General features: G+C 40.5%; 1 protein-coding gene across 1 annotated transcript; it reads right to left on the bottom strand.

Moving 5' to 3' along the window:
* Nucleotides 1-24,100: 24,100 nt before the first annotated feature.
* Nucleotides 24,101-40,999, bottom strand: LOC128738146 (toll-like receptor Tollo). Its single transcript, XM_053833036.1, has one exon. It carries the CDS (start codon nucleotides 40,037-40,039, stop codon nucleotides 35,990-35,992), a length of 4,050 nt encoding a protein of 1,349 aa, XP_053689011.1. The 5' UTR covers nucleotides 40,040-40,999; the 3' UTR covers nucleotides 24,101-35,989.
* Nucleotides 41,000-72,089: the final 31,090 nt, after the last annotated feature.

Genomic DNA, 72,089 nt, shown 5'->3' on the forward strand with positions numbered 1-72,089 from the left:
GTCGACCACCTCGCGCTCATTTGTGATTACTGAAAACTTGCGCGTGTCGTTAACCCGAAATAGTCAAACTCGGCATCGGCATCGTCCTGATGATAGGCATAGAATGTTTGAAACCGGTCGACGTGAGGTAAAAATGGTTTTCGTTGATATTATTTTTATCTTTAAATTTTGTTACAGTGATACGTGTTGTGTCTTGTTCACTAGTATGCGTATTCTGGTGGTCTTACGTTGGCACAGAAGCAAGAAAAAAGAGAAATATATATCCTAGGAATTTTGTTCAACAAGAAGAGAATAATTAATTTCCTTGTCATGCCAAATTGTTGTTCATGGCAAAACAACTAGATTGCTGATAACGGCCAACCAAAAACTTACTTAGATTTTACAGCAAGAACGTATGAAATCTCTGATAAGAACTGTTAAGCTCATGAATTATTCAATGATTTCATAATCCATAGCTTGTCCGGGTTTGAGAACATCCTTTCTGGACAACGTAACAAATTGGGCACACCAACTACTTCATCGTGTCACACTTGTACAGTCCACACAGCAATTGACTGAGTCTGCACCCATCTATCGCAGACATCTTCTACCTTTTAAGCCAACTCATTTCTCATCCCGATATTTCCCGCTCCTAAAAGCGAACAAAAGAACGTGTAAACCACCAAAACACCACTCCATCAAACAACACTATCTCTCGCAGCGAATCCGCAGCGTGACTTTCACATGACACCGATCAGCTTGTTTAAAGAATTTGCATCCTTCGAATTTACAACGGTGAGGTGACTCACCGAAAGACGACAGCAACCGCAATAATGTACACTGTCACTATCACAATGCATCACGCGCTCCCGTTACGATGCAACTCTTTTGTTTGCAGTTTGCACCCGAACCGCTGCTGCTGGCCGATGCTCCCGGGCAGCAGTAGTTCAATTATTTTATGTACCTGTCAACCGTGAAAGGTTCGAATCTGCGGATGCTCGAAAGTGATTCCATTTTCATCTCTGTCTTTTGTCGTTTGCGATACGCGCTGCGGCAATCATCATCAACGGACGATCCACCGGCTTTTGTTCGCAGCTCGGACAGAAGACTTTGCGTCGGGTGGAATCTGACCCACATTGGTTGTTTCTGATGCTTTTATTACTCTTTTTTTATTTTTGAACAAATAAAAGACGAAACGAGAAGAAATATTTCGATTCCAATCACGCCCATTCACCCGATTCCATCAAAGGTCGACAAAACGAATGGCTGGCTGGATCTTTTGATGTGGGATACGATTCAAAACCGCGTCCCGGAGAAATTCTCGGCAAGTGTGGTTATTAATTTATGATGATATTAGCTTTCGTTTCATTATGACTAATATTGATGCCCAGTGAATAAATTTGATCGTGACTAGGCATTGTTTCTAACATTTGGCCTCTCGGCTCAGCAGGTACCGATTACATTGGACAGCAGCAACCCGAAATGCGTGCGGTGGTGTTATCAGCTTTCCGAGGACACTTTCTAATAAACGGTCTAGTCGTTAATTTTCTCTGACTTCCAAATGTTGCCAGCCCCCTAGAGAACAGCGATTATGTAAATTTGCTTGAAATCCAGCCAACGCGTAGAAACTCAACGGTTTTTACAGCTTTTCTGTATGAAAAATGTTTGCCGGAACATTTTATACACTCGTATAGTGTCAGTTGCTTTTTTCGGTGCTAAATTAGCTGGCAATCGAACAATCATTTCGAAATGCGCATGCTATATACATTCAATATAACAATGTCGAATTTTGTAGCGCCATGAATTCTGAACAAAACTTCTTCACATTCCATCAATTATCCTCAGAATCGCTCAATACTTCACGCTCCGTTCAGTAGCACTTTGACTGCTCGCAAGTCATTAATCATCATTCTTCTTCCCTCGATTGTGATTATTCTGTTTTATGCTCAAAAATGCATTTTTACCAACGGCACTCACTTCCTTACGACAAATTGCCCGTCCGTCCTCAAATTGCCCCGGCCGGCCGGGCTCCGTGCCACATAAAGTGAAAAGCCCAAATCTGACCGCACATTTTGAGGATACTCTCGGTCACATTGTGTCCAAACTGACGCTGTCGGTTCGATTCAAAAGGGCCACACAATGGGATCCAGCGTAATCGGACCATCGGTTCTTCGTTCGATTGCTGCAAGTGCACTTTCCTTTCTTTGCATTTCCTCTCTCTCTCTCTCGAAAGGTGGCTGCCAATCGAACCGAGCGATGGTGCGAACCGGGCACCTGTCGATCAATATAATGCGAAACCACATCAAACATTCGGACCGGTGCAGAAGGAAGAAACAGAGAACGAAGCTCGAAGCAGTGACTGCGGTGTCCCAAAAACCGTTGTTGTGGAAATTAATTAAAATCACATTGTAAGACATCGATTACCGCGGTAATTCTTTCGCTGAGGCTCGCAAGATTCAGATTCGACGGTTCACACCTCTCTCGAGTTTCACCGAAGTTCCATTCCAGATAATGAAACGAACGTATGTTCGTGTGCGTTTCAAGTGGACCATTCTTTGTTTGATCTGTAACCTGGTTCGCTTTAATGATCGAGCCGAACTCAACGCAACACGGAGTTGCTCCGAGGCGGTTGCAATCGGTCTTTTTTTCGTTTTATGTTTTTTTCTTACATTTAAGATGCTTTCGGTCGTCTATTTACTCTTTAGTGTTGCTACCTGGCTTAGGTTCCCGTCCGGTACCGTCCCATTTAGGATTTTCCAAAGAACAACTGTTCGAGGGTTTGCGCAGTATTTAACTAGACGTTGAAGTGTTTGCCTCCGTGTGAACATGATATAAAAATTACTGGTTTTTTATGTTCCAATCTGGCGTTCCATTCCAGGTCCTCGAGCTCGAGGGGGTGTCTTGTTTTAGGTTAGGTTGATTGTACTCGCAAGAATATATCACAGTATTTGTGGTTGCAACGAACAAGGAGCTCAAATGTTTAAGGCTTTGCTTTTTATACGTGCAGGGCACGACAAGGTCGTCAGCGTGCAATTATGGCAGTCAGTATGGCACCCAATATGTTCCTTTCGTTTGTTTCGCTTACCAACATACTCCCGTAGCTTCAGAAAACCATTACAAAAAAATTGGGCCATCCAATCTGCAACCGGTAAGAAAATTTTGTAATTTGAAGCACTAAACATTGCATTCTGTACTTTATATAACTGTTTGGGTCATAAATTTCAGTAAATACTTTCTTTGTTTTTCTCCCGTGTTACGGACTTAGTACCGTAACCATTATTTTGATCTATTTTGGTAAGTGTTCTTTTATTTTATGCTATGCTGTATCAATAAAAAGTATTCCATATATCACAGCGCGTAATCAGCCCGTTTATCAAGCTATCTACTTTGTTTCTGAAATAGTGCAACACAGTCATACGTTAAATGTTCAGAACTTTTCTAAATGACAAAAGCTACGTGAAAAACTTTTTTACGATTAAATCCAACTATTAATTCTCGAAGCTAATATTTTTGTCGTTGAAGCATTTTGAATAAAACAATTACTTTTATGATATAATACGTGTTCTTGGGAGTATTGGTATTTAGGGTACGCCACTAAAAATTAATGCTTTATTTGTTTAAATAACGATTTTCTGGAATCTAACACCACTTTAGGTTACTTGTTTCTATTGTTACGCTACCCTGCTTTTTCAGCAAATATGTTGGATTCTGCTTTCAAAGCTGACAATTGTAAAAGAAACCAAAATTGCTGGTTTACCCAACGAAATGGAACAATCTGTATAGATCTGTATAGAACAATTATAGAAACATCAAAATTATTGGTAAAATCCAATAAAATCGGAGAACCTAGTTTTGTTTACAACGCAATTATTTAAACTTAGCCATGTGTTTCGTAGTCGTGACATGTTCCTTGTGTTTGATAAATTAATATGCCACAAACATTAACCGTATAACAAGCAACATCGTAAAAGCGATGCAATCAAGTCAATGATTATTTTTCATGAAAGTACATTCAAAAGAAGCTCAAGTTTTGACTGCCATGCAAAAATAAGTGAGATTACGTCGGAGAATAGTATTTAAAGACAATTTGAAAGTGCAATTCATCAGTTTCCAATTGAACTAACGGGTGGCAACTAAAATTTTGGAATTTTTTCGCGGCCCTAATGCTCTACAACAAACGAGCTCAGAGGGAAATGAGAGTATATATGTGTTAGCTCTCTCTCTCTCCTCTTTTTGTTAATATTTTTTGATTTGTTTATGCTTGCTCAGTTTTGCTAAAAATGGCGTCGAAACAAGAAGCATTTCGGGAGCGCGTTGTACACTTCTATGAACTGCAACATAAATCTCGGCAAAAAGTATACGGTACAACATTTAAAAAGCAAATATGTTGCGGTTTCGACTGTTCACCATATCCTAAGATGCCCAACAACTATTCGCAAGCAAGGTAGTGGAAGACCAGCCAAAATTATGGACGCAGAAGGACATCGTTCTCTTTCTCGTTTCTTCAACAACAAGCCCTCTGGTTTGGCAATCAATTAAAATGCACCAGACAAAGGTTTGGAGAAAATTTTGATCCCGTTTCTACAAACACATCATGCAGATGGACAATACGTGTTTTGGCCGGATAGAGCATCATCGCATTATGCCGAAAAAACACAATCGCTCTTGAATACCCACTCGATACTATTTTTACCCAAGAACCACGACCCGAACAACCTGTCTCAGTGTGCCCAATCGAAGATTTCTTCGGGATTTTGAGTTCCTTGGTGTACAAAAATAACTGGAGAGCCACGAATTGCAAACAGTTGATTGGTAGAATCAAGAAATGCATTCGCAAAGTTGACATGACGGCCGTACAACGCTCCTGTTTCAATGTCAAACGAAAATTTCGCCGAACAGCCGATTACGGACCGTTTTCAAATGTATACTAATTTTTTCAACAATTGATCATGTATCTTTAATTTTGGAAAATTCGATCTTCTTCATGTATCTTTGTCGTTTTTTGACAGGTTGAGAAAAAAATTCCAAAATTTCAGTTGCCACCCGTTATATGATAATATGACTTTTTACACATTCCAATTATACCATGCTGTTGATTAATATATTTAAAATATTACTTTTCGTGACATTAGTGGAAAATGTTCCTACAATAGAAGAATTTCATTTACCGCCTTTTAAAACACTTGCAGTGAGCATAGCAGCAAGTAATAACTGCGTAGGTTTGTTAAGAATTTTTTAAGCAATTGCACCTTATTGGTCTTCTCAAAAGGAATTTGTAATTTATGCACCAACATCCTAAATTTTTCTTAGGTACCTTAAATAAAACTGTTAACAAATATATGTATTTAACTACAATCTTTTACCGACTGGTGATTCACTTAATGGAAACTTTTTCGGCTTCGCAGTCGCATGCGACTGCGAAGCCGAAAAAGTTTCCATTATATGTATTTAACAATAGGAAATTGAAATTCTCTCGAAATTACTTTTAAATCCGCCAAAATTATCTACCCTAAAGCATGTAAATTACTGGCAGGAAAAAACTCTTCAAAAGTCTTCTTCAAAAGTAAAAAAGGGAATGTTCGCTGAATAATTTTTAACGCAATTTTCCTGAATTCTTGTTTTTGAAAGATGATAAGTTTTGAGCGCATGGTCGAAATCTTTACAAGATTCATTAATATCAAAATGTCAAGAAATCTGTTCTGAATATATTTTGATATTATCAATTCAAAGCAATTTTGGTATGAGATTCTGATGCTTCAGAAGACTTGCTTAAGGGTTTATTAGGTACATATGTTTGGCTGCGCCATGAATGTAGCATCTACATTTTTCAAATATTTTTTAGACACACATAAAGGTTTACTAGGAGCACATAAAAAACTGACTTACCGCCCAAGTGAATTTTTAGAAGAAAAAAAAATTATAGCGATTTTGCCAATAGTGTTCACTTGAATTAATTCCAATTGCAATCGCGAATCCACGGAGGTCATTTGTTGACACGAAACCTAGATAACGAGCATGGATATACAGTAACGCCAACCTAAATAGTCGCGTATAAAATTTTTGCTATTAAATTAAAATTCTCTGTTAAGTAAAATTAGGCGTAGGGAATGCTGTTAAACATACAAGTTGTAAATTCTTTGTGTAGGTTATTTACGCTAATTTTATTTATTTAGGCAAACAATTTTTTTTCTTTAAGCTAGAAACGCTAAAAGGCGTATAAAAATGTGGAGAGTGTCTTTTATAGTTTGTAATTTTCTCAGCATTCTCAGATTTAGCTGTTAATCCGCAATCAACTATAATAACTCTAGAAGTGCTTTCAACGAATAGATTACAGGTGTTTGCATATACCAACACCACTGTTATGTATGTTGTAAATGTGTTTGTGCTTTCTTAGATGGACTCGGAAGACCATCCACCTTAACATTTGAACAAAACTTCATCCATATGCACCATTTCAACCTACAGCAACCGACCACGATAAAAATAAAGTGTAAACAATAAACTCTAAACTACTTCTATCCAAAGGCTTTGTTTCTCTTTCGTTGTACGGATTTTAAGAAAATAAACAGAGGTAGGGGAGTGTCGTCGTGGTTGGGCCACGTTTTGGAAGTCGCCCATAACTTTCGTTTCAAAAGGAGTTTTGGAAATCTAAATACATCGTTGCAAAGGTCTAAGAATAAGGTATATTTCCGGAAAGTTTTGAGCTGATTACTTCGAAAACAAAAAAGTTATAGGCATTTTCGTGAAGACAAAAAATGTTGTCATAGTCGGGCCATGTTGTACAGGTTGGGCCACCGCAGAAAATCTAAGACATACGTATTGAAATTGTATATAGAGACATAAAAAGAATGAATTCCGTGAACAACGGTTCATATAGGTACAAATACCCTATTTTTGATTGCATTTTTGCGAAATTTTGGCGATCTTGTAAAATCAATACAATACAATACAATCGCCTTTTTCGAAGTGTACAACTACAATAAAAAAACAACAAAAATCTAGGTTTTTATCGTATTAATTGTGCTTTATTTCATCACATTTTACGTGACTGACATTCTCTAGCGATTATTGCGCTTCTGCGCTTGAAATTATGGTGGCCCAGCCATGACTACTCAAGTGGCCCGACCTTTACAAATAGCGCTTTTCTAGTATTTCACCTTAGCCTTCCCAAACATCTTGGGCTTCAAATGGTGAGTTGACAACCTGGAAGGAGCGTCAAACACAGCTCTGGTCCTCACAAGCTCCCGCCTCACGCCTCCACGAGTCATATGATACCAAATGCGGCGTAGCCTGGGCAATGTTGTCAATCTGACAATAGCGAAGTGAGGAGGTGCGACGCGAATACTGGCGCGGTAACCATAGCATGGCGGTAGAGGAAATGCTTCGTCAAACACGAGCGTCTGTTCACCAAGGAGGTGCGGCTCAAACAGCGTCTGTTCTCCATGTTAGGGGCGGCTGATTATTATACTCGTCCTTATGCCAGCAGGGACTCTAAACAGTGCTGTGCACGATGGTCCTCCGGCGAGACAGGGGGTTAGGGGCAGGCCCAACAAGCCGCCCTGGAAAACTAAAAGTTACCAACAACGAAGAAGAAAATAGGGATCGGAACAATCGGCGTCGACCCACGCGACGAAATAAGGACTACGATTGGAAACTCGGGACATGGAATTGCAAATCGCTCGGCTTCCCGGGTTGCGATAGGATAATATATGATGAATTACATCCCCGAAACTTCGAAGTCGTAGCACTGCAGGAACTTTGCTGGACAGGACAGAAGGTATGGAAAAGCGGGCATCGAGCGGCTACTTTCTACCAGAGCTGTGGCACCACCAACGAGCTGGGAACCGGCTTTATAGTACTGGGAAAGATGCGCCAGCGTGTGATTGGTTGGCAACCGATCAACGCAAGGATGTGCAAGTTGAGGATTAAGGGCCGTTTCTTCAATTACAGTATCATCAATGTGCATTGCCCACACGAAGGGAGACCCGATGACGAGAAGGAGGCGTTCTACGCGCAGCTGGAGCAGGTGTATGATGGCTGTCCGCGACGGGACGTGAAAATCGTCATCGGTGACATGAACGCGCAGGTAGGACGGGAAGCTATATATAGACCGGTAATCGGGCCAAACAGCCTGCATGCCGCAACGAACGACAACGGCCAACGATGCGTAAATTTTGCAGCTTCCCGCGGAATGGTAGTCCGAAGTACCTTCTTCCCCCGCAAAGATATCCACAAGGCCACCTGGAGATCACCAGACCAACGAATAGAAAACCAAATTGACCATATTCTAATCGACGGTAAATTCTTCTCTGATGTTATAAATGTTCGCACCTACCGCAGTGCGAATATAGATTCGGATCATTTCCTAGTTGCAGTTTGCATGCGCTCAAAACTCTCGACGGTGCATAACACGCGTCGAAGTCGTACGCCGCGACCCAACATCGAGCAGCTACGAGTCACCGGAGTTGCCCAGGAATACGCGCGGCAGCTGGAAGCAGCGCTACCCACGGAAGAGCAACTTGGCGCAGCAACTCTTGAAGATGGTTGGAAAGGCATTAAGACCGCCATCGGTAGCACTGCACTAGCGGCACTAGGTACAATGAATCCGAACCGAAGAAACGATTGGTTCGACGGCGAATGCGAGCAATTAGTGCAGGAGAAGAATGCAGCACGTGCGAGGATGCTGCAATACCGTACGAGGGCGAATGTGGATCGATATAAACAAGCACGGAACAGGCAAAACTCAGTCTTCCGGAGGAAAAAGCGCCAACAGGAAGATCGGGATTGCGAGGCGATGGAAGAACTGTACCGTGCTAACGATAAACGGAGGTTCTACGAGAAGTTAAACCGCTCGCGCAAAGGCCATGTGCCGCAGGCCGATATGTGTCGAGACTCAGACGGTAATCTTCTCACGAACGAACGTGAGGTGATCGAGAGGTGGAAGCAGTATTATGACGAGCACCTTAACAGCGATGTAGCTGAACATGGAGGTGACGATATGGCAATAGATCTTGGAGCACGTGCAGAAGACGACAGAATACCAGCCCCTGACCTCCAGGAGGTAGCAGAAGAGATCGGTCGGCTGAAGAACAATAAAGCGGCTGGGGCTGATCAGCTACCCGGCGAGCTGCTGAAATACGGTGGTGACGCACTGGCTAGAGCGCTGCACTGGGTCATTGTCAAGATTTGGGAGGATGAGCTACTACCGGAGGAGTGGACGGAAGGCATCGTGTGTCCGATCTACAAAAAGGGCGACAAGTTGGATTGTTGCAATTACCGCGCAATCACACTGTTGAACGCCGCCTACAAGGTACTCTCCCAACTTTTATGTCGTCGACTATCACCATTTGCAAAGGAGTTCGTGGGGCAATATCAAGCGGGATTCATGGGTGCCCGTGCCACCACGGACCAGATTTTCGCGCTTCGGCAAGTGTTGCAGAAATGTCGCGAATACAACGTGCCCACGCATCATTTATTCATCGACTTCAAATCGGCGTACGACACGATCGATCGAGATCAGCTATGGCAGATTATGCACTACTACGGATTTCCGGATAAACTAACGCGATTGGTCAAGGCGACGATGGATCGAGTAATGTGTGTTGTTCGAGTATCAGGGGCAGTCTCGAGTCCCTTTGGATCTCGAAGAGGGTTACGGCAAGGTGATGGGCTTTTATGTTTGCTGTTTAACATCGCTTTGGAGGGTGTGATAAGAAGAGCGGGTATAGACACGAGTGGCACGATATTCACGAAGTCCGTCCAGCTTCTTGGTTTCGCTGACGACGTTGACATCATTACACGTACCTTTGAGAGGATGGCGGAAACGTACATCGGACTGAAAGCTGAAGCCAAACGGATAGGACTTGTCATTAATGTATCGAAAACAAAATACATGAAAGGAAGAGGTTCTAAAGAAGTGAATGCTGACCTCCCTCCCCGAATTCATTTAGACGGTGATGAAATCGAGGTGGTAGAAGAGTTCGTGTATCTGGGCTCACTGGTTACCGCAGACAACGACACCAGCAGAGAAATACAAAGACGCATTATGGCAGGAAATCGTGCCTACTTTGGACTCCGTAGGACGCTGCGATCGAACAAAATTCGCCACCGCACGAAGTTAACAATCTACAAGACGCTGATTAGACCGGTAGTCCTTTACGGCCATGAGACATGGACTATGCTCGTGGAGGACCAACGCGCCCTTAGTGTTTTCGAACGGAAGGTGTTGCGCACCATCTACGGCGGAGTGCAGATGGAAGACGGAACGTGGAGGAGGCGAATGAACCATGAATTGCATCAGCTGCTTAGGGAACCACCCATCGCTGCCACTGCAAAAATCGGTCGCCTGCGATGGGCTGGGCATGTCGTGAGGATGTCGGACGACTGCCCGGTTAAAAAAGTTCTCAATAACGATCCGACTGGAACGAGACGGCGGGGCGCGCAGCGAGCAAGATGGATCGATCAAGTGGAAGGCGACCTGCGGACCCTACGTAGACTACGTGGCTGGCGAATTGCGGCCATGGACCGAGTAGAATGGAGACGACTTCTTCGTACAGCAGAGGAAACCACGGCCTGGAGCTGATTAAGTAAGTAAGTAAGTTCCCAAACATCTTACTGGAGGGGATTTTTCTATAGTCTTCGTGTGCAGCACAACACACTTCATACGTTTTCAAAATTTACCTCGATAATTGCATTTCATGAATCATTTCTTGAAGAAATCATTGCACCTGGAAAACTTTTTTTGTAAGATTTAGTCACTGCATTCAGTACGGGTGTTTTGAATACGTGATTTAAACTCACAATATTGTGAAAAGTTAGCTATCACAGTAAGAAGTTTTACAATGGTTGTATCATAGATATCATGAGTTACTAAAACTGTGAAATCGTGATGGCCGGACCATAACAGTGGCCCGACGATAATGACAATACCCTATAATTGGCCAAATGACGGAAGGAGGAGCTGACTGGGAGGGAGCCACCAGGGATGGCGTGGAACTTGAGTATGAATGTAGCAATTGTAGTAAATGAAAATCCAATAATGTACTGAGTATGTGAGTAATGAATGTATGAATAGGGTGGCCATTGACAAGGGGGAGATTCAAAAACGTGAAAAAGGTTTTGTCACGCTTTATAGGAATAACTGAAAAGAAGTCAAATTTACAAGTGTTTGAGAGACAAAGAGGTCCCGAGTAACATCGGGCAACCAGCTAGTATCATTTAAATCCCGGTCAGATGATACTAACAAAATTATAACGGAATGAGAATGGGAATAGAAATTTGACTGCAACTGGAGAAAATATCATAATTTTGCTGTTTAACTTTGTTGGGAAAATAAGCGACTATTGTCGTCGTTATCGTTGGCATTTACCGGGACAACTATTGTTTTTGTGTTCCCACTAGATTGAATGCATTTAGGTTTAATACGTTTTCAAGGCCCATTTATTGCGAAGCAGATCGGTTTCGAATCGATTTTCCATACGTTTGGTAACTTAAGTCTTCGTAGTAATTTCGGATATCTTGTACTTTTGAACAACTTGTTCATAGACTTTTCGGTTGACTGTGACAGTAGTCAGCGTAAAATGGACTCTTGAAACGTAATCTAAGACATTCGGTTTCACTCTATTTAAAAATAATTCCAGTGCTCACCTTTGGAAAGTGATAATAATATTCTAGTACTGATATTGTTAAATTTGGGTATGAAATAGGGAAGGTAACTAACAGAAAGTGTCCAAAATAGCTCTGGGCGTCCCAAGTTTCAACTTAGAACTAGTCGCAACCAGTAGGTAATACTATAATATAAAATTAAGTAGCTAAGCTAAAAGGAGAGGTGTCGCGTACATTCCGTGTTCAGTCTAAAAGTACCTCATTAGCAAGCACGGAGACACCCCAACCCAGCCATTTCCAAATTTAAGATGCCTATTAAATCTAGGGCAGCGTTTTTGTTTGTAAGGAAAAATTCAATAGGTATGGCTTGCAAAATTGCTAACAGCATGATATAGAACCAGAAGAACAAAAATTGTTCCATTTCTTAGGGACTTACTTTGCAACATTTAGCTCACGTATGTCTGTCGTCATTTAGCGGTCTTGCAATCACTCTAGAGTCAGTCTGCTCGGTTTACCAACAGCAAGGGCACATTACCTACCTGTGAGTAGGCCTACTCAATCCGTACTTACCCTTCGTCGAATGCTCTTTTTTCTAATCCTTAAAACCAACATCGTTTCCAAGTGCTATCAAAATACTGACATTCTGCACCTCCCAATGAATCCTTTCGATCGATCTCGTCACTCAATCAGACCAACATCAAGAGGCAAAACTCAAGCTTAAACCGCCAGGAATCTCTCTTGCCAAAACAAGAGATATAAACAGAACCAATCGAGTCGCCGAAGGAGATAAACAAACAAACCGGACAGAACTCACCATCCATCGCCCGGTAATGGTCAGTCATCATCATAAGTAATCCGTTTTCTTTGTGCGGAGCACATGGTCACAGTGCTGAAGCAAAACACCGTGATTATTAATTTTTTCAAAAACATACTTTTCGCCGTTTTTATTTACTTAAAAAAATATTTTCCACTAATCATTCCGGTGATTTCACAGTGATTGCTATTGTTGCTTGGATCACTCCCATCTGCTCTCCCACCACTCCAACCTACTCTACCATTTCTTTTAACCTGCTTCTACTTGCGGCACTGTTTGTTGGAGTTTTTGTGCAATAATTTTCGCTACAATTTGTTAAGTTTTGCTTTTCCGGGTCTTTGTCAGTGTTTATAATTTAGTGTTTCGTGCGCCGCCCGGGCATTTCAACATCAACAAATAACAAATGGTTCGATGGGAAGGAAAAAAATGGCATCTACGGGAGCTTGCTTTCAGTCAATGGGCACACGCCTCACCGACTCCGGATGGGAGTGAGAAGTAATAAAAAATGAGGTCTACTATTCTATATTAACAACAAGGAATGATAATCATAATAATAAAGTTATTATTATTACAGTGATCATAATAATGTTTATGCAGTTGTATGCGCCTGTTTGAGCTTTACGCTGACGTTTGGGGTTGTTAATTTTTCGACTTACTAGGGTAAACTGCACATTACGCGGCAACCGGGCTGTCTTCATTATTTACTGCGATCTACGAGCTGATTCTAATTGACAGTTAACGATCACCAGGTAATGATGATGATCACCAGGGTGATTAGCGCTACGCAGTTCCTTTTGTGGTAGCCCCACTTAATGGTCACCCATAATGTATGATTTTTCCCCTTATGCACCCAATCAGACGCTTCGCTTCGTGATTATTTTTCGTTTCTGACTTTGTTTGAACAATATTTACACTAGCATTGTTACCTTCATCGGTAGACAATTATCATACAAGGTTTTAAGTTTTTTTTCCTAAAAAGCTACTCTTTTCATTACAGATTTAAAAATCATCAGTCGTTTTTTGTTGCTCAACAAATTTTTTCAACTTTTTACTTATTCATACATTCTTTTTTTACACACATACTCTTGCTCGCGCTCTCTCTCTTTATAGCAGTAATTATGGTTTCAAGCGAGAAGCGCTGAACAATGCTTCGCCGTTCTGAACCTTAGAATGCACGCTCGGCGTGGCGAGTGAGAATAGCTCTTCAGCTAGTACTAGGTAGCTCACATTTTATATTTATATACGTAAAAATTTCGTTAACCCTAACTACGGCGCAACAATTGACTGTTTATTTACAAAATATTTTTTTACATGTTCGTACAGTGATTGTTGTTGGTGTTTCTGGCTTTTATTCTTCGTATGATTCTCTCTCTCCTCTTGATATCGGCTTTGTTACGTTTATGATAATTGCTTTCCTGTTTTCTTCAGTTTTTGTTCTCTCGTCTAAGTTTTCTAGCTGCGATCTGTGAGTTTACATATTTTCTTTTTTTCTCCATTAGACTGGTGTGTTCTCTGTTTATTATCGTTTAATTATAGACCATCAGGGAAACCTGCTGAAATGTATATGCCAGCGCTAACAATGCTCTTTATTGATTGTGTGAGCGTCAGTAACTGCACATTACAGGATTGTATTCATTATATTGCACTGCATTTGCTGTTCCAAATGCAATGCGGAATCGTGGTTTGGCTAGAGGGTAAATCTTAGCGACGGTTAAAGTGGAAATGTTTGATTATCGATAAAAAAAATAAAGCAGAACATTTAATTTTGTTTTAAAATATTGACTAGTTTCTAAATTTTTATCTTTCAACCAATAATTGTACTAACATGATAAAGCTCACGCATAATCGGCGTTTGATAGTGCTATTGCCGACTGATAATAAATTCACACCAACTGTAAAGACCACAAACGACTTGCATTAATAGGCTATATTTCTGAATATTTTCAATATTTTTAAAAAGAAAAACATTTTGTATATTTGCCCTTACGATTCAATGCATTAGAGGATCCCAGAAGCTTCGTTTCAGATCATGTTTACGAAGATGCAGTCTATGCTTTGAGTGAACGCAGAGCTACATTATTATTCTTATTTAGCAACTTCCTAAGAGCATCTGTAACGCACAAATAGCAATACAGCAGCTCTCTTTTATATTTATAATAGTGTAATAACGGTGCTTGGGATGCCTTTTAGCATACAAACTGTAAGTATGTTTTATAATTACAATTTTGTAGATTAGAGCAACACAGTTCGTAATTATAGAAACCAAAAGATATTTTAAATCAACTCTCTTCTCTAATACCAAATTTAAATAAAAATGCATGCGTAGAAAGCCTAACTGAGAAACATTACGATAGGTAATTCCTTCTATCGTAAAGCAAAGAAAAACTTTTGAAGTATTTACTGCAAAGATTTAACAACCACCGTCAATTGAAAACAGTCAATAATTGAAAATACCGCAAAAGTCAAGCGCATTATAATAAGGACGCCTAGTTTGGCCTTGGTTTTTAAAAAATGCCAATAATTACCATACGGTTACTCTCTATCATCTATCGTGCTATTTTGACCCATTTATTCTTTTCGAAAATTACTGGAATCAACGCTAATGATATTATGTTTCCAATAAGACGGTGCAATAAACTTTGTCTACTTTACATTGCATTGTTGGTCATAGTGGTGTAGATAATTTTATAAGTCAATAATTAACCGACATGACCCACAAAAGATGCCACGATAACCTTTCATTCTTCAGTTTGTCTATTTGTTCACGATAGTTAAAGTTTTATCCGATACGTTCTCTTGAGTTATTTAAATTTGCTCCAGATACGCTAGTGCAAAAATAGATGATGGTCATTTTAGCATTTTTACTGTTTACGCTTTGCCAAGGAACACTGTAAACACTATAAACAAAAGAAAAATCGTTCGCAGATCATTATGGAACAGTTCATAATGATCCAGGAATGGTGTTTATCTTTTCAACTGATACGGACAAAACACCGCGTTGAATTGCTTACTTGAAGTAGCCGTTTGGAAGAAGAAAAGCTCAGAAATGCATTTCTAGCGGAAGCAGTAGACCCACTTGTACGCTATGCCTTGTTGGTAGGTTCTCTCTACACACATCTGCTTTGCAACGTAAATAATAATTGCTGCCATTATGGAAAACAATCAAGCCATCATTAGCCCACCAATACTGGACCTGCGAAGTACACACTAGGTTTTGAGCAGCGTAAACTCTGTGTCGTTGCCTACCGTATGCGTACTTGTGGTATCCGTTAGGTCACTGCCACTGCGAATCAGAATTGCTTCACGTTAGTGTGTTTGTATGCTCACACACCCTAAACATATCGTGTTTTTCCTTGGTTCAAAATCAACACGGCTGCTCTGGCAGTCATTATCATTGGCTACGATTATTATTGCAGCATCGCTCCACTCAGTCTGCCACGGGACAGCGGAACTCGCTCCCAGCAAGAATTATTCATCCATCATTAAAGTAATTTCAGCAGATAGCCAACACAGAAGGGGAATCGCATTGAAAATGCGTTCAATCGATTTTTTTTTCATTGTCTGTGAGTTTCTAAAATAGTCCCTTTTCCGAGGAATGTTTGCTTGCCCTGATTTAGGAGTATGTGTTACCGTTTGAGTAACTTTTCCAGCACTGACCTGACCGTGTCGTGTCTGCTGGTCTACCGAGCTGAATCGATCAATCCAAATTAGCAGTAGCGGAGAACGAAACTCCGACCGGAAATGTTCTTCTTTCAAGCTCTTCGATCGCCACTCTCTTTCTTTTGTGGCCAAGCGGGGATTTGTGGCTCAAGGAAATCACTCCGATGCTGCTACGGTTGGTTGTGGAACGCTAATTCCTTTTTTATTTTTTATTTTTTTATGTTTGCCCAGATGATGATGATTGAACAGAAGACTTCGCGATATTGATGCGATTTGGCTTCCTCCGTTCAGATCGATGGGAACACGCTGCCGTAATTATATTTACGGATGTAAAGTTTTAAATCAATGGAACATAGATAAGTAGAAAACTACTGCTAGACATTCCACCCAGCGTAGAATGGGTTAACTGTTGATAGCATTCCCAGCCTTAAAGTAGTTTTTCTTTGCTTTGATTTGATCAAAGCGATTAAAAAGATGGCCGCAGTAGTTGTAAAACTGAAAACACGTTAATCATTCAATCAACTAACGTAATCAAATTTAACATTAGATGAATTTTCCACCAATCAATCAACCATCTCAAGCACATACGACTACCACTCCGTGCCGGTCCGTAGCTCAATTTAATTAAAAATTGAATAAAAAGCAAAAACATCACCGGTTATTACGTAACTGCAACTACCGAAGTGGCGAGTCCAAATGAACCAGTAAATTAGGCTCTATAAAATGCCCATAACAAATCATCTGTAAAACATCACCAGCCTCACATAAGACAATCGTACATCGTAGGACCGACACGAATCGTCATCATTACCACCAACACCATCATCATCATCATCATCATCACCGTCGCCGTCATTATCATTGCCAACAAGATCTTCGTGGGATTCTTCCTCATGCATTGGTCTGACGCGGTCGGCTGTCATTAGCTCATTATTATTGATTGACTGTCAAAAATAGTTTTACCGACTCCGGCCGACCTGTGGCAGCTGGCTGGAATGTGGCACCGTAAAGGTCACGACCACCGCGCTGAGATGGGCTGGGATGAAATGGGATGGGATGGGATTTCCGTCTAATGGCACATATCCATCCATTGAATTATGACTCCGGCAAATCATGTAGAATTATTCAATCATAGTTCTACCGACACCGTCAAGGATGAATGTAGAACCGAAAATTGAATAGACGTAGCCACCGTGGCTGCCAAGGGCTGTAATTACGAGCTCGCTGGTGGGGTTTTACCTCCGGGTGAAGAATGAAGATGTTTGCCTTTTGTACCGGGCCTGTGCTTGGGCCTGATGAGAGGTTACTCAACCAAATGTGTGGATTTTCGGTAGTCCGACTGAAAGACAGCCAACGGGAATGCTGCTGCTAATCGAGTTTTCAGCTCGTGAACTTTGAATTCAAGATTCCATGGTTTTAATTGAATGGTTGCAATTTCAATCACGTTGTTCGTTTTAATTTTGGTTTTCAAATAAATATCAATTTATTGGTTGGAAAACCATAATCAAGCAATACTTAAAGATCACAAACGAAGCGCAAGAAACCATAAAACCAACATCAAGTAGTGGCATAGAACTAATGGTCGTAAATCTACCGAACAATTAAAGAAAATTAAGTATTGTACTTAGAATGTACGGCGATCGTCAAACATCACATCTGTTTAAAAGTGCCTATTCATCAGATCGTTATATTGGAGTTCAGTTCATACCACATACCTACATCCACATACAAACACGCATCATCACCGTACGTCCGGAAGATGAAGTCGGCGGGCGTAAAACAATTCACAAACATCCTCGGTCACCGTCATAACCGTGTTATGCCAGTAAAGAAGCGAAAATATTCGGCCGCGCTTCCAATAATGAATAATGCATTATCCAGCGCGCCCACCGAAACACAGGGACAATCGGGCGACGAACCCCGGGTCGGATTCTTCGCCTTCGTCTTGTTGTTTCGCTGTGCCGTTGTGTAATATAATTAGGAATAACTGACGCGGGCCGGTTGCCTCCTTGCCGTGCAATGCGTTGCATGTGTTCGGAATCAGTTTTGTGCCGGGCCGGACACCAGCAGCAAAAGCAAAAGGTTATGCCTTTTTTTACAACCTTCACGAGGATTTTATTACCCTCCTGGATTCGGGCTGTCTTGTGGCACGTCCATCGCTCGCCGTACCGGGGACAGACTGTGGCAGCACGTTGAGAGGTAAAAACAATTACGTCGCTCGCCGAACAGTGTGGGTTTCTCGCTTGATCAATTCTGGAGCGTTCCCGGAGCGCAGCAGCAGCGGAACAGTTGCACCAGCATCGCAAAAAAATCAAGACAGGCACATCCACATTTACAATCTTCTGTTTATTAATGTTCATTTCTTGCGCGTTTTCCGTTAGGTGAAGCATTATCCGCTTGCTTGGTCTCTTCAGTGTCTACTTTTTATGATTTTTAAATTGTTTGGAATATTCAACAAAACTTATCTGATTATGCTTGGTACTGAATTCATTAAATTTATGATTATTTCCTATATTACGAACCAACGAAACATGTATTTTTTTGCGAAACTCTAAAACTTTTCAACAAATTGCGCTAACAATAAATTAATTGTATGAGCCTTTTGTTAAACTAATCAACGAGAAAGCAGTTTCAGTTAAGCATGCTTCATGAAGAACCGAACTCTGTTCAAGCGGACAAACCGCAAACATTTTGCACAACGCGCTTGATTTCGTCGGTTGCACGCTTCTTGGAGACAAGAGAGCTGTCAAATTATTCCCGTCGGAACGATGAAGTTTGCAAAATGCGTAACTATTTTCAACCATCGTACGTCGAAAGGCTCCTCAAAGAAGCTGTCAATCATGCGATCGATGAAATTAGCTACGGCTCCGGGTTTCTAACGCCGGTGGACGCAGTTGTCACGTCACTTGGCCCTGTTAACTTGTAAAAGTGAGAATTATTTCTAATTAAAAAACTTTCCCCGTTCCCATAGTGTCTAATGGATGTGCTTCGAGGTTTAAATTGGAAGCTCAATCATCCGTGTTCAGTCTGTCCGAACCATAGAAGCCACTGATCGACAGGTGGGCGTGATACAAACTGGGTGCAGCCACCGTCCAACGGTCGGCCGGTGAGTGGATGGCCGGAACAATCGATTCAGGTACGGTCGCTACTCACGGAGGCTGTGTCTAATTCTGCTGCTTCAGGCAGCCCGAAAAGTTTGACAGCCGCGCTTCCATTATGATGGAAGATGTATCTTTTTTTACCTCCCTGCTATCCCCGCAATCAGTTTCGGTAGCCAGGTCAAACAAGCCGGGATGTTTTACGGGAATCGAGGCTGGGGCATGGGAAAACAAGCAAGCATTTAAAAAGTTCAGCACCGATAGGTATTTGTTAAGGGTGAGCTACGTGTAAGTACAGAACAACGGTAACGGTGTATTTTTTAGTTTGCTGTTGCAATTTTAAGTCTATTCTTTCAGATTAAGATAATTGGTATGACGTTTCGTTGATGTTCAATACCCCAAAGCTAACCTAAGTGGAAAAGTTTTTCTCATAGCCGCGGGTTTGACGGTACAAAATAAATGTTGTTCCGTTATTGACCGAAACGTTCGTAAAAAAAATAATAAATTTCTCAAGTGTTAAATTTAATACAAATCTGGAAGAATATTTTTAAATGCTTGAACCGTAACGCTTGGAAATTTCATTAAAAACAATCTAAAGTTTGCTGTAAAAATGATTTATGGAATGTCAATCCCGGCGTAATGATTAGCATTCATGCCTCTCACGCTAAGGACCCGGGTTCAAATCCCAACCCCGCAGAAGTCACGACTAACCTAAGCTATTAAAGTTATTATATAATCAAATAAAATAAAAAAAATACACTGCTGCGAATTCAAATAGTACTGCTTTCTCCATGAATTAAATCACGAAATCATAAAGCTTAAAAGTCGATGATATCATCACTCAACCGACATACTACTGTAGTCAAAAACGGGAGTTGTGCAGCATATGCGCATTCAATTTTGTTGTGCATATTAATATTATAGGTGGATAAAATCAACCCGCCATCGAATTTTTGCAATTTATTGCGGTTTAACATGCAACTGTGAGAATATGAATTTTGATTGTTGCACCGTATTGTATTGCTACGCCCCACGTGTGGTAAGTTTATAAGAGATGTGGCGCAGCTAACTAGTTTTATCGTGGTTATATATACAACAACAATAAATTTCATTTATTAACACTTTTATTGTAGTTTTATACCTACTTAGCAATAAGTAGTTTTGAGTTGAATCATCTTGGTATTGCGCAATACCATGATGAAACCAGTGTAAATGATTAATATCGTCATAAAACCTTTATAAAATTCAAAAAAAGCCAAGCTGCTTTCGTATTGTTACTTGGGGTTGGGGTGTTGTTTTGCCACAATTCTGATCTCAAGCGTGGCATAATACTCAAACAATTATCTTTATAGATTGACTAATCCAAAGAAAACAGTGAGTACAACTTTGGTTCGAGCGGACATCATCCTTAATTGTTTTTTATGGTCTCTCGACCTTCCTTGAGTCCCTTGTACCAATCAAAAGTCCTCGAACGTGACACATAATTATCTCCTAGAGCTTATTGCAACATTTCAAACATTTTCGTGCGCTTATTTAGTTTGGAACACTAAATTTAATACAAAATTTGTTGATCGGTTCATCTTAAAAAGAATGCTGCTTTGCAAAAAGTAGCACACCAAACTGCTCTGTATTATAAACACAATAATGACGCGATTGTTTTCTAATCTGACGTAAACATAACAATTAGTTGTATCATCATAAAAATAATAATGGTAATGCTAGAAACTCGTTTGGTTCGAAATTATGGAGTTCTGGAATTTTTTGATTAGGTAACACGAGATCATGAATAAAACTTCGTGATCTTGTGTTGTCTTTGTTCTGCAAGAGGCTCATGGTGTCATAAACATGATAATTATTCATTGTGCGTTTTCATAAAAAATATGCTAGGATCTTGAAACCATGAATCATTTTTCTTATTTTGGTGATTGAATTTACCACTGTAGAGTGGAATGAATCAGTAAATGTTTGTTCTAAAAATATTTTTGAATTACTCAATTTATATAAATTTACCAGTTGGGTCAAAACCTTAATAAATGCCGAACATAAAAGCGCCTACAGTTGGCATTTGAATAGCAGAGTAGTTGCAATATAATTCAGTGTGGATATAGCTAAAGATGGAGTTATACTTTTTTTTATGAAGGACGTTAATAGCTGCGTTGAGACGTTGATGATAACGCAATTTTCTGAATTCTCTGACGGGATCAAATTATAATATAACCCGAACGTAAAAGCGCTAACAATTATAGTTTTATTTTGTATAAGAGGCCTTGAAGCAAGAGAATGCATATTAACGCGTCTAATGGGCACTTTAAGATGGGAATGATGATAAAGCTATAGAGAATTATAAGCTTAGGAACATTAATGTTAACACTAATACTGATTGTTATAACTTTTGCGCTAATCTCGAGTTTCTACGAATTCTTGTGTAAACCAACAATTCACTGATTGGATCAAATTTTAAATCGATGCAAACGTGAAGGTGCTAATATCTAAAGTGTTTTACTTAAATAAATTGTAACAAAAATGATGTGGTTCAAAGCTGAACTTTATCTATTTTTACATTTCATATTGAGATAACAGAATCCAAGATGCTTCGTGAATGATTCTCTCAAAACATCAAATGATTACCCAAATTTGGGTTTTATCACACTCTTATGATGACATTTAAGACCAAAATTGCTCTTGAAGACGACCATAAGGGTACAATAAAACTCACATTGTTGCTTAGGTATATATATTTTATAACTAAGGAAGTAACAAAAAATATTGATTCCAGTAATAATATTCGTATTCAAGTAATCGTCATTTTCCAAGATGCTTTCAAAAATTGACCGCGTTAGCGTGATATTAGATTAGATTAGACATTTAATAGCTAGGAAAGCGCTTGGAACTTTCTATTTATAGTTTTTAGAGGCTGTATCATTCACAAAAGCTTTACAGTAATACTGAACTATCCAACTTGCAATGTAGGATCCTTTTCAAAACGCTAAGAAGAACAGCCGATTTGTCTATATTGCGAGCACAATCAGGCTTTTCAGAAATCTGTCGTAATTAGTTTACCAATGACAGTTCTGGAAGTGATTTCGAATCTTAATAGAATCAGGCCATTCAATGTCAAGTGCCTTAAGCCTGGGTTTATTCTCAGGCCTCTCATTACCCTTTCTTCAGTGGCGACTCGTGGGGGTTTAGCTTACCTGTTCAACAAGCGAAAAATACAAATTCATACGCAGCTTTTTTTTTATTATCGCATTTCTATATTTTAATCATAAAACAAACATTAGGGATATTCACCGTAGCGCTTGCTATGTTGCGTAAACGGTGTATTTGGTGTATATACTGCCGCAATTCGCATTGCAGTTCCAGTTTCTATGGAGATGAAACTGTTATGCGAGTATCGGCAGTATAAATACGTAATACTCCGTATTCGCAACATAGCAAGTGCTACGTGAATATCCCTATTTATTTAAATAACAACGGAATACGACGGTTTACTTTATCAGCAAACTCGTCTCTGAATTTTAATTACGAACCGAAAACTTTTCGTTCAATTTACCTATTGAACCAAATTCAAGAATTACCACCTTACTGCCCACACCTTATTGCGCGCACAAGCCCACATCACACGCACCACAAGCAACAAGCAATATGCGTAAGTTGTTCAATGCTAAAGATGAACGAGTTAATGAGAAAATTTTGCGAATAATGCATGCCAAATTGCCAACCGCGCTCTATTTGCTAATCCCCTTCGTACCAGTTCCTGGTGCTAATCTCTAAAGCAACGTTCAAACGTCGTGCTGAACGTTTTACTCATTAGCTTCCAACTAAATAAAATATGGAATCAAAGCGCAGGCCATAGGGATATGTGGTAGTAAGTTGTTCAATGCTGAAGATGAACGAGACTATAAAGCGCCCGCGCTTTCGAGTAAAAGCTGTGTCACATTCTCTTTTTATCTCCTTCGTACCAACACATTGTCCCTGGTACTAATTCAGTATCAAGAATCGATACCAGGAATAATGTGCTGGTATGCTTGCGCATTGAGATCTCTAAAGCAACGTTCAAATGTCGTGTTGAACGGTTTGCTCATCAGCTTCGTAACTAAACTAAATTCGTATTGCACTGCATATGCGTCGGTTCAAACGAAATTTTGTCGGGCTGAATTTTGTTTGCCTGTCCTATGAACAGGTTGAACATGCGGACGAGTCGCCACTGCCTTTCTTTATGCTGAATTCTTTATTACCCCGATGAAGCTTCTTGACAGTGCAAAAATCACTGTTATAGTTCAAGTGCACTGATCAGAAGAACGCAATGAGTCCTCACTAGGGACAGTTGTAATATGGGATAATATTGGCAGTTCGACACGAGTGGGCAAAGTAGAGCAAGCTTTGAAGGAAGGGCAATCTTAATACACAAGGACGCATAAAAATTATAGAACCTTATCGTTCGTTCAATAGCGATAATGGCATAAAGAAATGCAGTGCAGGTTACAGCATCACAATAGATTAACGATACTGGTCGCAGTGACGAGTCCATACAGGAAAAAGAGTGTTGCAGGAGAAATAATATCAGCCACTTACTGCCGGAAACTTCGGCTATAAAGGCGTTGGATGAGCCTGACAAGCAAAAAGAAGTATCCCAATCTAATGTTAATGCTAAGCCAATATTTTTAATTAGTTTGCTCGATTGGAGAGCCCAATTTTGCCTATAAGCAAAACAAGTCTATCACAGTATATAGGTCTTTTTTCCCCTGCGCTAAGACCGTATGTCTACCCAGAGAAAATGTTTTCTGTAGCTTCTTCAGCCGATTTGTGGCCTCCCAGCCAGCATTTTCATATATATATATATATATATATATATATATATATATATATATATATATATATATATATATATATATATATATATATATATATATATATATATATATATATATATATAAAGGTTACAAATGAAAATTACGTGCCGATATGTATCCAACAAAATCGTATTCGATGCGTAAAATCGGCTTATACATACCCTTTTGGACGCGATATACGTACTGAGGGATAATTTTAAACGATATACTTATATACGCATTTCTGTACGATAAGATCCGATTAAGCGCGACCATCCTCATACAGCTATACGACTATATGCTGAAAATCGTATGTTGGTCAGCTATGGAATGTCAACTTGTGCGAACTTTATTAGGTTTTATTTACGATTCCGAATTTGTTAAGATATATTTACGATAATTTTCGTACAATGATATACGAGTTGGTGCTGACTGGGCTCTGAACACTCAATTAGAGAGACAGTAAACTGATGAATCAATACCTTTCTTGGTGACGTAGACACGAATTTTTGAGCTTTGTCTCGAAATAGATGAGGTCCTTTTGTTTGAGATCCCTATCTTTCCAAACAATATACTTTGCGTACTTCTAGTTGCAGCAACCTTTCCACGACTGAAATTAGTCATATATCGGTTAGAGCAACTGGCTTGTAACATTTTTGTTCAAAAATATGTTTAAATGCTTTTAGAATGCGAATAAAGGGCACAATATACTTATAATACTTATATGTTAATAGTTTTCGATAATAAGTACTTTTGCGTGTAAAAAATATAAAATATATTTGAGTTTGGATAAGAGTAAGTGTTTGACACGAGAAATAATTAATTGGATGAACTGGAAAATTTCGATATGTAGGCCAAACATATATCGAGTTATTCAATAACAGGTTAGAATCGAACCCACGTCTCTCGCCGGTCGTAGTGTAATACCTCTACACCACCGCACCATTTTATTATGTAAACTAACATCCCTTTTTATTGCTCTTTATTTATCCAATTTTATCCTTCCACACACGCACCGCACATTTGCTCAGCGGCAGTATTGGTTTTGTGTGAGAGATCTTTCTTTTTGCCGCAGAGAAGATAAACAGTTATCTGCTCGGGCAGGGCGGTAGAAATAGGCGGTGAATTATTAGATGCATTTAACGCTGTTTTTTAAATATATTAAAAAATAACTACATCACATGATGTAGGTTAACAAACTTCAGTTTCCAGGAAAATGGACCTTGAATATTTTATGGCAAAGCTATTTCTGCTGTCTCAATACCTTTCAAGTGTTGCTGCTCGCACACTATTGACTACCCAGCTAGCATTTTCATGTGTATAAAAAAGGTAAAAATCAGCATTACGTACAGATATACATGCTAAATAAATCGTATTACATGCGCCCGTATTATTTTGGAGGCGATATACGTGATTACGAGTAATTTTGAGCGTTACGACTATATAAGTATTTATATACGATAATATCCGATTAAGCGCGAGTCGCTCCGTACTACTCTACGATTCTGTGCTGAAAATCGTATGTATGTCAGTCATTATCATTATATACGACAAAAAATCAACTTGATCCCACTTTGTCCAGGTTTAGTTACGATTTCGAGTTTGTTAGGGGATATTTACGATAGTTTTCGTACATTGATATACGAGTTGGTGCTAGCTGGGTATTTTTCCATACTCCCTTTCCAAAAAAGAGTTTATGTCATGACCGCGTATAAAGTCATGTCAAGAAATAAAAAAGACAAAAAATATATAGTAATGTGTTTCTATAGCGTCTGTGCTACAATTCTTTTTTTATTTTAATGTGGTTTTAACCATTTGGTCATTCACCACACTATGCTACAATAGGGAAACAATGACACATTTGACTAACATTTATTAACGTTTAATTTTCATTGATATGTTATTATCGAAAATTACTGGAATGATCGTTAACTTTGGTCCACGGTCATCATTTTACAAATATTGTTAGTAACGATATAATCAAAATATAAAAGTAAAATATGACTTTTCACGTTAGATTTTGTTTTAATATTACGTAGTCTAAATTACAAAAAAAGTCTTCGATAATAAACTTACCCTTACTGTTCTAAACAGGCATACTCAGGTTTCGAAAGAAGCAAAATCAACCTTTGAAAAACATTTGCTTATTTATTTGCTTCCCCTGTGTTAGAAACATGTTTTTACTTAAAAAAACGGAAAATCATAGAGCTATCATAGGCTCAAGCAATAAAAAACCCTTTCAAAAAATAGCGGATGATTGTCTTGAATTAAGGTCAGAAATGACAATACTAATCTAATCTTATTTTTCTTTAGATTTCTAGCAATCAATCTGATGAATCTCGGGCTAATCGTTTAGGTCCATGTAAACTTAGCAGCGAATATTTCGCTCAAATGATGGCCTCCGTTATACCCTAAATAGAGCTTAAATGGTTCAGCTTAAACAGTCCCAACCTTCACTAATGATAACAAATTCCCCATGTCCTAATCGGTTCTGGAAATGGTCTTTTTGAAGGTACCATTCACCAAGCAATCCGGAGCGAAAACCAGATTTGCTTCAGCGTCCTACTTTGTATGCAAATTTAACCATCGTGGATCATCGTGGTCCGGTATGCTTTGTTTCGAAGTTTTATACATTTTACTGACTGCAGCCACTAATTAGTTTAAATTGGCAAATTCAACGGTAAAATGTGCTAACGAATGCTGGTAGGAGGTGCAGATCATTGACCACATGGTTTTAAGCGGGATATTTTTTCCGCTATCAAGCGTGTTAATTTTCTACGCTTAGTAGGTACAATTAGCCCCCCAGATGTTGACACAACAAAAACTAACTAATTGTTGTTCATTAGTAATACAGTGAGGGCTGCGTGTGAACGTTTATTGCCTAATCCTATAACCTCTATCATACAACGCCGACAAATAAAACAACTAGGAATTCCAACTATTTCGCTTCCCAAATCATGCATTGAATTGTATGCTGCACCCATTTATGGATTCGTTTTTTCGACATAAACAAACACGATCTTACATCACTTCCATTAGCATCTCCCGTGTGATAATTCACTTCCCGTCGGCGTCATAAAATTTTTCCTAATCGAGGAAAGAGCCCAGACAAAAAAAAAAACAAACCATTCATAGCCGCCCAATTCGCACCTCAAAGTGGACCGCTAAATTGCGATACCGCTTTCCTTTCGGACCACCATCAAGGGTCATGACGCATCGACCGGATCGCCTATATCTTATCCGATAAGTGCTTTCGATTATGATGGCTGTGACGTTAGCCACCAAATTATCCGCAATTTTCGAACACGAATTTGCGGTGACCACCGCTGTGAAGAGCGCTCCAACGGCGCACCAAATGTGCCGATCGTCGAAACTCATTAGCGTTCACTTCCGTTTTTGGAAGCGACCGAAACCAGGAGCTTTTGCCTTTTGTTTCTCGTATCTAGCGGTTTGCGTTACCAGGCCGGACAAAGCGCATCTTTCGAAAGAAGAGTCCAGGACCGACCGAAAGGTGGTTTGCGGTTTATGCCGCACGGGTAAAATGGTGAAAAGGCAATACCAAAGAGAAAACTATCAGTTGAACGAAACAAATGACAACGAATAGACCTGCAAGGGCAAGAGGTCGGATTGCTTGCACTGTTTTGAGGTCAACATCGACCGGGGTGCTGCCTGCTGCATGCTGGGAAATGAGGCAATAAAGGCCATCGAAAATGACAGCTGCTTTATTGCTTGTTTTCCTGCGTCGGCTTACTCTTTCCCCACACCAAATGGCACTCGAAATGGGTGCGAACCTCTGGTGGCAAGTGTTTTGAGGTTGAGCTGCATTACGCCGCCAAAAAAACGTGGCGTTGCTTTTCACTTTCACACTGCCAAACAGCCGGAAGGGAGCTATGACAGAGGCAAGGCTCAAAATTTCGGTAGTAAACACTGAGTATGAATGGAAGAAAAATCGAATGATTTTATTTAAGAAATACTTAAAAAAGATGCATAAAAATTTAATACATTCAATAAATTGGTCAAAAAATAGTCGAAAAGTCACCCACTGATATTGGGTATCCATTAATCACCCACGTCGCTTTTAACGTCAAACTCCATCAATCTGACTTGACTGCCGTCGGGTTAGTTTAGAGTCGGTTGAAGAAGTTGACTCATGTATCAGATAACCCACTATCACAAAACCCATGCTAATAACATCAAATTTACGCGATTCCATCATCACGCGGCACCGCGGAAATGTACATTGGACTCGCTGCGCTGCTACAGAGAATGGCGACGACGACGACGACGGCGACTACGAATCTGTCACTTGACAAGCGTTAAGGCGATAATTATAGCAGCGAGTCTTGATATCGTAGTCTGTTCTGTTGGCGGAAAGCAACCACAGAAAGCAACGAACTTCGAAAGTTAAAAAGAAAAACTAAAGAAATGTGATACGCACCAACCGGCTAGGCGACGGTTGTACCTACCCATGATCACGGATCGAAACACGCTAAACCGGGGTCACCATTCTCAGCGGAGTGAACCGGAGACGGCGGCAGCGGAAGAGTAAAATTATAGTAATCAATAAATCATAAGCACATGTGTTCAAGATCCGAAAGTCAGTAAGTCTGTCAGTACCGGGAAAAAGCTTCCCGTGCACGATCAATGCTCAGTATCAGCACTAAGCAGCGATTAACACGGATTTACACCTTCCCTTTCGGCTTCGAATCCAGCCCCATTCGCTTCAACCGAGCTGGATTATCTACTATCGTGATTCGAAGAGCATTAGCATCCACTTTGCATTGCAGAGCGATGTGCATGTGTATGTTATTATTTTTAGTCATGCTTCTTCATCGAGTGTTTCGCTGATTTGCTTTCACCGAGCACCCAAAAAATTGCTGGGGCCAGGGCGTTCTCTAGGCGCACAGCATACGATAAGGCGCGGATAATTGCTCGCATCCGAGCGAATAAGCAGTTGGCGTGAAAATGTAAGTAAAGCCATGACGAATTGAGATCAATCTCGCACGCGCCTCGCCATTGTGCTTGCGAATCTCTTTTTTGCATACAATACGGGTCTCACTTTCAGCGTGACAGTCCATTACATGAAAAAGTCATTTTAGGCACAACTCATCCGTACGGAAAGAATCGAGCGCAGGGGTCGACAGCCAGAATGGTAAAATTTTATTACCCTCATAAATTGTCGAAACTCGACCAATGAGATAATTTTTTGTTTCTCACCTCAAAACTTTAACGAGGTTCGTCGCTTGTTAGCTGCAAGACTTGGCATGCGATTTTGGCTCGACTCGGATCTTTCGCATACAAGCGTTGCGATCACGGTGCGGCGACCGCTTCTTGTTGTTTTGCGAGAAGACATAAAAATATTTACACCACACTCACGCACACATGCATTCCGCTGTGAGCCACTCTACACACACGGTGCGCCAGCTGGTGCTGAAGTTGCTTTGGGTCGCGGAACTCCACTTTGTCTGGAATGACGAGTTTTTTTCTTTCTCTCTCTCTCTCTCTCTCGAGATTCTTCTTCATGTAGTGGTGTTTCATGTTTTGTTTCTCGCCACTCGAGTTGGTGTGAGTGGTATACAGTACCCGGCAGAAAGATCGCACGAAGCATAATGAGGAGAGGTAAAACACCGTAAAAAGATGCGAAATGAGAATTGTTACATATTAAATCGGCTTTTTCGCGCGGTCCCCTGCTGGACCGTGCATTTCAAATGCTGGCGGGCGGTCACAGGTGGAAGGGCGAAGGTCTGACAAACTCTAGCAAATGACGTACGTTTGTCTCTCCGGTGAACGGTTTTCCGAGGAGGGCAATTTGCGCAGTTGAAAAATGTTACGGATTGGTATAATTTTGGTATATTTCATGATTTTTAAAGTAACTGTTCCGAGTGCCTCCAGCCAGTGCGCCCCGACTGACACCTGCAGGCAGAATAACAACCTTTGAATTAGTTTACTGATTAGTCTTGTCGAAACAATTACCATAAGTAATTATTTTTAAAAGGTATGAACACAGGAAAAGAGAATATTCTTGTAAAAGGTATTTTAGTGAGTGTTTGAGCGTATAGGTCTTGAACTGATGACTGGATGAATCACGGTTCATGTATCTTCTTCGCTTTGCGTAATAATAAGAATGCTGTTCGAGACCAACACATGGAACATTGACATGTTGATAACTGAAGATGAAGCGTGTAGGATAAATCAAACATTCTTCATATTTTAAGAATCTTTAAGAAAATTCATTCAAAATTTCAATGAAGGTTCTCTCCTAGTAACTGGTAACTCGTAAACAAGTCTCCATTTAACTGGTCAATAAGTTTAGGTATTATTGAGTGCTCTGAAGTAAAAGATATATTGCAGGCTAATTTGAAATCACTAACCTCAAAAATTGTAAAAAACTAAAGACTGTTTTGTTTTTGAAATATATGTTTTTTAAAATATGCACGATGTTAAGAATGCTATGGAGGCGCATTGTGTTCTGTTTTCATCTGCAAAGCACAAAACACCACACCAGCACCACAAAACACCAGCACAAAGATTTAATCGTTTAATTGAGAAACCCCACATGTGCATTTTAGGAAAACAACGAAAATCTGGTTATCTCTAACAATTTCCAACCCCAACTAAAGGGTGTTTTTGGAACTAACATTGTCTGTAATCTTGAAAGAAGATTTGAAAATCTTCGAGGATTCAAAACTGTTAAAAAGTCATGAAATTTGACTCTTGTCAAATGACGCTTGTCACTTTATTCAATTTTATGTCGAAAACCATATTATCAACAACCAAATAATATAAGGTAAAAATTTTCAGCTTTGTGGAAAACATTCAAAAAAATGAAAGCCTCTTTGGTCCTCAAATAATGATGAACGTGAAAAAATAAATATTTTATATGTTTCTGCAATCAGAATTCAAGATTATGATTTTTCAACGAGTAAACCAAATTGGAATATTTTCAAATTTCGACAGTACTTTTCATGGAATTACTTCACGTACTCTATGGCAATTTGATAAAGTAAGGATACAACGAGATTCAAAATTTTGAACAAATTTTAAATTTTGGGCCAGTATTTTTTTAACGTTTATAGTGCCTTTTTCTGAGCTTTTGCCTTTAGACCTTTTCTAAATTTATAACTTCTGGGTCGGTTGACCAATTTGAATAATTCTGTTATCAAATGAAAACTATTTTAATGACCGTGTCCGTCGCACGCGGTGATTTAGTATGCTATGCGTGACGCATGAATTCGTGCAGTTTGAAATTCGATTGAAATACACTCTACACATCGTGTTCAAAATTAAATTGCGCCGAAACTAAAAGAGATAGGCATTTCACGACAAAAATGAATTTTACAACGGTTCCAGCTTTTCAAATTGGTAGATAAAAGCAATCAATTTAATCACACTTTTTCAGGGGAAATTTGATAAAAACGCCTTTAAAAGCATTTATTTTAAAACTTTCTGCTTCTCAAAAGGATAAAAGCAACAGAATCGAGCTAGTTAGCATACTTTTTGCACTAATTTAAGGAAAACAGATCCCAGAATTAAAAATGTTTAATAACTCTGTAGCGATTGACCGAGCGATTGATTGAGGGTTGACCATATACGTATGAGGATTTTTTCGTCAAATGTGATCCTCTATCACCCCCTGAAATATTTGCCCTAAGCTACGTAACACTCTGCACATTCCTTTTGATTTTTAGTTGCTGGTAAAACCTAGACAGCATGACTATTTTTGAAAAAATCAGTTCGGTATTTTTCAGAATTATACAGGCTTTTACTATGTAACTATGTTACTATGTTTTTAGATTGCCTAATTACTTTTAAAACGGAACTAATAAGGAAATGCCGAGAGGTGGCCATCAATGCATTGCTCTACATAGTTTTTAGAAACTTGTATTAATTCAATGGAGACGCATTTTGTTTTGTTTTCACCTGCAAGAAGACGGCTATTTGTTTGTCTTTGATTAGTCTTAATTTTAAAGAAAATATCCTTTTCTTTGTAGGTAAAAACAAAATAACATGGATAAATGTTATGTTTGAGCTTGGTTTTCTGTTATTTCACGCATTGAAATCACTTGGAAAGCGTCGAATACCAAGCACCTCCATTGATTTAAGGAAAGGGGACGTATGGTTATCTTCCCAAAGATTAAACTTGTGCGATCAAAGTGGAAACCTGACACATTTCCTCCTGGGGATAGTTACTATAGTTTCAAAGGAAAAACACATGAATCATGGTTTAATGGCAAAACACTTTGAAATGATTTGATATTCACATCAACCCCTGGTGAGGGACACGTCAATGTCAAGTGAAAAGACATGCGAAACGCATTTCACAAGAAAAACGCTTCAATGCTATACGTTTAAACAGTGAAATATTTTTAGATACTTACACTTCAATTTTATAAGGTTTGTTATTGAATATGAGCTAATGGCGAACTAGGTCGATTTGCAGTGCAAAAACATTGACAAGGTTGTTTAACGTGTTTTTCTTATGACACATTTACTTCCACGTTAAATCGAATAGAAATTTTTTTGATACTACCCGAAAGTTTGGCATATGTAACAAAATTAACAATATTTGCACATTGAAGTTTATTTGTCAATTCCCTTGATAATGTTGTGTCTATTTTTGTCGGTGCAGGCTTGTGGGTATTTCATGTATGTATGTATTGGTATTTGTATTGCATATGTATTTGAATCTACAAAAATATGAATAATTGATTTTAATTTATATCTTTTTAATGTTTCGTTATTTTGCATACCAGAAGGGCATTGGATTTAAAGGAATGTTTCGTAATATAAAGACTAGTCAAATTTTCTTGATTTTCATAAAATGAGTAATTCGCGCTGAAACGGGGCCGCTACTGACACGAGGTCTTCAAATATTGGAACTTTTGCACTTAATTGGTTGAAAATTGTTAAAAAATAAGAATTACACTTTTGATACCTCGAAATAGTGGACCCCTCGTTCGCCAAGGGGCCTAACAGGTTCAAAAAAGGTGAATTTTAAGCAAACCTTGAGATCTATATCATGTGATTTGTCATAAATTTGCCATGAAAGAACTAACAAATGGCCCAGTTCTGTAAAGAAGAAGAACAGGGTTTTCCAATGGATTACAAAATTTTTTGGCGGCCATCTTGGATTTGGTCGCCGTATTGGATTTTATCAAAAAATCGCCGTTTTCATCATGTGCCCCCCAACCGATTTTCATTTTAACACCACCAATGGAAAGCTGAGGAAAAATGCTACAGGAAACATTCATAACATTAGGTGTGCAATGGCACTAACTGAATAAAACAACCGGTTATTTGTAGCAAGGTTCACAATTTTCATATAGGGTACGGGAGGTTATTTTCAGCAGGTTTCTAAATTCAGTCTATTTGCCTTTTCTTTCGAATATAAGTTTGAAACCGACCCACGATCTGAAACCGTTCATATGACCTCTGAGAGAGATGACATGATCGCCAATCGCTTTTCTGTCACTTACTGGTATATTGAAAAATATTGAAAAAAAAAGCTATGACCATTTCAGTGAAGTTTGCAGTACTGAAAATGAAATCAATTTTAGAAAATGAAATTTGGTGCTGCAAATCGAATAATGATCTGCCTGAAGCAAATTATTCCGTGAATGAACAACTGCAGATAGCCACACAAAAAGCATCTTTTTGATATTAAAATAAGTAAACAGGTTCGTAGCCAAGTGTTGATGTTATTTATACCGCGGAGAAATTGAAGCTTTCTTGCAATCATTGTTGTTGTGCATCCACTATATTTTTACGCGCAATGCTAATAACGTAAACACTATTTCAACTTCAGATTACCCACAGCGTATCAAACGAAAACACTAATCGCCAGCTTTACCAACTGGCCAAACAATTTCCGCAACAAGTTCAACGTACATCGCTAATTGCATAATAGCAAGGTTTCTCTTTGGGGCAAGAAGCCCCATCTGCCAAAAGGTGAATCCCTCCCAGCGCGATAACGCGCGCAAGCGCAATTTTGTGCCGGTCGGTGGAAAGCCGTAGCGGAAAGCCGTTCCGGCCGTACCGAGGTTGCCCTCGGTAGTTCGCCACCGAAAAAGGCCACAGATGGCATTCTGCTAGACCCGGTCGATCGGTGCGGTGCACTCACACCGTACCGTGCACCTAACGGAAAGCAGCTCAATCAGTGCAAGAAGAGCAGAAAAAAATCGCCATGAATGTCGGTGCAAACAGGCGAAAGATGATAATTTCAATATTGTCTCCTAAATAGCTTTCCTTTCATACTTCTCGGTTGGTCGGTTGGTCGGTCGGTCGCCTGAACCGCAAAGATTTCCCTCTAGCCAAGCAACAGTGCAATGTGTGAGTTCGTGTTTTTGCCTTAATACCTTTCGTACATATTTTCCTCATAAAAAGCCTTAAAAAACCGTATCTGTTTCTCGATCCTACCAGACCGTGCCCTCTACCGGCCAAGAATGGTCTCACATATATAAATAATAACAGTAATAAGTGCACAAAAATGAAAGAAAAAAAACGATACAAGAAGAAACCTGGCTTCGAACAGACCGGACAGGTAAGAACTCGATGACGATGGTGCTGTACACAGAACCTGGCCGACTCGGGCGATTCTTGACGAGTCGAACTGCATAGCACTGTGCTGTTGTATAACATTCCCGGGATGTCGTTGGTTGATTCCGGCAGGAGCAGGACACCTCTGTAGTTGGTGGCGGCAGCGGCAGCGGCGGCGGCAATGGCCGCGGTAATTGTTGACCGTTCGTGGTCACACACTGTCGCAGGCTGCTGCTTCTGTAGAGACCACAGGTCGATCTTACGCGTATACACATATTGTATAATAAACGTTGATTATGCTGATGATCGTGTAATAAAGCTGCACTTGAAAGCCGATGATGGCATCGGCGGGCTGGACTGGACTGGACGTTGGGGTGGCTGAACGCGCGCAAATCCTAGGTAGCGGACGCGGCGCGTATCGAGACCGTAACGACTCCGGGGAATGTCACTATCATTATTAAATTGCGACCGGGGGTTTCTTTTTTATCGGCTTTTTGCTTTTTCTTTTTATCGCCCTTTACGCTTCTTGCATCGAATACTAGTTGCACTGTTCACTGTTGCTTCGGTTTTTTTTTTCTTCGGAGATCTTTTCCGCTGTCGTCCACTCTCGACAACCCGAACGGACAACATTTTTCATTTATTTTTATCCACTTTGGTGGAGGAGCTTAGCGACACGGTACCGAGGAGACACTGTCATTACGGGCCCAGCTGGGAAGGGGCTTCTTCTGCCGATCGATGTAACAATTATTTCCAAGACGGGAAAAAAAAGAAACGCTCGAGACGCGACTAACTGCACTATTTTTCAACACTGGTTTTTTTCCTCCTCTCTTGCGGTTGCACTTTAACGCTTACTAGGTTACGGTGATGCAGCGATCGAGTTGCAGACGGAGAGCGTTTGAGACGGGGAGCACTTGTATTTGCATTTGATTTGTGTTTGTCATTCCAGAGGGATATTTCTTTTGTGTGTTAACACATGTTTCTTTCATGCTGGCTCTTCTTTCATGCAGAGTATAACTCGAACTTTATTAAATTTCTTTTCCTTCTTCCTACCGTATTAAAATGCTTACTTTTTGCTACCGCACTGTCATGGTTGACGAGGTTGGAAGTCGAAACACTATCACTAGTACAATTATTCACAGCACAAACGGAAACACACACAGGCATTCCGGGCTCTCGATCCAGTTGGAAAATATCAGTCAGTTCGAGCTTGAAGAACTTCAAACGAGAAAACAATTGCACCTAGTTTTTCTGTTTATGCGGGGTTAATCTTAGCGGCTAAATAGGGTGTCACTTTTTACATGCGCTCGCGGGCACTTCAAGTACGGCATTATAATTTACTGACTTAATCGTTAAATATCACATTTGTTTTACGATCCGGAAAATTTCTAAATTTTGCTAAAGAGTTCATCGCTTCGTTCTATGTACACAATAGCAGGATTTTATCACACTGGAGGCTGCTGCTGGGGTCATATGTGGATCCCCACCGTTCGCGGTGACGCGTTGGTTCCTCCCCGAGGTGGCTCCTGTTGCCGCTGATGTTGCAGCAATTGCGGTGGCTGCGGTTGTTGAGCCAGTCCTGGCAACGGAAGTGGTTGCTGATGCAGTGGCGAATGTTCCTGCTGCCGCAGTGCAGCCCTCGGATCGGGTTGCGGTGGTTGCTGCTGCTGTTGTTGCTGTTGCTGCTGCTGCTGCTGGAGCATGATCAACTGGTTGTTGGTGTTATTCCTATTATTTGGTGTTCGACTAAGCTGATAGTTGTTTCGGATGTTGGAGTGGGTCATACTTATCGGAGGTTGCTGCCGCATTCGCTGATTGTTCGGAACGTCCGGTAGCGCAAATCGGAGCTTCTCCCAGAACAGCTTATCACCCCACTGCAGATAGGTGTTGGTTTTCAAATACAACCGTATGTCGGGATCCAAGTCCTTTTGGGGCACTTCTCCCAACAAGATAACAATCAGTCTTCTTCGGCGATCTCGCAACACTTGATGATGGGCAGATTTAAACTCAAACCGGCACCATTCGGATTTGATGAAGTTTTCCGACAGGACCATAATGGTCCTGCGGGATGATTCCACCGCTTGGACGATCGTGTCGGCAATGTAGGCACCTACGGGAAAATCCCGATAGTGTAGGCATAGTTTATAGGAAGGATCACCATTTTCCAACATCGGGGCCAACTCTTCGGCCACGAAAGCCTCATCTTTCGAACTGTACGACACGAAAGCATCAAACAGCTTGTCCCGTTCGTTCTTATCCATGTCGGTATTCCGGTAAAATAACCGAACGCCAAAGCGCGAATGAAACCAAACACGCATTTCTTGCCTGAAGACAAACACAAGCAACGTCAGAATGATGATTGCCAGGAATCCACAAAGGGCAGCCACCAGCAACGGGATGTAACCTTCGATCGGTGGTGGCGATAACACCGTCTTGCGCGATGTCAAGTTTCCGTTGATGATGTTATCGAGAGGCACTGCGCCGCTGCACAGTGTCGTACTGTTGTCCAAATAAATCAAGAAACCACCGGCCGGTGACTCGCCGGCAGTCAAATCCAACGGGACTCCTTTCGGAACCGTTCCTGGTTGACTGGTGACCGCAGGGTGGGACGATCCATTCACTGACCCACCAACCGTCAGTGCTGTCTCATTGCCCGGCAGGATCGTTACCGCACACTTTATCTTCAGCTTATCTTTAACGAAATCGAACATTTTCAAATACTCGCGCATCTTTTCCACGTACTCACAATCGCAGGACCATGGGTTAGCCGACAGTCGCAAATCGGTCAGCTGCTTTGGCAGATGCCACATATTAAACTCAACAATTCGATTATGATCCAACCGGAGAATCTTTAAACTATGCAAATGATCGAAGCTATGATTGGCGATCGACGATATTTTATTATACTGCAAAAGCAGTTCCTTTAACCGATCCAGTCCAATAAACTCGAACCCATTCAGCTCCGATATCTGATTATGATCCAATTGCAAAATTTCCAATTCCTTCAGCCCATAAAACGTCCTATTGCTGATAACCTCCACATTACTGTTATTCAGAAACAAAATCTTCAGCTTCTTCCGCCCCAGAAAGGCATGACTGCTCAGCGACCGAAAGTTATTTCCATCTAGATAAATCTGCGTGGAGTCCATCGGAATCTGATCCGGTAGTTTTTCCTCGTAGCCGGCCCGCGAGCAGTCCACCACATTCGAGGTCCAGCTCTGGTCGTGATAGCATGTACAGCGCGCCGGGCACTCCATCTTGCAATCGCAGGCATAAAAATCACAACAATGACACAGCGCGAAGCAGTGCGTTTCGTACTTGCACAGAAATTGATTGGGCAGTGCCTCCACTAACGGGACGTACGTCCTTCCCCGGTTGTACAGCAGCTTACAGTAGATACTGTCCAAATCCATCAGCTTCGGTTGCGTTCGTGAGTCGACGTTGTTTTTCTGCAGCCAGTTCAAATTACAATCGCACTGGTACGGATTGCCGCCGATGTAGAACTCCGGCAGTGGTTTGTCGTCCGGAACGGCGGAAATTCGCAGTGCATTCGGATCGAGTGTCGTTATTTTATTGCCAAACAAATCAACACGAGTTAGGTTTGGCTTTTTGAAGAACGTATACGATTGCACCTTCGATATCAGATTATCGTTCAAATACAGCAACTCCACGCTGTTCGGGATCGCACTGCCGGTGATTTCAGTCAGCTGATTCGAGCTGGCATCGATCGTACTGAGCGCCAGTTGGCTCTCGATCTCGAAATAGTTGCCCAATTCGGCGATCTTGTTCGCATGAATGTCCAACCACTGCAAGCCGGTCGGAATGAGTGCATAATCGAACAGCTCCAGATGATTGTCGGAAATATTGAGCCACACCAGATTTGGTAGTTTGGTGAAAAGCCCCGTAATGTCGGTCAAATAATTTCCATCGAGTCGGATTGCTTGCAGATTGGTGTTGTTGTCGAAGCACGCTTGATCGACACGTTTCAGCCGGTTCTTCGAGAGATTCAGAATGTGCAGTGATTTCATGGCATCAAATGTTCCTTTCCTGATTACTTCAATGTTGTTCTCGGTAAGTCGTAAGCCGTACATATGAACCATGTCTTTAAAGCTAGCGTTGCCGATATTGCTGATATGATTCTCGCCAAGATCAAGCGTTCGGAGCAGTGGAACATCATACAGGGCGTCTGGAACATGCAGCAGTTTGTTACCATTTAGATGCAGGTCCTGTAAGGTGGATAGGTTCTTGAAAGCAGATCGATCGATGCGTGAGATTCGGTTGTAGTCTAGCGATAGTAGTGATAGTCTGGTCAAGCCTTGGAAGCTGGAGTATTCGATGTTCGAGAGCCGATTGTTGGAGATGACGAGTGTGTGCAGGGATGCTAATTCGGAGAATGTACCTTCGAGTAAGGTTTCGATAAAATTGTCCTGCAGCCGGAGGATCTGCAGGTTGAACATGTCCCGAAAGATGGAGGGTTCCAGTTTCGTTATTTTGTTGTTTGATAGATCCAGCAGTATAAGCCGCGACAGACCTTTAAATGTTGCTGGGTTTACCCATTCAGAAGTTAGTTCGTTGTTGGATAGATCCAGAACTAGCAACTGCTGTAGCTCACTGAAGATACCAGGTGCGAGAACGTTGATGCTGTTGTTTTGAAGGTAGATTTCTTTAATGTGCTTCGCTTCGGAAAATAACTCCGGTGGGAGATTTGTTAACCGGTTAAGGGAGATGTCAAGTTTGGAAAGCGACAGCAACCCTTCCAGTGCTCGATCGGCAATAAAGTTAAGACCGTTATTTTGCAATCGAAGCTCGTTCAGTTTTCCCAATCCGGAGAAAATCGCCGGTGGTAGGTTATCGATGCTATTGTGCGAAATATCAAGCACCGAAATTGAACTTCCACACTTTTTCGACAATCGCGTGCTGAGTGACGCACTGAAGTGAAACACCGACAGATCGCGAATCCGGTTCTGTGTCAAATTAAGATATTGAAGCTTGGTCAGTGGACAAATCATACCGTCCGGCAGGGACCACATGTTGTTTTGACTAAGATCCAGCCGTTCCAGTTTCGATAATTCCGCGTTGAAAACATGCGGGGCAATCTCCAAGCTGACCGACGACCAGTCGGTGTTGTGTGTCCGCAGAGTCAGATTAGTCAACTCCTTGAGACCCCTAAAGGAACCATCGGTTAGATTTGCTATTTTACAATAATCGATCGTGAGCGATCGCAATTCGGACAGCTGCCGGAAGCTTCCCGGGCTAATACTGGACTGGAAAAACAAGCCGTCGTTGCACTGCAACCGCAGCCGGATCGTGTTTTCGGGATGTAGCACACTAAAATTCGTATTCTCTAGTTCACTGTTGATAGTTCTAAGTCTACACACGAGGGTTAAATCGTCTTCACTGTAACCGGACCATCGACACTCGTCCGGAGCCTGCGAGAGCAACGATTTGCTCAGCGACGCGCCGAGGACACCGAAAATGGTGCCAAACAGGACCGACAGCAAGGCCGGTGAGGAACGCATCTTCGTAGGTTGGCAATTTTGAAGCCCCGGGTCACTGACACAGTGGCCCCGCTAGTTCACAATTTCCGTACACAACAGACGGCACCGACAGAGCCGAAAACTCCCTCTACCGTCGCTTAATCGGTTACAAATTTCAGATACACCGTAGTATATGCTCTGGACATGTCTGATTAAATAATTGTTTCTCTGTTCGCTTTGCACTGTCTTTCGCGATATCCACTGATTGCTTCTGGGCGAGATTCAAGCTGCTCTGTTTTGATCACGATGATCGCTGTTTTCGAAGCGGTTTCTTCACCTTGCCCCTGGCTTATCAGCGCTTTAGAAAACGAATAAATTTCACTTTACATTATCGGCCTCTCTTATCAATTTACTTTACTTTTATCCTCATTTTTCGCCCAAGGGATCACTTTTGCACCGGCTGGTCGGGTCCTTTTTCATATCTTCTCCTCGCCAGCATTCATCAGACACGTAATAACAACAAAAAACACCTCACTCTTAGCCGTCGGTTCACATTGGCCAGACGCATTTCACTTCTTCCTCTAAATTAAATGATCCTGATAAAATAATCCATAAAAGTTGATCGTAAATTCAAATTTACAGTCGCGATAAAATTGAATAATCCAATTTTATTCTGCCATGCCGCGGTCCGGACCGAGTAGAGCGGACCAGCCAACAACAGCCGAGCATGCGCGTGTGTGCGGCAGTTGCGTAAAATTTCGTTCTTCTAGAGCTGGAATCTGCGACGATCCTGCGGCGTCCAGTCTATCGGTCATCGATCGCGCTCGCGTAGCTTAACTTTTGCGGAATCAACACCGACGCGTATCACTGGCTGGTCGATCCAGTCTAATTTGCACGAAGATAATTGGCTTGTCAGCTCAGTGGAGCAGATCCACTTCACACTGAAAGGAAAGAAGTAGAAAAAAACTTCGATGCAACCGACAAACGAGCACAGGTTCACACGTGCACTGCTTGCAAAGTCAACTCGTAAACTGAGCTCCGAAAGATCAGCCCATTGAAACGTCAGTCGCGATCGTTCGCGGCTCGATTTCTTCTCTCTTGCTCACCTGCATTTTTTCTCTACCGCCTGCGATCGCAAAGGTGAGCAAAACATTCGATCGAAACCTGTTTTTCTTGGAAATGTTTCGTTCTCTGTGAGAGCTCGTACGATCAAAACATACCGATTCTCACCTGAACGGCCATACTGGCATTCTCTCAGCAACAAAAGAAAAGCTATCCTGTGCAAAGGTGCAACAAGGACAACTCGAGATATCAGCACTCTCACCATACACCGTACTCCGAGAGGATTTCCATTCTCTGCCAACCGGATAAAGAAAGAAAAAGACACAATAGCCCTCTTTTTGTCTTCGCTGCTGCTGCTGCCGCTGCTGTTGGCCTGGCCGGGCTTCCGAGCATGATCGCATGAATTCATGTTCGATTTTATGCTTCTGTGTTCTCTCGCTCCTTGTTCGATTGTTTGGCGCAGGGCAGGTTTTGTCTCTTCACTTTACTGATGTACAAGCTAAACCGAAGGGAAAAAGAAGCAGCTCTTGAGCAGGAGATATGCTTGATGGAACCGATCAGAAAAGGGGTTTTTCTTCACTTCGTAGATCGGTGCTGGCGAGTGATTCTAAATAAGCAAGCAGTACTGCGGCAGGTACGCTCCGGTGCTGTAGTGAATGAACTCGGATGTTGGTTTTTGCTGATGGTTGACGATAAAAAGGAAACTGTAACAATCGGTTTAGCTGATGCGCCAGGGCCCGACGGCTTTTTTTTTGCTTTCTGAGCCAAGCTTCTAGCCCGAGCAAATTGGATGAATGGTTAATTGAGGAAGACAGCTGTTTGCGGAATTTGAAGAATGGTCTTGGATGAAGTGCTTTCAAGAAAATGTACGTACTTACTCTAGGAAGCTTCGTGTAAAGTGATTGTCTCTTGTGTATTTCTTCTACATTTGCTTCTGCCGTGTGATTATTTGCTTCGGTAAATTGAGGAATTGGTTTTGGGAAAACGGTTTAGCGAATAAGCTGCTTAGATAATTTTGTGTTTGCGCTTTTACAGTAACTGTACGAGTTAATGCGAATTTTTTTACGAGTTATTGAATTGAAATGACTAGTTTTGTCGTTGGAGTTTTGATGGTTTCACTATTTTACTACTGTCTCTCTCAATACCATTTGGATATCTATTTGGATATCGATCGGATCGCTACAATCTAGCGTAATAAATTTTACGATTGATGATGATATGAATTATACAATTGAGATAGAGACACCATTTTAACTCATGTCTATCAAATCTTTAGCTTCAAAAGACAAACTCCAGGGCTGTTACTGTGCAGGTATTTCGAATCAAGTACCCTTCTGAAATACAAAAAAAAACTAATTACAACTTCAGCAATAATAGCAATCGTTTTGCAAACCGGTGCGGAAAGGTTTTATATATTGTTTGCAAAACATTCTGAAGCGTTTACTGAATTTAGTGCATTTTATTGCAATTAATCTCGAACAAAAAGACACCAAATAGTTCGATTTTCTGCACAACTCCTTTTTCCTGTTGGTGCGTTTGTGTATCAACTTTAGCTTGGCTATTGAACTCTGCTTCTGCTCTGTAGGTACAAGCAGCCAACAAAGCAAAGCAAATTTTAGGTGATACATTCCATTCTCGAAACTTGACCTTCTGTATTTGTTTAACATACTTAACAGCCTGTTATCAAGAGTACAAGACAATTGCGGGGTCAGTGCTTCAATCCTATCTAGCAGCCTGGCAAACGCAATGGAAGGCTACTAATAGTTTTGATCCCTCTGTTCTGAATTACTGTTGAAGGTCTTAAAAGTGTGGAAGTTCTTTCCACAACATGAAACATCTCCATAGCAGACTTGGCAAGCTCTTTTCGCTTTGATTTTGCTCTTTTGATTACAGTGCCTCACTTACTTACTTATGTGTCCATGTCCGCCGGTCCGGCAGAACAAAGGGATGAAATTAGAGATCTCCACTGCTGACGGTTACCCGCCATGGCTTTTACCTGTCGCCAGGACAGGTTCTCGTCTACAGCCCGGATGTCGTTGGCTAAGCTCCGTCTCCATGAGCCTCTGGGTCTGCCTCTTCTACGCTGTCCTTGTGGATTCCAGTCGAGTGCTGCTCTACAAACCTCGTTCGCTCCTTTCCTCAAGGTGTGTCCGATCCACTTCCACCTACGCTCACGAATTTCTGTGGCTATCGGCCGTTGATGACACCGACGATGGAGTTCCTCATTGGATATCCAATTATCAGGCCACCAGGCACGAATAATATATCGCAGGCACCGGTTAATGAATACCTGCAGTTTTTGCGTTGTCTCCGCTGAGACGCACCACGTTTCGCAGGCATACAGCAGTACGGATTTAACGTTTGAATTAAAGATTCGGGTTTTCGTACGTAGAGTGATCTGGTTTGAGCGCCAAATGTTTCGCAGACCTGCAAAGGCACCCCTGGCCTTCCTGATCCGTGTGGCTATATCAGTCTTGGTACTACCATCGGGCGTTGTTTGGCTACCAAGATATTGAAAGACGGCTACCTGCTCAACTTGTTGTCCCGCTACTGTAAAGTTGGTGGAATTGTCAGTGTTCACTACCATAGACTTAGTTTTCGCTACATTGACTGTGAGACCTGCTGCCTGGGAGCTCTCGGAGAGGTCGTCTAACTTGCTCTGCATATCGTTTCGGCGTTGTGCGAGCAAGACAATGTCGTCGGCTAGGTCGAGGTCATTTAGCTGCTCCATCGTTAGAGGATTCCAAGGCAATCCTCGATTTGGTCTACTGTCAATTGCTCCAACTAATATCTCATCCATAACGATGAGAAACAGAAGCGGTGATAAAATGCAGCCCTGTCTCACGCCAGCAGTAACCCTTATGGGGTCGGACAAGACGCCGTCGTGCAAAACCTTGCACGAGAACGCCTCGTACTGAGCCTCGATGAGATGGACTAGCTTATCTGGAACTCCTCTACGCCTAAGTGCGCCCCAGATGTTTTCGTGATTGAGTCGGTCGAACGCCTTTTCGAAGTCAACGAACACCAGCAGAAGAGAGTCCTGGAATTCGTTGATCTGCTCCAATATAATGCGGAGCGTTGTGATATGGTCTACACATGATCGGCCAGCACGGAATCCAGCTTGCTGCCGCCGGAGAGTAGCGTCGATCTTCTCCTGGATCCGGTTGAGGATTACCTTACAGAGTACTTTGAGAGTAATACAGAGCAACGTGATGCCACGCCAGTTACCGCATTCCGTTAGGTCTCCTTTCTTAGGGACTTTGACCAATATGCCCTGCATCCAGTCCACCGGAAAAGTTGCGGTTTCCCAAATATTGCTGAAAAGCTGATGCATCATCTGGGCTGACAAAGATGGGTCAGCTTTGAGCATTTCGGCTGAAATACGATCTATCCCTGGCGCTCTATTGGATTTCATACTCTTGATGGCTGCTACAATTTCATCCAGCGATGGCGCCTCCGAGTTCACGCGATTTATTCGACGAACTGTAGGCGTCGTACGCTGCTGGTTTTGTTGGTCTCTGACATTTGAAACTCGGAAGAGTTGTTCAAAATGTTCAGTCCATCGCTTAAGCTGTTCTGTACGGTCAGTCAATAGCTGACCAGCTCTGTCCTTTAGCGGCATCTTTGTATTCATCCTGGCACCACTAAGGCGGCGAGAAATATCGTACAACAAACGGATATCACCATTGGCGGCGGCGGTTTCTCCTTGTTCGGCTAGGGAGTTAGTCCAGGCTCTCTTGTCCCGCCTACAAGCACGTTTAACAGCCCTCTCCAGTTCGGCGTATCGTTGACGGGCAGCTGTCTTAGCCGATCTGGTCCGCGCTCGCTCAATGCCGGCTTTCGCCTCTCTCCGCTCGTCGATCTTCCTCCAAGTTTCATCCGAAATCCACTCCCTCCGCCCACTGCGCGCTTTGCCGAGGGTTTCATCACTGGTCGTGATGAAGGCGTTCTTACAGTGCCTCAGCCAAACAAAATTTGAAAAAGTGGTAAATAGGAGAATTGTAGAGTTAGATTATCAACAATAACACTGAAGAAAACATACTTTTATCATTTGTATTTATGATGGTATAGGGCTGTAATGCCGATAGTATTACGACTGAACTGAGCGACCTCTTTGTCATCCAAAAATAACTTATAAGTCCACTATCCCTCAAATCAATTTTTTGAAAATTTTTAAAATAGGTTTTGCCTTTCTACTATATAAATATATAGTATAAAGGTATAGAAATCACTCGGAAAACCGGAAATTGGAAAGAAGGTCCTGCGGGCCGAATGTCATAAACCATTCGACTCAGTTTCGAAAACTGAGCATTTTCTGTTTGTGTGTATGTATGTGTGTGTGTGTGTGTGTGTGTGTGTGTGTGTGTGTGTGTGTGTGTGTGTGTGTGTGTGTGTGTGTGTGTGTGTGTGTGTGTGTGTGTGTGTGTGTGTGTGTGTGTGTGTGTGTGTGTGTGTGTGTGTGTGTATGTATGTGTGTGTGTATGTAACGCTTTTAAACTCACTCACTTTTCTCGGAGATGGCTGGACCGATTTTAATGATCGCTTTTAATGGTCGCTATTGAATTTCATACTGATCGGACTTTTAGTTCAAAAATTATGTATAAAATACGAAAAATATGGGACTACATTATCTCATAAGTCCCTAAACTGATTTGAACAAAATTGATTGTATATGAAATGGGAGCCTTTCAAAACCTTAACTTCCAAATTTCATGATGATCGGGCTTGTGGTTTGAAAGTTACATAAAGAAATGTGATACAAAAGTATTTAAAACATACTTTTGTTACATATAAGCATTAATTCAATGGGAAATACTTTACAATTTATTATTATTTGAAAATTACTGTTGGGATCTGTCAAACGAAACCGAGTTATTGAAAATCGGATGATTCCTTCAAAAGTTATTCAAACTTTAACACTCAAGCACTGTACGTGCAAAGCCAAAATGTATCAATCAAGTCGATTGTATATAATGTATGTATGTATGTATGTATGTTTGTATGAATGTGTGTATGTATGTATGTATGTGTATATGTATGTATGTGTGTATGTTTGTATGTTTTGTAATTTGCATTGAAATACAGGAAAAGTGAATTGAAATACAAGAGCAATTCCAGCTCTACCAACAAAACGGTTTGATTCGACTATTTTTGATTGAAATGAATTTTGCCGATATGTTGGATATCACGCAAGGATTCATTTTCCATGAAACTTATTTTTTTCGTCAAGCGTTTAAATGAGGTTTTATTATGTTTTCAAAAACTCATATTTCAAAACCTACTTATTTGTTCAAATAACGTCAAAGAAAAAGTGGTCGAAAATTAAGTGTATTTTCAATAAAAAATTATACTGAAAGAAAAAAATTCAAAATTTCATGAAAAACCATGACAAATTATCATAAAATGAGAATTATCTCAAAACATGTTCCCTCAGATTTGTCTCATATTTTTTTGAAGATGGCTTAAATTATACTCTAAAATCTGGTGAAGAGCTATCGAAAAGAAATTTGGTTTTCAAATCGAATTAAAAAGTATTTGGTGGCACTGCCGTTAAAAAAATAATATTTTCTAGGATTTCTTGAACAATTTTCTTTGGAAATGTGGAGATGATTTTTTCTTAAACCAAATATTTCCGGAGATATAAGCAAAAGAAAATAAGAGGGTTTAACAAAAATTTCTCTTCTGTAAAAAGGAAGATGCTCCCATTAACCGTGAGGAGGACCAACCGGTGCCAATTTTGGGAATTGGAAAAAAAATCCTTCTTCATTACTTTCTTTTACCGTTCCTTCATCAATTGTAGAACCATCGTTTCAAAAAAATATATTAATATATACCTGACCGCATTTCAAGGTCATGACTAAAATCACGAGGTTTGATCAATATTTTGATCAAAATTATACGTAGAATTTGATTTTGTTTGAGTTTTATGGAAAGAAAATAAAACTTGGGTATTTTAGAAAATTATGTCAAATTTTAAAGATTTTTTTTAAATTCGAAGGAGTGTCCATATCGATAACATTTCACCAGATTTTAGAGCATAATTTAGGCTATATATAAAATATTGACCTCTATATATTAAAATATAGGCTATATTAAAATATTGATTGCATTTCTAATACGCCCTTTTGAACAGTTATGCTTGTCGAAAAAAATTAAGTTTAATAGAAAATACATCTTTACGTGGTATTCAACACATCAGCAAAATTTCATTCTAATTAAAAATAGTCGAAACAAAAATGGCTCTTTTTCCAGCGTTTTAAGCAGGAAGTGCTCTGAAACATTTCAATCGTAATTTTCTTCCCTTACTGTTACCCGCAATCGGAAATGTTTGTGGCACTTTGGTTTTTGAATTAGGCCATTACAAATATTTTATAAAGTTTTTGTCCTTCCGATGTTTGGCCACTCTAAAGGGGGGGGGGGGGGGTGTTGGCGAAAAAAAAAACAAAGCAAAGGTTTTAAGCATTTTTATTTAAAGTTTAAACGTGAAAACCGAAACTATTTTTGCTTATAATATATACGTTATTATTTTCTACGCAAAATTCTACAAAAAAAAGACTAGAACGAAAAAAAAAAGATTAGACGATTTTCGGAAATTTCCATTTCTGTTTCGTGCTAGAAGCCTTAACTCAACTCGTACACTCACTTTTCGAATTTTGCAGACTGTAGAGCCCACACAAAATGGATTTTATAAAAAAAATTATTTTTTTGCCTCCCGTTTTTTCAAGCCCATTTTCAAGGGGAGGGGGGGGGGGGTTGACAAAAACTTTAGAAATGATTTGTAATGGCCTTATTAATTTACTACATATATTCATTCTGGAGTCTAGTAAGGAAAATACAATAGTTGCTCGCAGCAACCAGTAAATTAAAATTTAAAAATATGGCTAATTGAATTATAGATACATATTCAGATACTGAGAAATAAAAAAATGATCTAGTAGAAAGGCCAGGTTACGCCGCTAGGTGGATTAATTTGGGTTTTTTTAAATGTATCCATGATCAAAACGTGTTTAACATTATAAAAAAAAAATTTTTCACCCGGATAATCGAGTCCGATCTGTGTTTTGTTTTTGTCAGGTTAAGTGAAAGCAAATTCGCGTCAAAGCAGTGTGACAGAACTTGCACATCATCTTTCATTGACGATAATACACTGCCAATGTCTGCACAGGGGTAAAACAGTGCCATATCATCCGAATAATCTTGGTATCCCATTTAATTTTAAATTCCCAATGTCATTGATATAAATTAAAAATAACAATGGACCAATGTTGCTACCTTGAGGTACACCAATTTCTATTTTTTTGCAATGAGCTACGCGCATCGCCGATCGTCACGGATTGCATTCTATTTGTTAAGTAACTGCGAATAATATTACACTCAAGTCTTTTTTTACACGGTTTATTTTTACGATTTTTGAATTAACGCGGTTTTTTATGACGATTTTTGAATTAACGCGGTTTTTTACGTCGATTTTTGCATTTTTGATTTGGTTTCACTGCATCCTTTTCTGTTTGTGTCTTTCCACGTTCTGACATGTGGCACCGCTCGTGCAGCGTTCTCCTCGTCCATCACCTTCCTACATTTATCGTCAAACCAATCGTTCCATTGACAGAGGCTTCGACTAGTTCGGCCTCTTCCAGGAGCGCAACTTCGAGTAAGTGCACGTAGTTGGTGATGAAGTCTGGCTGCTTCAGCCACACAAAATTGATTCGAGGCTAGCGTCAGTAACGCATGTTGTTCACAACGGAGAGTTTTGGGCGCATCTTAACCATCACTGAGTTGTGATCCGAGTCAACTTTAGCGTTAGAGATAGTATCTGACATCAATGATATCTGAGAAGTGCCGATAGTCGATTAAAACGTGGTCGATCTGTGATTCTGTCTGATTTGGTGACCTCCGGGTGTACTTGTGTAGGTGTCTATGCCGGAATAAGGTCTACGTACGGCCTCTACTCTATATACTCTTAGAAGCGGCAAAGTCGATAGGTCTTAGGTCCATTTCATTCGGCGGATGTGCGCTGAACCCTTTAATTACCGGTTTAGGCAGCTGTCATATTCACTCTCCAACTGCGCGTAGAATTCCTTCTTGTCGTCATCGGTATTCATGAGGTCAGGGCTGTGCACGTTGATGACGCTTATGTCAAAGAACCGGCCATTGATTCTCAACCTGCACATTCGAGGATTGTCCATCTCTGAACGTACGTACCGTTGAGCTCTTCCAGTACACCTCCTACAGCGCTACGACGTCGAACTTGCGCCTCTTCAATACGTCGGAGAACACTCGAGTGCTCCCTTGGAAGTTGAGAGATCGGCAGTTCCACGTCCCGAGTTTCCAATCCACACTCCTTTTTCGTCGCATGAGTCTATTCCGATTGTTCCAGTCGGAATTCCTTTGTTTCTCGTTCACTCGTTAATAGTTTTTCATGCTGGCGGCACCAACCTCCGGTTTTGCCGGAAAACCAACGAATCTCGAAAGAGCCCTGCTTCCCTATCAGCATACGACCTTGGCTGCCACCGAGGTTGGTTATCCGATCTTCGCCAAAGTTGTTCGTATCCCTTGTGACTGGTACCACTAGGAGATAGGGATAGGAGTTGCTGAATAAGCGGCAGTGAAGTAGGGTCTATTTGATGCCTACAAGTGCGCAAGGCATCGACGTATTTCTCAGCCGTTTATCAGCCTCTACCGGTTTCCTTGGATTACCGAAACTTAGGGATTATCCCTTAATTTAAGAGTGAACGAGCGGCAGTCACCAATATTCTATCCATTTATCCTTACTTACTTTTGGGAAAAAAGTTTATTTTTATACTTCAGTTTTAGCACGTTAACTTGGACTAATTTTGAATTCTGAGCAAGTGGGACAAAAATATAAAACATCTGGTACAGAGAATATCGAAGAAAGCGCTTTTTTTTTAGTTTTTAGGTCATCTTAAAATAATTGAAATATTAAATGACATCGATGGCAATTCCTGAAGCAAAAACCTCATAATATATTTAATTATGTGAGAAAGTCTAACATTTGGCTGAATGAGGGGAGAAATTTAAACTAAAATTGTGTCTCTGGGCATTGATAATTAGTAACAACACTGTTGAACGCGACAAATTAACTTAAGGGGTCGATTAATGAGCTGAGAATTGCCCGCAAGAAAAAAGAAAGTACAAAAATAATGCAATAAAGGTGGCCTCAATTAGACTTTCTTGCAGGCGTCCGCTGAAAGTTTGCTCCAGGTAATTCAAACCACTTACTAATAAAAATTGGTCGCAGGTGATAATGTACATTTCTGGTTGGAAATATTCCAACAAATAATTAAAACATGTCCTAATGATAACTTTAGGCTATAGGTCAGATTAAGAATCTAATCGTAGATTGGTTGGTTGTTCAAGTTATTTATGCATTGCAAATTAGGCCTAAGGATATCGATTGCTCCATGTGCGGAAATGGTGAACAGTGCCAATATGCTGTCAGCGGATTTTCACCTGTTTGAAATTTCAAACTTTTAGAAAGTAGGAAGCCTTCAGCTCATTCCATCTCAAACGTATACAAAGTTTGGATTCGACCATCAGCGATTACAACAAAAGTTGGCTTAATTGTTCATTCCGACCCCACAACCAATTTCCCAAGATAATATGCCGATTGATCAATCCCCCTAGCAGTGGCGCTACTTCCTTTTTTTACAGATTTTCAAAAAAAGTCATTTTTCAGGTTCAAATATCTCTGAAACAGTTTGATGTGAAGACATGGCAATATACTTTTTCTATGGATTTGTGGCCGCGCAATGGAATGATGTTATCAGTTTTTATCTAATTTGTCAACTTCATACATTTTTTTGCAATTTAAAACGAAAAATGCGAATATCTCAAAACACCCCCAATTTTATTTTCAAATTAAATATGCTCAAAATGTTCGCCTGAAAATTCTACATAAGAATCACTTAACTAGAAAAAACAATATTGGTAGTTGGGGAGATATGGCGTTTTGAATATCTGGGGCATGCATAATTTTAACGAAAGTATGTTTAAACACGTCTACCTGAAACTTCCAGACATTTTCAAGGCTAAATAATGTATTTTAATGAAAAAGATGCATTTTCAACATAGAATCAGCATAATAAGTTTTGATGTTCTGGATATTTTTGTACATATTTAAATAAAAGTAACAAATTCGTACAAATTTTCATAGTTTATTATTTAAGTGTGCTAGTTATTTGAGCGATATAATGCATTGTTATGTCGACTAATGTGGTATTTCACTGCCGTGATTATTCGAAAGTTCGAAGTAATTTCGAAACTTGAAAATGACTTTATTAACACTTTATTGCAATATGGGAAAAACTAGTCTAAAAACGAACGACATTCAGAAATGGTCTGCCAACTGATGAAATATAAGTGATCTTATGTAAAATTTTCCGGCGTTCGAAAACAGACACTGAGGAAGCCTGCAAGTCGTAGGCGAAATACGTATCTGTCGTGAATAAAATATACATAGTAGAATTAAATTGGATAAGTTTTCTTCTTTTTTAATTTTAGGTTTCGTATTCTACTAAGACGCTCCAAAAACTTCCGATGAACAATTATGCCAACTTTGGTTGAAATCGCTGATGATCGGATCCAATTTTTCCGATTTTTGGGTACGTTTGAGATGGAATGACCCATATAGTTTTCTAAAATAAGTCCAACCATCAAACTGTATATAAAACAAATTAAATGCTCAAATAATAAACAATTCTACATTTACAAAATGCAGTCAAACAAAAGATAAACCCTTTTCTGAATCTCTTCTAAAGAATTTCTTCGCCACTCTGGTTCGGGAAAAACGTCCGAAAACCGTTACAACCTGCGAGCTGCCGTGATGCGGCCAAAATTGATCATTCTTCCCAGTCCCCCAACCAGTTGGCAGCTTATCGTGACCGATAGATCTGCACTTTTCGAGGCAGCCCCACACTTCCATGGTCATGGTATCTTCGTCCAGGCAGCGCTAATCGAAAACATCAACACCCTAGAGTGTGGAGCAAAATAAACCGGGCGGTAACATTAACGACGACAGAGAAAAATTGACACAATTTGATCAAAACATCTCGGAGGATGGTGTTTTCACTGCCTTCCTTGGTCGTGCTGATATGAATCAGGTTTTAGCAGATAACCCACCTTGGGCTATTTTAGAAAACATGAGGCCTTTTGCAATCTAAATATCTGAGATCGTGCAACGAATGCGGTTAATTGTCCAAATTTTCTTAGCAACTGGAAAAAACACGCAACGCTTTGCACGCAGAGGGTACTTCTGTATTTGGGGACTTCAATTTCGAATTTCAACAACGAACCTTTCGTTTGCGCTGCGCGAATGCAAGCACAAAGCGAAGGGCAGCCTGTCGAAAAAGCTTCTACGCAACTGCCAACTGCCTTGCAATGCGTCGGTCGGCAAGATTGCGATACATGATTAGGTTTCCATTACAAGTTTCACTTCCCGGATCACTTCCTTTGCAACGGATTTTCGGTGCCTGAGCTGAACGTGCTTTGTGTCGCTGTCATTAATTAACACACTTACTGGGGCCGAACAGACCTCTTGAGTCAATTGGGTAAACCGAAATAAAAGACACTCCACACTCTGAGGCGCAGAACATTTCGGAGGTTGACCCGGTCTACTGCCGAGGCTGGGGGACAGCTGCTGAACCATTTTCATTCATCTTTTGGTTTGTTCCGTGATACCGAGGGGGACGCACGACGCAAGGAAGAGTAGAGAGACCCAAGCGCGCACTCCAAATTAAGCTTATCTTCATCGGTTATTCGTCGTTGTCGCTTTTGTTGTTCGCATCTCTCGCGTCATCTGTACACGGGGCTCCGGTAGATAGTGGATCGCACTCGAAGAGGTTGAAGTGCTTCTGCCGGTTGCGAGTATAAGCGAGGGGATGGAACCGACGACATTAACAAGCACGGATCAGCATTTTTGGACTCTGTGCAAGAGGAGAAAAATCTAGGGAAAGATCTAGCCGTACGATTTTGCCGTTGCGTGTGCTTGTTTTGTGGTCGAACCGCAAAACCAACCGATTTCCGATGGCCTTGCCTTGACGTCCTGAAGGGCCGCTCAGCATGAGCTGCTTAGGCGGTTTCTTCTGTAGCAGCCTGTGTGTGTTCACGTTTGGTTTTGGTTTTTTGTCGCCTCGGCTGTCCGCACATAAACGAAAGCATAAACCGGGGCTGCTATGAGCTGGAAAACAAAATAAAAAGTGAAACGGCACAGGTTGATGGTAGAACAGCAACAGAAACCCGAAAGATGTGCAATCTCGGCACAAAGGGAATGTTGGGAAACTGCTTTTTTTGCCGTTCTCCGCCGGAGTGGGAATAATTAAATTAGATAGGGTCACATACGTTCGGTATCGTGTTGTCCTTTCTTTTTACCGCTCCTGCCGGCAGACAACGTTTCCTTTTGCTGCCGTGTTGGCCACACACTGCTGAATCGGGTTTTAATGATGTTTTGGGCGATTTCAGTTGATGTTTTTATTGTTGGCTCACAGCAGGAGAAATGCGAACGAAAACGGCGTCGGGACGTGCATTCAATGCAGGGCATTGTTCTATCATGGACCGTTTGTAATCACAACGAAATTAATTTGGGGTAGATTCGTTTTGGCCAACAGGATCCTATGGAAGAAAACGGCACATGAAAGCTTCTGATTGTAGTAAGCATATTTGAACAAATTTAAATAATGCGCTGTTTCAACTACAACTTTATAGAAGCTTTACCTATTTTGATCTGCAAATTTTTATTTTCAAATCAAATTTTCAAAGACAATTCTGTTTTTGGAACACTTTTACCGTGGTTAGTCATCTCGAACATTGACTCATAGGCAGCTTTTTTCAATGCAAATGTGGGTCCCCTAGGAAAGGCTTTAACTATTTGTTTCATCATGAAACTGTAAAATTTCTTTTCCAAGGACTAACATTTATTCAAGCAACCATCCCGATTCTCAAAACAACGCCAACCACAAACACTAACCTTTCGTCGTGCGTCTGCCGTGAATCAGCTGGCATTTTCCCGCGGCCATCAGCTGCTGCAGTCGAAGCGGTGCAAACCGACCCTGCGGCAAGCAAGAGAAAAAAACCGCAGCTTGAGCAGAGCGACCGAGTGACGGGTAAAAAATAACTTACGCCAACATTATTATTGTTGGATACTTGTCACAGGGGCCGCCGGGGGGTTCCCGACCGTTTGCTGTAGCATCGGTGAACGAAACTCCATTACTCTCGTGTTGCAGATGTAGTTCATTAGATAAGATAATTATATCCGTTTGGTAAAACTCCCCTGTTTGGAGTGAGGCAATAGCGCGACAGCCGGGATAACCAACTAATCGATGTACAGGTCTATTTGCCGATGCCGACGAAAGGCGTTACAAAAAGTTGCCATCCATATGACGACCGTGGATGGCACCAATGACGCTGACGACAAACGTCGACCGAACCGCAGCATAGCGGCAAAGACTTTCCACAAAACCGGCTGATTTCTTGGGTTGACGATGTGATCTCACGGAAGAAAAGCCAAACCGGGCGCAATTTACATGATAACATTTACCGTGGCCGTTGTTGATCGGGTGGTTCGATACAGTGGATAAGGAAATAGACTCGGTTGACAATGCGGAAATGATCTTTTTTATTTCGAAACGTTGTCGTGGCAGCTGATTGCAACGGTAATTTTTGTCTGTAGCAGACATTTAAAGATGGTTAATTTTTCAGTGCAATTCTGCTTACTGCTTATCGGAGACACTAATCAGTCAGCTAATAGCTATGCGATGTTCAATTGATTTCGCTTTGCTAGAGCAATTAGGAATCAGTTTTAAAAAGAAATTTATAATTTGTATAAATTACTGATTGAAACAATCGTTAAATGAGTCTGAAAATTTTCTTGGGAATTGAAATAATGTGGTATTTTTTTCAAATCGCTAATAAATTTGTTCACTCTGCAGGTAACGATGGTTGCGTTCATAAACATGTTGATAATGTTTATGAACACAACCAGCATTGTTTGCAAAGCAATCGTAGATAAAATCTTCAACACTGCTAGTGCTGCCATCAATGTGTTAAACTATTAAACATCCAGAAATCCAGTCCGCAACAGGGCAACGCTTTCTTATGTGTGCTCGCTCCTCGCTCATAACAAACGGCTCCAAGCAAGCATAGGTCGATTGAAAACAGCGGCGCCACTCGAAGCTTACTTCTAGTACTCAATATAAAATGCAAAAACTGAAATCTTTTGCTGAGTATCACATAATAAAATATTATTGTTATTATTATACACTCGTTCGTGGGTTCGCCAATGCTCAGTCGGGTAACACACATACACGACCGCCGACGAGTTGAGTCAGTCATTTATGAAACCTTCAAATGCATTGAATCGTTTCCTATAAAATACTGCCCCCGCAGTAACGATTTGAGTTGAACGAAACGGAATCTGCACCCGAACACGGTTAAACGAAACTGGCAGGCTAGACCCTTCAGAACTTGATCACCATCAGCACGGTCATTCCTGGTTCCCCTTATCCGCGTTGTGATCCAGGCAAGATTCCCTCACTCCGCTATCATCATTCCTGCCGTCATCATCAGCTCGTTATGGTCGTCGCGCTGAGCCACAAAGCGCGTGCAAAAATATTAGTAACACTTCCCATTCCGCCAGTCTTGGTTTTCGTCTGTCCGTCCATCCGGCGAGCAATCTGGGAACTCCGAAGCGCGAGAGTGAGAGTGGAGGACTTCAGAATGTGTTAACGAGACGAAATCCGGTCGTCTCTTTCCATCCGAGCATGCACATATTCTCTCCGCGCAACGCAGCATAGAGTCGAACTGACAGGAGGCTAAAGTGGTCTCGCAACTACCAACTCCATTGTCTGCCACTGCCGCTACCGCCGCCGCTGGCTGGAAGTCGTTGGTGCCGCTGCCGCGATGTTTGATCTGCTAACAAGCTCAGAACAGTTTATTGGGTTTTCCGTGATGGTGTGTGAGGAATTTAAGATAGAGAAAGAGAGAGAGAGAGTTGAGTGAGTCGAGAGGGAGAGAAACGGCAGCCGAAGCGAGCAAACAACGCAGCGCAGCAAACGGTTGAAAATATGCAATGTGTGCTTGCCGGTGGCATTCGGAAGGCTCCACCGTGGAGTTTGATGCAGCAGCTCTTGGGGCGAACATATGTTGCCTGCTGAATATGCATGCTGTCTCCATTGTGAGCGAAAGTCGACGCAGAACCCGCAGGAGGCAGTGCGAATCGAAAAAGCGAATCAGTTCCGGTGGTGCGATGCGGTTGCAGTTGATATTTTTATGTGTTTGCACTATGATTTCAATGCTTCCAGCGTTTCGCAAGTGACGAACCGCAGTTGATGGTTATTCTTTGCTGGCAGGAAAATTCCCATTTTATCCAGGCTACGAAGCCGTAAAAACCAAACATGATTTATGTGTTACGCAATAAAAACTGTTGCTGGTAATCTCATTTCAATAAGAAAATTTAGTAGCTCAGCAGAAAAACCCGATTTAATCCACCTATTGGCGAAAGGAACCTTTGTTATACCATCTCATTTGTCATTTGAGATAGAATTCGACACGCATTCGGAACATAATTCAACTTCTTGATAACACTATGGTAGTCATCATTAATGCATATGCATGCGAATGTAATAGACTGATAAATTTATATAATATTTGAAAGCAATCAAAAAATGTCTTCCTTTTATTTGCAATTTGTTATTTTGAGTTAATAGCGGGGTTGCATTCTGGGGTTTGGTTTATTCTTATTCGCATTCTGGGACTTGGTTTAAGTTAGAAACTGGCCAGTTTTGCTGGATGTATTCGGAACGTTTCTCGAACGTGTCCGGCTCTGGTCATTGATAATCCTGGACATTTTATATGACGACAAATAAACTGCTTTTGCAATTTTGAATACTTTTTTTTTTTTGTTCGATTATAGTCACTTTAACCAGCTTGGGTCATTCGTGACTCCTGCGGGGTTGGGATCTGAACCCGTGTCCTCGGCGTGAGAGACGTGAATGCTAACCACTACGCCATGTCACATGTTGTATTTTAGTTCAATTCTGAAACTGATCCCCGATCCGGAACATTCCCGGACGTGTTCAGATGTAGCCGATGATATCTTGAACATTTTATACGACTTCCAATGCAATGGCCTAGTTATGCACTTTCGAGTACTTGAAGGTGTCTCATGGCGGGTTTATTATGTTTCCAGGTGCTCATATGTTCAAGTTTCACATATTCTAGACATTGCTCCGAACATATCTTCGGAACCGTACATCCGATCCAAATTCTGTTCAATAAAATTTTTCTAGGCCACAAAACTTTTCATTTGTTAGTTATTGCTGTCAAATCGGTCCAGGCATTTCCAAAAAGCAGATGTTTATTGTTATATTTTCACTACTGAGACTGTTATGTGTTTATTTGTAACTTGTGATTGTGACTGACACAGTTTGTTATTTTTTTGCAAAATTTTGGGAACAAACATAACATATTTTTCGGTACGTGGTCTTGTTCAAAGTTATTTGATACATTGTAGTGTGAAGACGTATAATGTAATGTGATCATTAAATGTAGTATAATTAAATATAAGAAGAAATGTTTTGAAGTGTTAAATAAGGCCATTGCAAATCATTTTAAAAGTTTTTGTCATCCCCCCCCCCCTTGGAAATTGGCTTGAAAAATCGGGATGCAAAAAAATAATTTGTAGGATATGAGTTAATTTTTTTTTATAAAATCAATTCTCTGTGGGCTCTACAGCCTGAAAAGCTTGAGAAATGAGTGAACGAGTTGAGTGAGCGCTTCTAGCATGATATAGAAATGGAAATTCAAACAGCGGAATTTCCGAAAATCGGCCAAAAAAATTTTCTTTCGTTTTTGTCTTTTTTTCGTAGATTTTTGCTTGGAAATTAACAACGTATATATTAAAAACAAGAATAGATTTGGCTTTCACGTTTAAACTTAAAGTAAAGATGCCCAAAATCCATATTTTTTTTGCTCGATTAAAAAATTCTCTTTGTTTTTTTTTTTTGCCCCTCCCCCCCTTTAGTAGCCCAACACCGGAGAGACAAAAACTTTTTTAATTATTTGTAATGGCCTAACTGACAATGTGTATTCGCTAAAACTTCCGAAATTCCCTAATGAAAGTTTAAAGTCCTTTGTCCCCACGTAAACTTCACCAGCTTTACTGAGAACGAGATGATGTCAACCATGAAATAGCTACAATCATCAGCATCACCATACTCTGACGGAATACTTTGTACAGTGTTAGAATAAAGCACTGCCTCTTTATCGAAGCCATTGCAAGTCATTGGTTACTAGATCAGCAGCTCGTTTATCTCCAGTACATGGAAGAAGGTGCTCAAATTGACACAGTGTTTACTGACATCTAAGCTGCCTTTGATTGCGTTGATCATTTTATACTTATCGCTAAAGTGCAACGCTTTGCTTCATCGAAGTCGTCTGTTCAATGACTTGACGCTTTCCTGTCAAACCATCAATTTTCTGTAAAGTTCAGCCATACTGAGTTTCGAAGTTTTCAAAGCACATCTGGTGTCTCACAAAGAAGCATTCTAAGACTATTCCTTTTCTTGTTGTACTTTAATGATATATGATTAGCACCCCAAGTAACACTTGCAACATGTTTTTTAGAAAAATACTCAGAAAACAGTTGCATTTAAATTATCGCTTTTATCGATTAAATTAAGCTTTTATCGATCATTTACAACTGAGTATTCGCGACTACGAAAATAAAAGAGATTTGCCGAATTGTCAAAACTTGCGTGAAAACAAAAGCAAAAATACTTCCTTCTCTTTTTTCTCACATAAAAGTCAAACAAATATCAGCAACTCCGTAGTGGCGAATTGCCGGAATTTTATAGCGGGCGAAGCGATGACGATGAGTACAGCGCAGATCAATAACTTTGACACATTTTCGCAACACATTGCAATATTTTATTGAGCTTAAATACTCCAAATTATGAGTTTGCCGACTATTTTTTGAGCGCAATTTAAGTTCTTTCACAAATAAAAATTAACTGTGAATCAGTTGTAAGTTAACGCAAAAAAATGGATACAGTAAAGCATTTCATTGGTTTAGAATTTTTCGGCTATCGGCTCATTTGAACGCAATCTTGTATAAACATGGCCGATGACTGTGCCAAAATATAATAAAATAGATCATTATTTTTGTGTCGTGGAATGATTTTATATATACAAGGGACATATCCCGAGCAGGAGCGAAGTGCAAAATAATATCAAAATGTGTTATTGGAAATCGAATAACTCATATTAAAATTTGATCTTGTTTTGGCTGACATAGTTGGTAAAATAGCGAGATCTGGCGGAGAGTACTCGGTGTCCGAGGAATTGGAGAGCGGTAGCCCTCAACCGAGTTACATGGAGAAATTTTGTTCAACAGGCTTTGTCTTAGGACGGCAAGCCACCTAAGTAAGTAAGTTGGTAAAATAACAAAATTTAATATCAAAATTTTACTCCTTTAAGGCCAAAAGAATAACTACTTGTGTTATTAGAATAACAAAGCAATAACATAACTGTATTCAGAGTTTAGAATACCATATTTTATTATTATTAAGGTATTGAAAAACAAATGCAGCAGTATATGACATATTAAAAAATCATTTTATAAAATAGTTATAATCTAAAATCAATAAAAAAATTTGTATGAAATATATCGTATGTCATTTTAAGACCAAAATAGGATATGATATCAAAATCAGTTATTAAACTCATCTTACGACCACTGTTTTCAATATCTACTCAATAACAAAATGTGTTATCAATGTATCTCCATATCTATTCAATAACAAAATATATCATTATAACACAGTTTGATATTGTTTTTATATTAATTTGCTCTTCGCTCCTGCTCTTGATAACATAATTGATATAAAATATCCCACCGGTTTTCAAAGAGATTAGCATGTTTTGTGAGATAGCATAGCATAGCATAGACAACCGTACACATCATGGGTGGCTGATATGATGTACCCGTAAGTACACCATACAACTGGCCATGTCCTTACGATTGTAGAAATGGGTACGTTAGTCGACCACCTACTTTAAGAGGATGCTCAAAAACTCACGCAATCTTCATAGGTGTTCTTGTACCCAGTAATATACGATATGAATAATATATTAAAAATACAATGACATGGAGCATATATGGGAGAAATAGAACAATCTCACCATCAATCCTTCGAATGAAAAATAATTGCGTCAGTTTCCATCATCTAATATCCAGTAGGTAATTTAATTTTTCCTCACGATATCCATGTGTATTATTTAAGCTTGTTATGGTTAGAGTTTTAATTGTACAATAGGAGGTGCTTGATGAGCTAAAACGAAACAAATAATTAAATTAATATATTATACTTACCTGCTACCAAGGCCGTATGGCTCAGCCGTCTGCATCTGGGAACCACGCGGCATCGCACCTCCGAGCTTAGCTACTCAATAGAGTATTACCGGGTATGGCCACGAAGAGGCGCTAGGTAGGAGCTAGGGCTGCCAAAAGCTATGTTGGTCGCTTTCTCGTTTGCCTTTCCCATTTCATACCACGATTAGCATGTATTATGGGATTGTTAAAAAATGATATTTATTTCGATTCCATTCAACTTTTGCTTATAAAAGTATCTCTTGAGCGCATCAATTTTTCGGAAGTAAAATGGCATTGTTCACGATAAATTTAAAATCGCACTTTAGTTTGGGTTATTTGAAGGCTACAATGTTGCTTTGAGTGATTGATGAATTACTGAAATATACTTTAGCCATTTTATCTTGCGAAAAATGTCTGTCATTATTTTGCTTGTAAATGCATAACTTCAGGGAAATTTAAAAAAAAATCCTGTCAACAACGCGATTAAGCTTTTCTGTTGGTAGTACAAAAACCATGCAACGCATAGGCATCACTTTGAAATATTTCACAAACATGTTACATTTTAGCTCGTTTCTTGCGCTGTTTCAGTCTTTATCCGGTCGTAATTAAGCATATGTAAACGAAAGGTCAGCAATTCGATTTGTTTTAAATCTGTAGTCAATTCTTATTTAAAACCAAGTGTGTTACTTGGAACATCCTCCCAGATGTATAATTGTGTATGAGAGTCTTAACCCTTTATAAGGCAGTGGCAACTATATTGCCACCAACAAACATTTTTTATTTTGCTTCTATAATTATATTGATGTCATTATAGACGCAAAACAAATATTTTTCGTTGGTGGTAAAATAATTGCCACGGCCTTATAAAGGGTTAAGCTATTTAGGATTGCTGATTGTAAAAACCTGCAAAAGCAAATAAATATGCTGTTAAGATCGACTGAGGTACATATATTGTATTGCGGATTTTCGGCTTTCCAGTCAGTTTTATATTGAAAACGGCTTTTTAATACTGCCTGATGTTTCGGCCTTTTTCAAAGGTAATATGGTTACGTTTTCTTGTCTAATCGTTGATTGCCAACGGAAGGAAGTTCAAATTTTAACAGCTCCAAATGCATTGGTTTAGGACAAAATAATGTACACACCTAAACCTTTTGACCATAGTGCACAACTATTGTGTACTACAACATACATTACAGCCACGTAAAGCGTATCAAAAAGCCTTATGAACAAAACAGTTTGCTTTGCTTTTCCCGTGTAAATCTTATGGGAGAGTTTACTCCAACTCTTTTATTCATACGGCCTAATATCTTGGCTTCATTATGTGAGTTTCAAAACAGTTACTTGATCCTTATTGCTCCTTGGCATAGCACCGATGATCTTCACGAGCTCAGTAATATGGAGACAATAGATCAATATTGCAGTAGAATTAGTTCAAATTATTATCAGAGATGTGCTTGCTCTACCTTTCCAATTTTACGTGATTTATGTTTGTGAATGTGTTAGTTTTAAGTCTTGCGTGTATATCTGTTCTTATTCAATATCGAGGTTTTTTTCAAATTTTTTTCCTTGAACTACAGTCAATTTTTTTTCTCAGGCAATTCAAAATTACGAGTACAAAAAAAGCATAAATTAATGTTGAAAGGTGAATACCGAACCCATTATAAATAGCATAAGAAACTACTTGTATTATTACGTAACATTAAATAAATGAATTTATTATTATTATTTGATCCTTACCCAAGCAACAATGTGAGTTTTATTGTACTCTTAGGGTGGTTTTCAAGACCAATTTTGGTCTTAAATGCTATCATAAGAGTGTAATAAAACCCAAATTGTTAGTTGGGTATTGCTTGAGAACTCTAGGCTATCCGTTGGTGCGATGGATACTCGAAACTGCTGCAGTAGTTTGGTGCCCTTGCACCGAAATCTGGTCCACTAGAATTGAGGCATTACAACGAAATTTTATAATGTATGCCTTAAGGCACTCAGACCAGTTAGCTTCGAAATAAGATGCTGGTCTAACAAGCCAGTCATCGTATGTTCGAATCCCAGCTAGGCGGTGCTGCCAGATAGAGTTAGTAGGATTGTTGCACTAGCCCCGTAATTGTCATGTACTCTAAAAGCTGGCTGCGAAGTCTGTCGATAAAGAAGGGTCAAGTCTTCGAAAGAGGTTTAAGCCCAAGGCTTTGCTTTTTGTCAGGTCATATTTCCACTTTTAGTTTATATTTTTATACTCTCATCTTCCTGTAGTACGCAATGTTACGTGTGTGGATGCACCGGTGTGTGTGCATGTGTATGTATATGTTCTGCTGCTACATTACTAATATCTTGTCAAAAGCCGAAAAGACTAGTTTGGTCACCACTAATTAAAATAAATTAAACTATATTAAATTGATGATTCAATTGATTTTTAAAATCTAGTACCTTGAACTACATCAAATCCACAACAGTAGGTCAGCGACTGACTTGTCATGCTGCAGCATAAAACTCAACCCCGACGAAGTAGGAATCGATCATCGATGATCAATACCTATCGCCGCATGGAGTAGATTACCTTTCTGCGCAATCAGTACCGTCGCCGGCAGACAGAGCAGCAGGATATCACCACGGTAATCTGCAATTATCAGTCCATCCTCGCGAAGACTGATGCAGCAGCACCCACCTAATCGTGCCGTGCGGCTCCAGCCGCGCCACGCTTGGGAAACCATCGACTCATCCCGGGCCGATCAATCTCTCACCAGTCGATTCACCTCATCCCACTCCAGTTCGATCATAAATCTCAATTTCCCACCGCAATGTGACACCTTTATTGCGAATTAACTACGAGATCGCGCAAGCTTGCCTCGTACCATAACCTACTAGACTGTTCCGAGCTTGATCAATATCCATCCAATAAATTACTCAAACCGCCGGCAATCGCGATTCACCGATTGACTGCATTCCCTCTTCTGACCGAGGGCAAGGGAGAACCTGTGATCAGATCTACGATCGTTCATCATGACCAACGAAAAATGCGCGAGCGACGATACATAATGCAGCCTCCCTCTTTTTTTCCGCGGCCAAATCAACGATCGGTGAGATGCAGGACAGCTCCGACGCGATTTTGATTGATTTTTACTGCATGCCAAGCAAACATGCTCATAAAGATCCTTATCTATACCTATAAAGAAGGATTTCTGTCTGTCTGTCTGTCTGTCTGTCTGTCTGTCTGTCTGTCTGTCTGTCTGTCTGTCTGTCTGTCTGTCTGTCTGTCCTGTGTTCCTTATAGAATCAAAAACTACTGAACCAATCGGCGTGAAAATTTGCATGTAGAGGTTTTTGGGGCCAGGAAAGGTTTTAGTGATGGTTAGAGACCCCTCCCCCCACTAAGAGGGGGGGCTCCCATACAAATGAAATACAAATTTCTGCATAACTCGAGAACTAATCAAGCAAATAGAACCAAATTTGGCATGTGGGTATTTTCGGTGACAAGAATTTATTCTAGGGTAATTTGAGACCCCTCCCCTCTTTATAAGAAGAATTATAACTCCTCTCCCCTTTAAGAGGGGGGGTTTCCATACAAATTTCCTCATAACTCGAGAACTAATCAAGCAAATGGAACCAAATTTGGCATGTGAAAGTTTTCGAGGGCAAGAAAATTTTCTATGTTGAATTAGGACCCCTCCTCACTTTAAGAGGGGGGGCTCCTGTACAAATGAAATACCAATTTCCTCATAACTCGAGAACTAATCAAGCAAATGGAACAAAATTTGGCATGTGTGTGTTTTTGGAGACAAAATTTTTTTCTATGATGAATTGGGACCCCTCCCCACTCTAAGAGGGCGGGCTCCTGTACAAATGAAATACAAATTTCCTCATAACTCGAGAACTAATCAAGCGAATTGAACCAAATTTGGCATATGTGTGTTTTTGGAAACAATTTTTTTTTCAATGATGAATTGGGACCCCTCCCCACTTTAAGAGGGGGGGTCCTATACAAACGAAATACAAATTTCCTCATAACTCGAGAACTAATCCAGCAAATGGAACCAAATTTGGCGTGTAGGTGTTTTTGGAGGCAAGAATTTTTTCTGTGATGAATTAGGACCTCTTCCCACATTAGGAGGGGGGGCTCCAATACAAATGAAATACAAATTTCCCCATAACTCGAGAACTAATCAAGCAAATAGAACCAAATTCGGCATGTGGAGGTTTTTGGAGGCAAAAATATTTTCTACGGTGAATTAGGATCCTTCCACACTTCAAGAGGGGGGGCTTCTACACAAATGAAATACAAATTTCCTCATAATTCGAGAACTAATCAAGCAAATGGAACCATATTTGGCATGTGGGTGTTTTTGGAGGCAACCATTTTTCCCATTATGAATTAGGACTTCTTACCTTTTTAGGAGGGGGGGGGCTCCCATTCAAACGAAATACAAATTTGCTCATAACTTTAGAACTAATCAAGCAAATGGAACCAAATTTGGCATGTGAGAGTTTTAGATGGCAGAATTTTTTTTCTGTGGTGTATTACGACCCCTTTCCCTTTTAAGAGGGTGGGCTCCCATACAAATGAAATACAAATTTCCTTATAATTTGAGTACTAATCAAGCAAATGGAACCAAATTTAGCATGTAGGAGATTTTTGAGTCTTGAATTTATTTTATGATAGTTAGAGACCTCTCACCCCTGTGGTAGGGGGATATGGATTCTCATACAAACAAAACAGAATTTTTTGCGAAACTCAAAAACTAATCCAACTCGAGAAATTCGAGACTCTTCCATAAAACATTAATCAATAACAAGACCACAAAAATTATCTATAGTAACACTAGATCATTCAGGACGAGACGGTCGCGAGTGTTGCCGGTGACCCGCCGTCGGAAGCGCCGCCCACTGGGGGGCTTGCAAAACTCGAGATAGTGACAAAGATCATCCGAGATTCATGATTTATGTACAACACAGGTTAATTTGTGGCAATACGAAGTTTGTCGGGTCAGCTAGTATGTTAATAAAAATGATGACATTTTCATCTGTCACCGAGGCTGAGCTCGGCTGGGTTTCATCAATTAAAACTCGTCCATCATCTCTACTGGCCGTAGAATTTGCTAAAGCAGGAGGTCCTGACTGACACCGGAGACAGGCGCAATTCTTACAACATGCTGCTTCTTTTGCTGACAAGTCTGCGTGCGTGCTGCAGCGGCCGGATGTTTCGCTGCTTCGAGCTGTCCCGTGAGCCTCCATCCCATTCCATCGTTGATGATGATCGGATTTGACGACTGCTAGGCAGACCTCAGCACACGGGGAGATACTATACAAGACTATACACAGGCTGATCGGAATACAATAGGTCGGAAAGCGAAATCAGAAATCGATTTCAATCACCTATGGTGACCGTGAGAGGCTACCTTAAGAAGGGATTTGACGTGTCGAATGTTGATAGCCGGAGCAAGTTCGTTGTGAATGCAGCTCTCTTGGATCGCAAAAACTTATGCGCCATGATCAAATCATGGGCGTGATCTGTGTATAGTTTTTAGAATTCAATTTTCATCCTCTTTTAATTCTTTCTTTTTTTCATCAAAGTTTTCCAACTGCTGTATGTTTTGTGCCGGTTTTATGTTTATTTCTTTTATATTAAATTTTCCGTTCTGTGTCGTTTTGATTGTTATTTTAATCAATTACCCCGAAGCACAACACAACAAACAACTCGACGAAACCCGCAACGGAAATCGTTCGCTGTGAGGATGAATGCGATCAACCCGAATGGGGCGAAACAGCCTCCTCGACGGAGATAGGCGAAATCTTGTTAACAGACACAAAATATTTCACCATTCCTGGCGGTCGTAAAAACGGGTTTCTCTTACTTAATTATAAGGCAAATCTGGTTTCGAGTCCAGAGTCTGAAGAGCATCGTCGCTATGGCAAAGCCGCGTCCCCAGCGCCTGCAATGACCGGCGGCAGCGAAACTGACAGAATGCGTACGGCGAAGATTGCCCTTCGTTTCGCGAGCCGCTCCCTATCTTGTGCTGGAATGAGAATTGATTCGGAAACCGTGAGCAGTCAAGGCGATCCTCCCTATGGACCGATCGTGCGTGCCCATCCGAAGATTCTACTGCTCTGGCGGCCCTGAACAAACAATCTATAAATATGAGACGCTCAGAAATAATTTATTTATATATTTCATTTACAGTTTTATAGTTTTTACGGCACCGATCGAGAAAAATTTACCTGGCCGACTTGCGGTCCAATCAATACGTCGTACGTTGCGAGTCGAAGCGAAGATTTTATTGCTGCCGTAGCCATCCAAATCCGGCACAGCTTGACGAACCCTACTCCCGCGCTCACTTCAGTGGAACTATGATTTCCTGATCTCCTGGGTAAGAGGCAGGCAGCATCCCTGGGGAGAGACTTCAAAGCGTAGCGATACTAATCTATCTTGTCTGTGGGTAAACACTCGCACTGTTGAGTACTCACTCGTACACACACACAGACGACATGTAGCCGCAAGAATCGCAGAAATTCCCCAGATCTGGACAGATTAACTGATGCTGCCGTTGATTTCTGCCGACTTGGCGAGCTGCCATGCTTTCTTGTTGATCCTTGCGCGGGATGGTAGCGTGTGAAAGGTATCGATGAATTATTTTCAGCTGCATCTTGTTAGGGTATTTTAGCTTCGTTCCCAAAGCGTGCTTGCGTCGTAAACATTTCTCCTGCTGAGTATCAGGCTGGAATGTTTGCAAATTACTATCTGTCTAATTCGTGCCGCATGGGTTTTGAGTGAGAGTCCTTTTTCTTTAAGATGTAATTTCATCGCTGAGCAAACAGTTTGTATTTCTTAAATTGATCAAATTTCCATTGCGTAAGTTAAGTTGTAAGTTAAATTTGTTTTTAAATAAATAATACAGGACAAATAGCGTGAAATTAATATATTCTTCCTAAACAATCAAAACCATTAGCTATTGTTCATGTTTATTCTAAAATCATGAATTTTGGTAGACTTTATACTGAATATGCTGAAAGTAGTTAGCATTTTATCCTAGTTTTGGTAAACGAGCTATAATATAACAGCTATTTTATGTCAAAACGCACGATATAAAATTGGAGAACGCGAACATCGAAATTTCACTTTCACTTAATTTATTTCGTTCCATTCCATTGCTCAAATAAGCTCTACCAGAAAGTTTCTAGAAAAATTTCGGCAAAATTTTCAAAAACAAAAAAGACCTAATTTACTCTACATCAAGCGTACGTTTGTCTGCAGCTGAACCAGCAAAGATCAAACTGATGTCTGCGCTAGTAAAAAGAATCGTTTTCTTGGCAAATTCATTAAATTTTAAATAACTCGCACACATAAATCAAGAGTTTTCTTCACTTTTCGATCAATTAGAACAGATCGATTGGTTTTCCTGGACCTGACGGTATCCCAGCTGTAGTCTTCGGCCGTTGCGCAATGGCGTTAGTTTAGCCTTTGTGCCTTATATTCAACAAATCTTTCGATACTGAAGTGTTCGCAATTATCCGGGCATTACCAACCTTTCTGCCGCATCGAAATTGTTTTAAATTTGAAACCATCATTACTCCTATCGCGTATATTGTTAATTTCTTCACTACAATGGGAGCAAGATACTTTGTAAACCAAATTTTCAATACCTTTTGATTGAAGCATAGACGAAACTTACATTTGGATGAAAAAAAAACTCCAAGGTATTTGCATATGTAGATATAAATAATTTCAAAGCAGCGTTTGAACGTATTGACCATAAAATACTGCTACAGAAAATTTCGCGACTCAGCTCATCTCGGAATTTCACGAAAGGGCTCAGTTTCTACTTATGCGGCAGAGTTGTGCGTATGCTGCTTGACTCCTGTTTCTCTTCCCGGCGTACTAACTTGTCGTGTGTCCCTCAAGGCAGCAACATGGAACCTCTCCTATTTGTATTGTTTTTCAACGATATTATCCCGCTGCATGAAGTTAGATGCAAACTAATGTATGCTAAGTAATGACATTCCGCAAAATCATGAGTCCGATCTTCTTCAACTACCTTTTAAATGAACATGTAATTTCAAGAGCCAACCAAGTCGATGACCTCGGAATACTGCTTGATGTCAAACTGACCTTCAACCTACATCGCATCATGGCAATATTGAAAGCTTCTCGACAGCTCGGTTTGGTGATTTCAATTGTCCTCACTGTTTGAAGGCGCCATAGTGTTCCGTAGTACGTCCATTGATCGAAAGTGCATATATAGTTTGGTGATCTTATCAGTTGCCATGGTATCTGCGTATGGAACGGATGCAAAAACGTTTTTTTCCGGATTTCGCTACGAGACTTACCTTGGCGTGATCGTTGTCATCTTTTGGATCTTCAAATACTTGAGCGGTGTAGGTACAGCAAGTTGTATGTGTAGGGTGTAGCAAAGATCCTAAATGGCGAGATCGATTCACCGACAATTCTATATGTTTTGCATTTTCGTGCGTCGCGACGCTTCTTCTGATCAATCGGACTACAGCAGCCGAGTTTCCATCGTACAACATTTAGATGCAACAAACCAAAAACTGCCTGCGTTCGAACTTTTCCCGCGGTTAAAAACCTCTTTGAGTTCTGCGAACCGTCACTTATATACTAAGGGGTTCCCTAAAGTGACAGTGTTATTTGTTTTTCAAATAATTTTATCCAGTTTTCGAAGATAACACTAAAATTGACAAAGTTGTTGCTCATAAATTGGAATTATAGCCTCTCAGTCGGTCGCGAACTGGAGTGACAAATCAGTTGTGATCGAGATCGTATCACGAGCCCCAATGGCTCTGTACACTATCAGTTGGCTACGAAGTCTGCCGAATGGAAGCAGTAGATGAAATTCCGAAAACGAAAGACAGCACTTAGACTTTCCTTTTTATATATTTTTATATATTTTAACATATTTAGAGACCGATAAAATAAATGTCAAACAGCCTAAAACCTTTAGTAGTTTCCTTTGTATTACTTATAAATGTGAATATTTGCATAACATTAAATGCAGAGGGCTTACAACAATATTTATGTAAAACTACATCCAGGAAGTTCATTTTCTGTTCGGTGGCAATCTACGCCATATAAAACCCATGTTATACGCTAGGTTTCGAATCAATCAATCCGATTCACAGCGAATCGCTGACAGTTTCGATGGTCGTGAGATTTCGTTTAATGACACTTTATGGCCCTGCTCGTTAGTCGTATGAATCGATGTCGCCCGGCCGGCCCGACCGGAGAGAAATTACCTAATTTGAATTTGGAAACTTTCATCACGTCGTCGTATTTTCATTCACTATCAATCACACAAATTTAAAGGCTTGTAAAACAAAAATGAAATAGAACCCACATTTCACTCTTGCTTTTCTCCACCCCGTCGGTCGTCGTTAGCGGCCGGCGGAATGATGGACGATAAAAATCCTTCTTGGCACTTAAGCATCTTGACCCACTCAATAGCCGTTAATGATGCAGTAAGCCAGATAGCGCGGGAGATTGTTCTCACCGATGAAGTTTCGCCTGATAGTTTCCCGGAGGCTCGTAAAACCAAATCAGCCGACGCGGGGTTCGCTATGGATCCGCGGGTGTGCTAGTCTTTGATAAACCACACAAAGAAAAAAACAAACACGCATACCCAATGAAGCATAATTTATCACTCACAACGAACATAAATAATACAATTTTATTAATTTTTATTTGTCTATCCGAGCCACGAAGGTTCGGGTTGAAACTCATGCCCAGGTCTGGGTTGATTTGGGCGAATGCTAGAAAGGATCGATTTCTTCGGCTTAGTCGAAAATCTGGTTGTAATCAATACGGATCGATGGCCGAGACCTTCCTAGCCATTCTCTAACGCCACAGGAGGATGCGCTACGTAGCGGAATTCCTATAGCGCCTCGTTCTAAGTCATATTTTCCCTGGCTACATTCTTCTGATCGGACAGTGGTGCGGCGGTAAAGTTTTTTTTAGTATTCAGTATTCATAGTGTATTACTTATTCGCTGTCTTTTTTTACTATTCAATGTTATTCGTATTTCTACTCTAATTTGGTAAATAGACAGGTTTTTAATTTGGTCATTTGTAAGGTTAATCGGTCTAATTCAATTAGAAGTTCTAAATTCTTAACGAAGGTTTGAAGAGATGCCGATAGAAAATTTCACCGCACCACTGAAAGCTGCACTTTTGTCACCGTTTGATGTCCGTTTGATGATCGACCTGAGCTCTGAGCCAACAACAAGCAACTTGGCAGTTATTTAACCGTACGCGATCGCGTCCGCCGAAAAGAATGATGAACTCATTAACATAAAATAAAAATATCGAATATCATCACGCTGCTGGTGCTGCTGCTGCTGCTGACCAAAAGACGAGCTAACAACTTGATTTCAATAATGAAATTATAGCCGGTGGTTAATAAATTCTGAACCAACGTTTTTTTTCCTTGCTCGACCGTCATTCGGCTGGTTCTCTATGATGCAGCGGCATTCTGAGGCCTGTTGGTTTTTCGACTTCTAACGGGTTGGAGGACGGGGACAGAAAAATGAAAGTCATTGACAGTCTTGTTATCTGGGGCTCCGACAGAGTTCTCAACCAGGTCCGATGGGCGAGACACCGGCCGGTGTGTGGAGCATGAACATGGTGATGATGATGACTATTCCGGGTCTAAGAAGTTCTGATAGCCTTGTCTTCTCGCTCTGTTCGAAACCATGTACCGGATGAATCGAGTCACCGGCCCAGGTCTGACCGAGCATGATTGTCTATTTTTCGGGGGTTGTCGAATTGGTTGCAAGCTTTTGGTGTTTGGGTTCGGTTGGTCGCTTGACCAAGATCTCACACATCATATTTACAAGCCTCGTTGTGTTCGATTATTTTGATATTGATGATGGGAGCATTAGAAGGTTAGATTAATGAATTCAAGCTTAGGGTGATGGCATTTTCCAATGGGCAGCTTATAGGTTCTCCTTTTCGGAACACAAGACAAGACAAGACAAGATGAGAGCAAACAAGTCGCGTTCGTTAGTTTTGCGCTTGCTTTCGTCCACTCCACCTCTGGACCCTGAACGCGGTCGATCGTGTGGAGACTCTGGGAGATTGATTGTTTTTCTTTCGCTATGCCTTTCCCCGAAGATCCGATTATCTCGTACAATTTTTTTTCCTGCCCTGTAGAAGAAGCCCGACAGCAGCATTGGAACTCGGAATTGGAAATCGGTTTGAAAAGATAATTAATTGAATGATTCGAGGTTGCAAACGATTGATTTTCTATTCGGTTGCGCATCGGGAAAGAACAAAGTATGTTTGACTAACGGTTTGAACTACTTCAGATTGCTACCAGGAATGATCTTCTAGGTCACTTGATAACTGTTTAAGGTTCATTAGGGTAAGCTGAGTGAGTTCAACTGTAGTGAAGTACTAAGTTTTTTTTGCGAAAATGTATATGAAATAAAGAGCTTTTAATTTAATGTTTCAACATAAATATTGACAACTTCTCTGTGCAATTCCTTCCTAGCGCAATGCATTGTTGTAAAGCCAGCTCATTAGGTACATCTAAACTCATCAATTCCAAGTGAACACAGCCGCATACCGCCTTCTTCATCTTGTTTATTTTATTCAAAAAAGTCCGTTGCTTTTGCCGCGACTATAAAAAACAATTTTTATTTCGCA

This window comes from Sabethes cyaneus, chromosome 2 (genome assembly GCF_943734655.1).
Source record: "Sabethes cyaneus chromosome 2, idSabCyanKW18_F2, whole genome shotgun sequence".
NCBI classification, from domain to species: domain Eukaryota; kingdom Metazoa; phylum Arthropoda; class Insecta; order Diptera; family Culicidae; genus Sabethes; species Sabethes cyaneus.

Excerpts from the sequence above, each read along its gene's own strand:
- LOC128738146 (XM_053833036.1), bottom strand. The coding sequence starts at position 40,039 with ATGCGTTCCTCACCGGCCTTGCTGTCGGTCCTGTTTGGCACCATTTTC.